The sequence below is a fragment of the Ceratotherium simum genome, chromosome 11 (genome assembly GCF_057802395.1).
Source record: "Ceratotherium simum simum isolate JZ-2026a chromosome 11, ASM5780239v1, whole genome shotgun sequence".
NCBI classification, from domain to species: Eukaryota; Metazoa; Chordata; class Mammalia; order Perissodactyla; family Rhinocerotidae; genus Ceratotherium; species Ceratotherium simum.
This window is the reverse complement of record NC_141910.1, coordinates 10,237,532-10,309,620: the sequence shown is the minus strand read 5'-3', so window position 1 is coordinate 10,309,620 and position 72,089 is coordinate 10,237,532. Positions and strand designations below refer to the sequence as shown.

At 37.5% G+C, this 72,089-nt stretch overlaps 1 protein-coding gene across 1 annotated transcript; it reads right to left on the bottom strand.

The window, feature by feature from the left end:
• Positions 1–19,140: 19,140 nt before the first annotated feature.
• On the bottom strand, positions 19,141–61,559 carry LOC147915911 (uncharacterized). Its single transcript, XM_087436441.1, has 2 exons — positions 61,328–61,559; positions 19,141–19,541 (listed from the first exon to the last, which is right to left on the bottom strand). The coding sequence occupies exons 1-2, from the start codon at positions 61,434–61,436 to the stop codon at positions 19,141–19,143; spliced, it is 510 nt and encodes a 169-aa protein (XP_087292567.1). The 5' UTR covers positions 61,437–61,559.
• Positions 61,560–72,089: the final 10,530 nt, after the last annotated feature.

Below are 72,089 nucleotides of genomic sequence, written 5' to 3'. Positions count from 1 at the left end.
TTCCAATATTTGGATACTATGAGGGTAATATTAAAGTCTTCCGTATTTATCATGATATTTCCTATTGAATTCCAAACTTTTAGAAATAAAGTACAACAATTCAAGATTCAATTCCAAGATACAGAATCAAAGAGCTAATTATAATTCCTTTCCCTCCTTCCTTCTAATTTTCCCTTCACAACACTTATAAGTATCCTTCTATGAAGTGTGTACCTTTGAGTATATTATCTGTCTCATTACTGTTTCTCCTATCTCCACCCAATCTCTGAAATGCCATTTTTATTTAATATTTTGTCCAGACAAACGACCCAAAAGGTGACAATGGAGTCGCACATGACATTTCATGAACTTCGACCAGATACCACAGTGAAATATTTGGAGTATTTGTGAATGTGTGTGTGGGTATGTGGGTGTGGGTGTGTGTGGTATGTGTATTTGGATTACTTAATCACTGGAAGGAAGTATCAGATAAGGTTCAAATTAATGTATAATATTCACCACGTCCTTTTATCCTGGGTCAGAGAGTTTTATGTTATGCTAGACGCTGATGCCAAATGGATCTGAGTCTGCTAAAGATTCAATGGATGCATAGGTCTTGGCCATTTTATCTACATTGGCAGGGATGATATAAAGCCCACTAGTAACTAATTCTTCTGTAGTAGTATGTCTATAAATGTACATGCTGCAAAATTGGAAATATGGTTAAATGTGAATTTCAGGGCCAAAAGCAGTAAATCTGCCGTAACACTTCTTTTTGAGAGTCATAATGCCATAGTGATGAATCTGTGATAAACAAGACTTGGAAGCATAATGCTATATTGGGTTTCTGTAGACACTCGTACATGTTGAACAGAAGGTCGCTTGGAGCTGTACTCCAAGCAGAAAGGCAGACATGTTATTTTCTCTGAGAGCTCTACACACATGGAGAGCCACTGCTTCATATTTATGTCTCTTGATCTCCTTCCATTCTAGGGAGTTACTGACATTTTTGGTTTTTAGCTCTAGCAAGACAACCAACAAGGCCAGAGATAGTTGCTACTCCATCACTCTGGGTCTCTTAACAATTAGCAGAGCTCCCTGCCAGCCCCCAATAAGTATGCAGCATGAACAATAAATAAATTTATGCTATTTTAAGCCACTGAGATTTGAGGATTATTTGTTATTGCAGCACAACCTAGCCTCTCCTAAGATAATACAAAATGGTTTTACCATTAATATGAAGGTGAGTGAAGAAACATTCAAGTAGAAAATAGCCTATAACAGTGATTTACATTCTTTTATTTCATTTCATTCATTACATTCTTTCATTTCATTACATTCTTACATTTATATTCTTTCTACATTGAAGTAGAAAATAGTCTAGAACAGTGATTCTTGTACCTGAACAAGCATCAGAATCACCTGGAAGGCTTGTCAAAACACAGATTGCCAGGCCCCACTCCCAGAATTTCTGATTCAGTACGTTTGAGGGGTGGGGCCCAGGAATTTGCATTTCCAACACATTCCCAGGTGGTGCTGATGGTGATATGGGAACTGCACTTTGAGGACCTCTGGCCTGAAATATGTTTCAAAAGAATATTAACCATGGTAAGAACGCACATGTTTCATCATACAATAATGTTATAATGATTCAAGTTGGCTGGTTCTCTGATACCAATGAAGACGTAATTTAATGAAATTGACTAAAAGGTCCAGGACCAGATAAATAATGTTTGTATATGTTTTACTATTGTGGTCTAAGCACAAAATTATTTTAATTTTCCAAAACTGCTAACAACTGGGAACACAACTCCTCTGGAGCAACTGACACTTTTAATGATTTCTTGGTCCAATCACCTAGTTATACCTACAGTTATTAAAAAAAAAAAAAGATCAGCCCATTAAAAAAATTCAATTGCACATATAATTCAAAGTTTCCTCTCTGTCCTACAACTTTCTCATCCCCAACCTGAGGCTGAACCTATGGAGAGGAGGCCAGAGGAGTAGTATGTCATCTCTTTGTCAGCAGTCATCAACCTGCTTCCTGGAGTCTGCTTCTCAAGAGTTAGAAGGGGTGGGAAATGGGGTATGTCTTTTTGTGACTGTCCGGTGTGTCAGCTGACCCCTTCTTGTTTGTTTGTAATTGCTGTGATGTGAGCAAGTGCACATCTGTGATGGTAATGGTTCTGATCAAGATGGTTATCTGTAAGGCATTACATTTTGAGTGTTGGTGGAGGCCCCACCAATGGTGATTCTTGATGGGGAATTTAATTCCATTAGGGAATTTGTGGCCCTTCGCAGGAGTCAGTCATCTTCAGACACACCCATGCATTCCTGTGAAGCGTGCTCTTCTTCACGCCTGCCACTCTGCGTCAGTCCACCACACCTGCAGGGCCAGTTTCCACTGCTCTGTGCTTTCCCAGCTGTATCATGGTAACTTCTGGGGTCCTTTTTGATGTTTTCTTAGGTTCCAAGTGAAGAGATGATCCTTTTCTTCCCTTTAATTAAAAATCTTACTTAAACTTTGTTGGAACTCTTACAAAATAATGTAGGAAAAAGCAGCAATTTTGTTCTGACGGGTGTTGCTACTCCAGGGCGACTCTCCATGGACGTCCATGCCTTCAGAAATACTCAGACCAGAAAAGTGCACTAACTTCTATGTGTAAGAAGAGCCGACTTTCAGCTGACATAGGTTCCTACTTAGATGTTCATCACTCTGACCTGGAGACGGGGTGGGGAATATTATGGAGAATAAAAAAACAACACTCAATGTGAAACTTCTAGGCTCAAAGAATGTTCTTCTGGTTCTCCCTTTCTCTCTTAATGTCTCTCCTTGACTTTTCCTAAGGTCCTTTATACTGCACCTGAGGTGTACTGGGAGTCATTTGCCAAGAACCAGACATCCTTGGAAACTTGGATAATTTTATCTTCAATGGGCTGATTTTCTCCAGGATGATCCCTATTGTATTTTGTAAACTCCCAGGGCAAGAAAGAACCTTAGTCAGTACCTCACAGCATCATGTTACATAACTGTGCATTACATGGTATATATGGTGTTTTTAATCAGTGAGGAAATAATCAATTATTTCATATTGGGTCCAGGGATGATTGATTAATACTTTAAAGAAAAACATATATTGAAGGCAGCTAAAATTTATTGGACATTTGCTAGGCTCTGTGATAACCTGATACCTTCACTATCTCATTTATTCCTAACAGAAATCATAAGAGGTGAGTCATTTAATCATCCCTACTTTGCAAATGGGGAAACTGAGGTTTGCAGAGGCTAAAAAAGTCATCAGACTTCTGGTTCTGTCTGATGGCAGAGCCAGAGTTCTCAATCAGGTGGTTATAAACCAAAGTAAGTTCTACATAAATTTTAGATGCAAAAAAATGGTACCCTAATAAACACAGATGCAATTATATATGAAGATGATCGTATTGCTTAGATAGACAATAAACCAGATCAAACTAACTACATAAAAATTAAATATTAACAAAAACAAAAATATACCCCCATTTCTGTTTTGGCCTCGATCTGGCTACATCTGAAATAGATTGCAAAAAAATAAAATAGAAATAAAATTAAAAAACACTCTTTTGATACCAGGTTTGTCATCAGCGTCTGTGGAGATTATGAAACAGTCATTCTTTACATGTGGTCTTTGAAACAGTGCTCAGAATGATGAGGTGGAACCTCCCTGTGATGACCTGCAACTGTAAAAGAACATTATGGACAATTATTTTTGACATGGGAAAATAATAATGTATTAGAAGCATGCCAAAGTCAGTATGCAAACCATTATGTGATTTTTAAAAACTATTTGTATTTTTATATATATAAAAATCTTAAAAGTATTTAGTAGTTTTTTTTCTTTTTCTGGACCATTGAGATTATAAAGAATTTTTTCTTCCTATTTTCTCCTTTTTTTACATAAGTGTTCTACATTTCAATAATAATAATGCTCTTATAATTAGAAAAGAAGTTTTTAAAAAATTCTACCATATTTGGTCCACAACATGTTATTAACCTTTTAGGGGGGATATTAACAGATAACGTGGATGAAAATGGCAATTATGGTACATATAGAGAGAAAATGTGAGGAAGATAGGCCATGTATTGCTTGCTTACTCTTTCTCTGTTTTTCTAACACCAATTCTCAGACATCAACTGCGTGTCCTACCATTCAATTCAATTCAGTTCTGACACTAACTACCTGGATTTGTACAAATCCCACAGATTAAAGACTCAGTCCTATAAGACTGCCTTCATTTTAGATGCTACCACAGTTGGAGTCCCCAGGCTACCCACACTTCTGCCTGCCTGCCAGCTACAATTTTGGGGATTCTCATAACCCCCCTTCAGGTTCAGTAATTCATTAGGATGACTCACAGAACTCAGCAAAGCACTATGCTTAACATTACAGCTTTATTATAAAGGAGACAATTCAGGAACAGCCAATTGGAAGAAGTGCATAGGGCGCCATAGGGTATAGGGGTGGCACAGATCCTCCATGCCATCTCCCAAAGCTTTTGGGAGAAGCTCCCTGAACCACACTGTTCAAGAGTTTTTATAGAGCATTTGTTACATAGGCGTGATTGATTAAATCATTGGCCATTGGTGAATGGACTCAATCTTCAGCCTCTCTCCTCTCCTCAAAGGTCATCAGGCAGTAAAACTGAGACTGCTTGTTTTTTGTGGCAACGAGCCCCCATCCTGAAGCTAACTAGCCCCCCACCCCACACTTGCCAGGAGTCACTTAGGAAATTCCAGGGGTTTTTGAAGTTCTATGTCAGGAACTGGGGCACAAGGACCAAATATATATATTTTTATTATGCAACAGACACAGTTAAAATCTGTTAACTATCTGGTGAAAGAAAGATAAATTTCTAGTCATTTCTAGAGAGAAAACAAGAAAAATCTTAATAAGCAAAAAACAGGATTTCAAAGCTTTCTCTGTTACTTGGAAGAGAATTAATAAAATTTATTTCAATCTCAAATGTAAAAGCTGTCCTTCCTAAATACTAATCAGCCAGTCAATCACCATGAACTTTGTAGTATAGAAAGCACAACTTTGTCATGGGTACCATGGAAAATCATCTTTCATTAAGACATTTAGCATTTCACCAGCCAACTGACAGCTGATGGACTATTGCGGGTTACTGAATCCTCTGTTTTTAGATTCTGTGAACCAAACAACACAGGATAAGGCAGGCTGCTCCCCAAGTGGCCAGGTCCTACTGAAATATTCCTACCTCTTAGCCATCTCTACCTGATTCTTCATTTACAAAAGTTCTTAAAACCTATTTAATGAATTGTTCTTTAAATATTTAGATATTCTTTGAATCATTAAAACAAGCAGTAGTTTTAAATGCTGCCATCATTGCTTGCCTTGGTCCAACAAATTCTAAGATTTTAGATCATATTCTTGGCATCACAATTTAATTGTGATCAATATATACATGGGCACTTGGGTATGTACATAATATGTGCTCCATACATTCTAGGTGCGAGCATCTATATAGGTTTATAGAACTATATAAAGTAGAGTGGGGGGTACTAACTATATATTTCATACATATTTCTTATATACATAAATGTCCCCCCAAATTTTTAAGGACATTTGCTATGCAACAGGCTTTATGTGGTATAGAGATCCTGTTCTTTAAGAGTTTAAACCTTTGGTAGAGAATGACGAGTTACAAATAAATAATGCTAAATAAAAATATAGAATTAATAAAAATCTAAGACAATAATAAAAGAGGTCTATAAATTGATATCTATTTAAATACAAATAAACTGTATAAATAAATAGCAGGAGTTTAGATAAAGAAAAGACAATTCAATCTGAATCTATTCTAGCACTCAGAATCTCGATTTAAATAGATCAACAGGAAGACTGTCACTGATTTGTGACTCAATCTGAAAAGGTATTGGAGAAGCCATATCTTTAAAATTACTTTCAGATTTGCAATACTGAAATGTATCTGTCTCAACAAACATCACAATTTACAAACCACCCATAATTCTAGTTTCGAAAGGTAACTATTTACAACCAAATTAAAGACGATTTAAACAGCTGCCACATATAACTTAACAGAGCATTATAATTCATTATTGGCTTGTCCACGCCTTAAAGAAATCACATCAATATTTGAGTTGATGTTTTAAATTTTTTGATGTATTTGTACTGTTCTCTGTTAAAAAAAGATTGAAATTGAAGGGTTATAAAAGCCTGACAGTATATTTTCAGAAAAAAAATATACTTGAAAAGCAAAATTACTTCATCCATGCAGCAGCTAGTCAATAATTCCAAAATTTCTGCACAGAGAGCAGGATAAAGCCACACTTAGTCGGTAAGAGTCCTTCAAATTCTGAGGGATCCAACAGCACTGATTGTGAAGAAGTAATGATTTCAAATAGCTAGTTCATTAGCATACATGTAAGCAATTTACCTTACTCTTTGAAATAAGTAATAAGATCTTGAGAATAGACATATACAAATTAAAGACGTATTCCAGGCAAAATAATTTATCTTTTGAGGATACATTATTAAACAAGTTCTGTGATTGCTCTGTGGACAATTTCTAATGCCATGGCAAGGATCCCTATGTCCCACCCCTTTTGATGTACTCACATTAAGAAGATAGATTCCAAAAGGCAAGATATTCTATATAAAGGTAATATGGAAGATAGATAAAAAAGACAAAGCGCTTAAAAAGAACCGGGAATTGAGAACAATAAGTGTGACCTTGGGATGGGTGAGAGAAATCAAGGGATTTTGAGGGTAGAAAATCAAAAAGGATTGTTGTGAAAAAAAGCACTTAAAAATACTACATCAGGGCCAGTCCTGGTGGCCTAATGGTTAAGTTCAGCACACTTCGCTTCCATGGTCCGGGTTTGGTTCCTGGGCGCCGAACTACACCACTCCTCGGTGGCCACGTGGTGGTGGCCCACAGACAAAATAGAGGAAGATTGGCTGCAGATGTTAGCTCCCGGCAAACCTTCCTCAAAAAAAAAAAAAACTACAACAGTAGATGCAAAGATTTAGCATTTGTCTCATTCGATACTAAAGAAACGCAAAATGGGGCCGGCCCAGTGGAGTAGCGGTTAAGTTCATGCACTGCACTTCAGCGTCCCAGAGTTCATGGGTTCAGATCCTGGACACGGACCTACACACCACTTATCAAGCCATGCTCTGGCGGCATCCCACGTACAAAAATAGAGGAAGATTGGCACAAATGTTAGCTCAGGGCCAATATTCCTCACCAAAAAAAAAAAAAAAAAAAAGAAAGTGGCTAAAGACATATCAGAGTCATGGAGACATCTTTGTATTTAATTGATAAAGTAATTGTGTTTATGGACGTTTTGGTATTAATATTAGTCATAGCAAGTTAAGCTTTGCAGCAGTCACAGTACCTATGAAATCTCAGTGGCTTCACACAAGATTCCAACTACCAGTATTGTATGGTGTGTTCAGGTGGCTGTATTCGGAGCATTTTCCTAAAGGATAACTCAGGAAGCTGGAATCTTTCCACCAGCTGCAAGGGCAGGAAAGAGAGAGAATGGAGAATTCCCACCTGTTCTAAACTGTCTCAGGCTGCAAATAACATAACTTCTACTCACTTTTATGGTGGTGAGAACCCTATTATTGGTTCAAATCTAACCATCAGGGATACTGAGAATTATAGTCTTTCAGTGTTCTACAGGAGAAGAAAACGATGTGGTAAATACATGGCATAGTCCCTACTATAGCACTCTGGGGGAACATGTGAAAAACTAAGTGAGTCACCAAAGGCTTTTTAAAAAATATACTTGAAAAAGGAAAATTACTTCATCCATGAAGCAGCTAGGCAACATTTCATAGATTTCTATGCAGAGAGTAGGATATTTGTTTGGTTAGTGATAGAGTGCTGCAAATTTACAAAAGCAAGCTTCCCTGGGCCATGATATGCTCATTAGTTTGTTTTACCTACCAGGAGAAAGAAGACTTGGATATGTAAATTCAGACATAAAAGTGTTTCAGTGAGGAATAGAGAGGAGACAGATGAGAATCATTCTTCTGAAAGAAAAATATTAATTATGTAACATACAACAGAGCAAAAGAGCATGAACATTAATTACTAAGTGCTGTTGTCATAGAAATTTGTGCTAAATATTAGTCAGATAATTTATGGGCCCCAGAAGGGGCCCAGAAGTCTTAATAACTTATAGACAATGTGCATCCTGTTTGGGTTTTTGCTTTGGTTTGAATGTTGGGACAGATGACACCTCACACACACCAACAGGGTACGAAAAGGTTTATCACTTGCATAATGAGATTTTCTGGAGAGAACAGGGTGGGCTCCCAAGCTGATTCAAAAATGGTTTCAGAGAGCAGGGAAAGGAGACTGGCTTGGGCTTCATGGCAGTTACAGGGTGGGATTGGGATGTGGGTTCCGGTGCACAGGCTGAGGGCTTGCGTGGTTTGAATTTCCCACTGACTTCAAGGGAGGAAGCACTCAGGGTTTCTCATCGGCTTACCCAGGTGTGGGGCAGAGGGGAAAGAGGAGTGGTGGGACTTCAAAGCTCTAAACAGTCAAACATCAAACTGGAGTCAGACTTTATGACAGTTTTTCTGGACCTGAACTAGTATCTTTCAGTCTTATAAACAACACGGCTAATCCTGTTCTTTCTCAAAGTTTTAAAGCATGTGTGTGTGCCTGTGGGCGGAGAATTATAAATATTAACAAGAACATGGAAAATTTAATTTTTCTGACATGAGAAGACAAGATTCTTTAGGCAAGCTTTAGAACTTGTTCCACACATGGATATTTAATATTAAAGGTAAAAATTATGAGATGACTCAAACAATCATTCAGTTTCTGTCAGGCAAGGTCCTTGATTGTCCTTGGGGTAAAAACTCTCCATGGAATAAATATTGGAATGCATTCTGCAGCTAAAAAATTAAAAAGATCTATATTCAGAAACAGTATCCTCACACTAATTTTAAATACTAATTTTATACCATAGATTTGTTTTATTCATTCATTTTCTGACAAACGTTTATTGGATAGCTACTATATGCCAAGCTCCAGAATCTTGGCAAGCTGGAAAACACTTGAGTAGTTCGTAGGCAATTTGAAATACGCACCGTAGAAGTTCCACAGTCATTCAATATTTAATTTAGAGATTGGGAAGTTTCACAAATACTGTGTGTCTTATTATATCTATCCCACCTACCATCCCTGCATACCACATTACCAATTGGTAGAAATTGAAACTGAGAAAATGAACTCCAGGATGCACTTTTTATCTCAAGTACTGAGAGTCATCCCACATTTTGGGGCTCTAGGAATATATATCATTTCCCCTACAACAGAGAAATGTACGGAATCAAGGTGTCATCCAGTTTAAGCTCCTAACTAATACAAACCTCTTTATACACTACCCTGTAGTTGGACATCAGATATCCATGTTAATACTTCCAGTAACAAGTTTTCACTACTTGCCAAGACAGGCCTGTCTGTTATTTCTCGAAGTTAGAAAATACTCTCTTCCCTTGGCTTCACTGAAATCTATAATTCTTATTATCCTGATATTTTTCTGGATAATCCTTTTGAGTCTACTTTGATGGTACTTTTGCTTTTATCTAGGGTTCTGATACGGTCCCACTTCCCGTCTCAATCTGCACACAGTCCATGATCCATTTCTTCAATTTCCATGGATTCAACATCACTTTCTAATATAAACAGCCCTATCATTCCTCTTAAGTTCAGATCTACCTATTTCACTGGCCCCTGCATGGCACCCTTTGAATGTCCTCAAGTTCTTAAAAGTCAATATGTCCAAAAGAGAATTCATCATTTTCTACCGCAAACCAGGTCATCCCTCCTGTGGTTGCTATCTCAGATAATAATATCAACATGTTCTCAGTTGTTCAAATCAGGAATAGGGGTACTGTCCTCAGTACCTTCCATTTCCTCAGTCCTTGCCTCCTTTCAATTTCATAGTCCTGCTGATCCCTCTTCCTAAACAGCTCTCGTGTGAAGTGTCAAGTACTCATAGAGCATAGGTGCTAAGACATCCTTTTTTTTTTTTTTTTGTGAGGAAGATGAGCCCTGAGCTAACGTCCATGCTAATCCTCCTCTTTTTGCTGAAGAAGACCGGCTCTGAGCTAACATCTATTGCCAATCCTCCTCCTTTTTTTTCCCCCAAAGCCCCAGTAGATAGTTGTATGTCATAGTTGCACATCCTTCTAGTTGCTGTATGTGGGTCGCGGCCTCAGCATGGCCGGAGAAGCAGTGCGTCGGTGCGCGCCCGAGATCTGAACCTGGGCCACCAGTAGCGGAGTGCGTGCACTTAACCGCTAAGCCACGGGGCCGGCCCTAAGAGATCCTCTTTTAAAGAGAATTCCTAGCTTTGAATCATGGTTCTGTGTCTTACTACCTTAACCTCTCCATTCCTTGAATCCTCATCTGTAAAATGGAGCTAACAATAATAAGCATACTTGCTTCAGAAGATTGTTGTGCATTATTAAATATACAATTATTGGAACAGTGCATGGTACATAGTAAGTACTTTACGAATCAATTATCCTTTTGTTTTCTACTCTTCATTCCCATTAGCATTTTCCTAGATAAGTGCTTCATCATCTCTCAAGTGCTATATTGCAGTAGATTCTCAACTGGTCTCCAAGGTTCTGGTACGTCTACTTCATCCAGTCTTCATACCAAAGCCAAAATGATATGTTTACTGCTCTTATTAATATCCATCTATGACACCCTGGTTGCTCATAGTATAAATTCTAAACTCCTTAAGTTAAAGCCCAAACTCCATAGCACAACTGCTTCCACATTGCATGATCTGGCCTCTGATTATCTCTCCAACTTCCCTTTGTACCAGCTCTTCTCTTTCTTACTGTATTCTGGTTCCTTGAACCATTCACGTCCTTCTTATCTTTGGGTTTACTGTTGCACTCCTTGGAACGCTTTTTCCATCTTAACAACCCTCTATGCAGTACTTCCACTCTTGCCAATCATGTCACTCTAGTATGTGTTTCAGTTCTACCCAGTTCTTCCTCATATAGCACTTTTGTCATGGAATACAATAGCTATTTTCTTGTCCGTAAAATATCCTTGGAGATAGTGTAATCTCTAACAGGACAAGATGAGTGGCTGGCACATAATAATGCTTATTAAATACTTATTGAATGAATGAATACATTCATTCCTGTACTATCCATTCTGATTTTTTTTGCATCTGGAATAAGGAGCAAGCACGCTCCCACTTTTTATGTTACAATCATCTTGCTCGCTCAAGACAGGAATGTTTTGTCCTACCTGAATCTCTTCTTTATTGTAAAGTTCTCCAGTTTATTCCACAATTCTGTTATGATTTCCAGCATCTCAATACTCTACTTATCATACTCTAGGTGAATTTCAAAGTGTAAGTAAACACAGTATCCCAGTTTTGTTCAAACCATGATAAAATATTGAGAACTCAGATACTTTGCTTGGGTAGAAATTGGTTGTCTGCACCTTGTTTGCATAATATACTCTGGTCAAAACCTCTAAATATTTATTTTTGATGGAAAATTAAATACCTCTTTCTTAGAGTGGAATGTCTTCCAGAAAGCTACATTTTGTAGGCATTAGAACTCTACGCCCACACTTATTTCTATTCCCTAGATGAGCTCTTCATCAGATAGCCTTTCATTAGACATACAGTGTGTTCCTAAATGTACTCTGTGAAAAGCTAACTCTATGGGTTCTCAATAGCTGTTATTTCAATGAAGAATATTCCACAATCCAATAGCACTGGGAAATGCTGAATTCAAACAGGTTATTTACTACAGAACTCTGAAAGCTTTTTAATATATTAATGAGCACTGAGAATATCTGAGATGGTGGATAAAATATGCAGGTTTCCCTTAGAGTTACCTGACCTTGGAACACTTTTGTGCAAAGCACATCATGGGACTAGTGTAAAACCAGTTTGGGAAATGTTTTTTTCCTAAATAATACATGTCCTTAAAAACACTAAGATGCTGTATAAAACTTAGTTAATTAACTTCCTGGATAACCTTATTAAGAGAGATTTTAATACTCCATGTGACTAAAGCAAACTAAACCATGTAGTCTCTCCTTATAAACAGATTTAGAGTTCAGACCCACTCAGAATCTCAACTAATCTGTCTTTGCCTCAAGCAGGCTTCTGCTAGAATGAACTAGCTCTGTCCCTTATGTATTTCTTCCTCTATAAAATCAGCTGGATCATTTTAGTTGGTATCCTGCAGCTGTCTTTTTGTTTTGCTTTGTTTTTTTGGTTTCCTGTCTGCTGTTGTATTTCTGAACTGACTGAATTTTGTTCCTCCACAATTCATGTGCTGAACCCTTAATCATCAATGCAACTGTATTTGGAGATAGGGCCTATACGGAGGCAATTAAGGCTAAATGAGGTTAGAAGGGTGGGCCCCTGATCTGGTAGGATTAGTATCTTTACAAGAGGAGAGACTAAACAGTCCATTCTCCCTCTCTGCTGTGTGAGGACACAGAAAGAAAGTTGCCATCAGCAAGCCAGGAATAGAGCTCTCGCTAGAAACCAAACCCTGCTGGAACCTTGATCTTGGACTTTCCAGCTTTCAGAACTGTGAGAAAATAAGTTTCTGTTCTTTAAGACACTTAGTCTATAGTATTTTGTCATGGTAGCCTGAGCAGACTAATATACTGTCTGATTAAGCTCCATTTCAGTCATCTTCCATCAGATTCCATTAGCTAAAATCAAGTAAATATCCCCCTCAAGGGGTATAGTCAATCTCAAGAATTAGGATAATATGAATATTTTTGATCCCAGGGAACAATCATCATGTAGTTCTTCCACTATGGTAGCTTTCATAGCGAATACAAAATCTGAGCTCATGTCTGATCTCACTTTTTGCACTTTTATTATTATATCATTTTGAAAAACAAACAATAATGAGTAAAGGAAGTCTAAAATCCATTCTATCACTGTAATCAATTGCCTGGATCTCATAAGGAAATGACTGAGATAGGATGAGCCAAGGCCCACGTTTGGTCCTCTCATTTCCCCTTCCCACCAGCATTCTTATTCCCTGGCCCAGAACGTCTGGCCCAGAAAACACAGAGGAATGAATGACATCACTTGAGGCCAGTCACTGATCAGGAACTTGTCAAGTCAGGTAACAAATATTGCCCACATTTCTGTGTGCTCTTTGGTGATTTATTATAATTTTGCAATGCTTTACACAGTAGAAACATTGGGTCTAATATCCTCCAAGGAAAGAGGAATGTCATATATGGAGAGATCTACTTTCCCTTTATGATACCAGGTTCTGATCATTTTAATTATTCACTCTCGTTTAATCCAGGTTAATTTGACATTTGCTCTATTATTAAAGAAATTAAAATATATTGAGTCCTTAATTTTATAAAAAAGTGTCTATGCATCTCAGAAGTAAGAGAATATCATGTCATTTGTAAATCTGCAAATAGCTATTCGCAAAGGTACATGCCTTTCTTTTTTTTGGGGGTGAGGAACATCTGTGTGCTAACATCTGTGCCAATTTTTCTTCTGTTTTGTATGTGGGTTGCTGCCACAGCATGGCTTGATGAGTGATGTAGGTCTGCGCTGGGGATCTGAATCCACGAACCCAGGCCGCCAAAGCAGAGCACGCCGAACTCATTCACTATGCCATCAGGTCGGCCCAGGTACGTGCTTTTCTTGATGGTCAAAGGAAGAACATTCTTTAAATGACTTTCCAAACTGAGTTCTATAGAACATAGTTCTGCAGGATTTTGTTAGGGAGTAAATTGAAGAAAGGTGTTATGTCTGAACACATTTAGAAAACCCAGGGTTAAAAAAAGTTAAATGGGTTTCTTGACCACAATATTTTTGATATCCTTTAAATATTAAAGTGTCTTGTGAATTTCTAAAGGGGGCATGTTATATGCAACATTTTCCAAATTTAATTTGATCATAGAAACCTCTTTTGCTGTTATTATTGTTGCTGATATTTACTTTTTGCTTCTTTTCTTTCACAGAAAGCATCTTCTGTTAGTATTACATGGCACATTTTAGAAAATGCTTTTTATGCAAAGGCATATATTGCATGATTTTATAATGCTCTCATATTGTATGATTGTATGATGCTTCTACTTGTTTTTAATCAATTCTTATTTTAAAGCTTCATTTAACATTAAATCCTAAGTAAATATCAAATACAAGTTTATCCCCATGCAGAGTCATCAACCTACAGAAATACAAATATCCATGCTCTATGGCAATGGTTCTCAAAATGTGGTCCACATACCAGCAGCACCAGCTTCACATGGGGACTTAGTAGAAACGAACATTCTGAGACCCCACCCCAGACCTAATGCATCAGGCATACTGTGGTGGGCCCCACCAATCTGCTTTAAAAAGCCTTTCAGATCATTATAGATGCTAACATTTGAGATCCTGAGAACCAAACCACTGATCTTGCATATTAGAATCAGAATGGACACTCAGATCTCAACTGAGTAGAATGGGCACTTTTTAAAAACTGGATTGTACCCCTAGAATAGTGCAAACTCAACAACAGAGGATGGGAAGTCCAGTAGCTAGTTAGCAAAGCAACATATCAAGAGAATAGAGCACCTGACCCAAAAGGTATTACAAGTGGAAGCAAAGGCTGGCCTAGCAGGGCACACTGGGTGTTTGAGGAACAGAGGTCATTTAGAGATCAGCAGAGCGGGTTTGGTAACAAGTGACTAGGATTCATAGGCAGAAATCAGGTGCCTTGTAAAATGGGCAAGAGAAAGACGGCGCTCAGCCTTGGAGGAATCAGGATCTTAGAGATGTGTCAAGGTGGGAGAAATTCAGAACTCCAGGGAACACAACAGGAGGCAGTTACAGAATTTTGTTATAGGAACAATGCTGAGGCCATGTCACTGCATATGTGCCCTTGGACTGAATGAAATTAAAACTTAGTTTCTGTGATAACCTGAGTTTCTGAACTGGACTAGTTAAGCTCTTCTGAATTAAAGGCAATTAAGCTTATATAACATAGAGTATGGCCAATATGTCTTCATGAGAGGCCAGAAGGCTTTAGAAATTAGAGCGTGCAGAGATGAGGAGCTTGACAAGCACCTAGACAGGTTATCGCCACAGAAGGCTTGGATTTGTCAGTTAAATAATCAATTTCCAACACTGCATGGCTGTCATGGGCCAGTGGAGCAGAGTGAATCTGCTTCTCGTTGCTTCTCTTCACTGCTTGATTATCTGTAATGCTTTAATGGCTTCACTCAGTGAATGAGCCTGCTTTCAATTCTTCATGAAGCAGGGACATATGCTGTGGATTGCATAAATTTCAATATTCTGGTTGCTAGTCCTGTAGATGTCCCCTTGGAGGTGTGACACTGATACTAAATTCCAGGTGTGATTTGACCAGTAAAGCTTAGATTCAAACAATAACATTCCTTGATTTGGACATTTCTATGATTTGTTTTCTTTAGTGCTCTTGTTATACCTTGAGTAATGATAAGTTATCTGTCAACCAAAAGTCCTAAATTTAATTCACATGTATTCATTGCTCATAAAATACAAAGGTTTACAGATTGGGATACCACATTTTCTCCCCTTTTATAGTTTCTTGACATGGATCACTTTGTAGTGTAGATTTGACAAATCTGCACTCAAGCTACTTACTGATAAAAGTGCGGCATGAAAGCCAATAACAGATGCCAGGGGCATCCTCCTAGAGTCCTCCTTCCTCTCACACTGCTTTATTATTGAGTGAAATTATTTGAACTATCATAACTTAGTCTACTCTTGATTTTAGAAAGTACTTAGGTTTGGGGCATCCTTAAAATGATGACATTATTTACTTCCTTAGTCTCAGAAGGTTGTATATGAAATATGTGAATTGAGATACAACAGGACGAAAATTTAAACCAATTACACTTATACATATATTAAGCTTCTGATTTTAGATATTTCCTTATTGCATGATACAATAAGTAAAAGCAAACTCAGCATCACTAAGAATATTTATAAAAAAAATAATCAGAATATTTGAATAATTGACTGTTCCAATCTGTATGTGTCACATTCACAATTCCTTTTAGGCATGGTTTTAATGTTGTTGCTCTATAAATACTTCATGATACTCCTCAACCCGCAGAGCCTTCAGAGGTTCAATAAAAATTATAGTATAAAATCAAATTACTAATTAGGAGATCTTGAAATAGAGCATAACTTTCTTTGAGAGGGCTCTTTAACATTTCAACATGAAAAATAAGTAGAATAAAAATAATTCCTGACTTTTAGAAGACAGTGAAAAATCTTTATATTAACTAGACCCAGCATAAACAAAAATTCAAAATGCCTCTAGAGGTGTGGTAAATTTCTTCCCCTGCACATAAAGAGGACACCATGTGTGCCATTTGACTCACTGGATGGCACATTCTAATAGGGTGACGATTCAAAATTACAAACACTCTTTCTTGTTGAGGGAGAAGGGGAACGCTGGGACAACCAGTTTGTATAGCCGAGTACTTGAATGAACCAGAAATGGTGATGAAAGTGATTTGCATAGACAAGTTTGCTCCCGATTGTTGAGGGCCCCAGACAATAATTGAGCCTAAGTGATGACTAACAAAAGCCTTGCACCCTTTTTGGTTACACCAGGCTGTCAGCATCGACATGATTGACTTTGGGGCTTAAAGGATCAATAATCCAACATTTGATTCTTAAGTCTTCTATTGATATATCACTCTTTTTTACAAGATGCTGTTTTTTCTAAAAAGCTACTTGGTCCCTCACACAATGTCTGAATTTTTCAATTAAGGGCTTTTCCAAACCTACTCTAGCAAAGTTATTTTGGGGGGTTTGTTTATCTGTTTGTTTGGTTTCATTTTTTGTTTAACAATCAATAGATTTCCAAAGCTCAATGTAAGCTTGTTCTGGCATACGTAAATTTTTTTTTAAAGTTCTTTGAGAGTTTTCATATTCAGAGGGCATAGCGTTTTCATAATGCTACCTGTTTTGCCAACAATTCACCATATCATGTTAGACTCGAGGCAACTGTTGGCCACATATAGCAGTTTTAAATAATGTGAAGAAAGTTATCGATTTAGGACTCTTTTGCTTATAAGAAACAGAAATAAACAGAATAAATAGTTGACTTAAGGCAATTTTGATCAAGATTTTTCAGGTATGACCTCTAGGCAATCACCTCAGGCAGCAGTGGGGTGGTGGATGAGATATATGGGTGCTGTTGGAAACATGGAGAAGATGGGAAGCATTAAGAGAATCCTTGTAATTTGGGCAGACACTCCAAAATGTTCTGCTACAAATCTATTAAATCATTCCTAAAAGAAAAATCACAAGGCCAAAGATTATCTTTAACTTTTAAATTCATAGTTAATTCCTTCTACTTGAATGGTTAGGAAACACACCAAGACAGAACATAATCCAGATTATAAATATTAACAGGAAATTACCAGAATCTAACAGTAATAGTCCTGTGTTCCAATGTGAAAAAACTTTCTTTGATTGAATTTTCTTAATGTGACATATTTATCAATTAAGATAGAATTTAACTTCAAGTATAACTTAAAATGGTAGTAAAACAGAATGATTTTGAGAAAAAAAAAACATGCTCAGTACTCTATGCTAGTTTACGTTGATGTGAAGGTATTCACAAGGCTCTCGTATTATTTTAGTAGAATTTGGAATTAAATGGATGGCAGGATCAATTAGTTCTTCAGAAAACCAACTAGTACACTATATATTATCACCTTCAGAATGCAAAACCTGACCTAATAAAGGATGACATAAATTTTACTATTTCATTTTGTTTTAAAAATAGAACTAGGCAAATTAGACCACTGGCTAGATCAGGAGAATGTCCATAGTGAATCAGAGAATTGCTGAGATACAGCATCACAGCGCTAAAGAAGCCAAGTGAAAATGGTTGAACTGATGTGTGCATAGGCATGGCCTTTGTTCAAAAACAGGTGATCACTATGATTCTTTCAGATAGTAATCAATTTCCACACAGCTCTCCTAGAAGATCATACAACCTCTAACCCTTCCATGGATACTTACTTTGTTCTCATATTGTTATATTGTTTCTTTGAGCTACAACATATGTCTCAAATAATAATTATAAAATGAGTTAGTGCATAAGCCACACCTCATACTTCTTTTCTGCACCTTGTAGGGCCTCCCTAACTGACAGGAGAACACACAGAGGCCCTTGATAAATCCCAATGGATTGTTCCTGAATTGCCCTGATAGAGGCTGGAAGGATCCACAATATAGAGACAAAGCACTCAACAGTAGGTGGGCTGTGGTGTACCACCACAAAATAATATATTTATTTTTCCAACATTTTTTCTTTTTATTGATAAAAACTACACAAAAGCTAATTGATAATTAATTTAAAAAGCAATGTTACACATTATCTTATGTTTAGAAATTTGTCAGCCTGGCAGTTTTCTTCACTGACGACATGACCATTGTTCTTCATATCTGCCTGGTCCACGCGAGAATACTTCTGCTGGTCTTTTCCATCGGAGGTCTTCACAGATCCCTCTTTTAGAGTTCTTACACAGTGAAAGCTCACAGTGGGGACTGCCAATAGGAAAAAAATCAAAACTCCTCACATTGTGTACAATGTGTCTTGAAGGATCATTTGCCCCAATTTTATTGGTTTTCCATTCCAGTAGTTTTATCAAACTGTGGTCAACTTTGTTTCTTTATGGTCTGTGGTAAAGCAAATTTTCGTCTCTTGCAACATAAGCTTTAATGCCCATGTTCAGAATTGGAAACAGAATCACTTGACCAGGAAAAAAATAAAAATAAAACAAAACAAATAAGAACAGACAGCATTTTTAAAGGAAAAATGAAATAAAGCAATTGAAATAAAGTCTGTGAGAGTTACACACAGCTAACAAGGAAAACTATTGTTTCCCCAACTTCCCACCCACCCCGGGTTTTCCCCTGTGGTTCTCCAGCCCAGGAACCATGCAGTGTAGAAAAAGCAAATGTACAAACAAACCTATATGTAGGGTGAAATCTATTTGTAGAAGAACTTGACACTTTTACTATTTACATCCAGGAGCATTTTTGTTTTAGGTTTTAAAGCAAAGAAAGTTCTGTAGTGCTCCCGGTTATGCTGCAGGTGCGTCCTCTGCCCTCTTTAAGCAGTTTTTTTTTTTTCTTTCCTCTATGTCATGTGTCAACAGGAACGATGAGCCGGTCGATTGCACGGTTTTGGACACCCATTCTCCTTTAAGATGAAGGCCCTCCCTCCCCCCGTCGAGTTCCCCCATGAGGGTTGGCTTTCGCCTTAGTTTGTTATTCTCTCCAGGTAAATGGCCGGCGCTGCCGACCTGGCGATGGTGGCGATGAAGCTGTGGTCGCGCCCGAGCTCCAGGCTGGAGGTTTCGTCCTGCTCCGGAGACACCGTTTCGTAGCCCTTGTTGACGTGGAGCGGCTGGTGAGCCTGGCAGTACCCGATCACCGGCTGGTCGTAGCTGTAATAGGGCAAGGGCTTCACGTGGTGTGGGATCTGAGTGAGAAAGGGAAAGATTGATTATAAAAATGCTGTCGCAAGATAAGATGACACTCATAGGATTGTCTTTTGTTCTTTTTTCATGCTGTTTTAAGTCATTAACTGCTGATTCAACTATTAATAAATATTAAACAAAATAACAATTGTTAGGATTTAACTCGATATTGTTTTGTCAACACATATATCCTTATATATGATTATATACTTTGTATAAAGTATACAAAGTATACTTTGTATAAAAAATCATATATAAAACTTTTTCAATGCTCGTCATATTATCCATGCATCCATCTATCTATCATTTATCTATCTATGGCCATAACAGAAAGTTAGAAACGACCTAAATTCCCATCAACAAGGAATTTTAAAATATATTCTGTACATCCATACTTTTGAATGCAGATAATACAAAGATTGAAGAGTTAGCAATCTGTTGAAATATGGCAAGATATGGTATTAAGTGAAAAAAATTAAGGTGAAAAGAATGTATAGTACGATCCCTTTTGTGTAAATACGAGTGTAAACATATAGAGAGAGAGTTTTTACTTTTAAAAATATCTTTATATACAATTGAAATCTTTATTATGGGCATATATAACTTTTATTTTAAATTTTAAAAAATAATCACAATTTCCCACAGATTATTTCTATCATCTCTATAAATTCTTGACAAAAGAATTCTAGAATCATGAAAGTGGGCACATCTTTGTGTTCATAATATGTAATGTTATTGATTTCAAGCTAACAAGCCATATATGTGTCTTATGTTAGAATAATAGACCTGAATAATGGTCTACAGAAGTCCCTTTAATAGGAAAAGCTGAAAATATTAAAATTATAGTAATGTTGATTCTCTGTGCAGCTTTTTATTATACCACAAATTTCTGATAAAGAAAAACTGTGCCCCAAGCTTAGAAAAAGGAAAATGATGATTGCTTAATTTTTCATCTCATGTTAGAGCATTTCTCATAACCCACTAGATCCAATCTGACACTCTTGATTAACAGTCCACAGATGATAAAATTGCAAACGCTTCACCATCTTGTAAGGTTAGAGGTTTAAACTTAAATCTATTTAAACTATTGTCTCTTGGCTCCAAGCCCACTTCTGTAGTTGGCTTTATGAAGCTGAGCTGGGGTTTTGCAAACCACATTTCCATTTGACCTGCCGCTCCCTGTTAGATTTTCCCAGTGGGGACCACTTAAGGGGGATGGCCAGGCTAGAAGAGATAGGGAGGGAAGCTCACCATGGGAGCTTCCCTTCCTGCTTCTTCCTGCTCCACAGAATTACCCCAACCACACTTCTTCATTCTGGCTGTCGCAGTGCCATCCCGTAACAGCAGGCGATTCTAGTTTGTAGTCTTTCCAACATTGGCAGCATTTCCAACATTTGATCCCATCATGTCCCTCTCAGAGACTCCAGCACCAGGGAAGCCTGAGGTTCATCTGCACAACACTCCTCCTCCAAGCTTTTAATTTTAATGATTCCAACATCTGCCTTCAGTCCGTTAGTCCTACAGGTGGTAGGGGTGGTAGTTATTTCCCGAAGTTGCTGTCTGTTATACTATGGCACTTTTAGGCTTTTCATGAACTTAGCTCACAATTCTATATTTATTTAGCACTTCTTCATATACATGCTTTGTTAAAATAACAGATAAGTTATCTGTCTCCTGCCTGGACTATATCTGACTCTTTCTGTAGGTTAAACTACAGAACTGATAAATTGTTATAATTTTATAATTTGATGGAGAAGTTAACCCCAAAAGTCCTGTAGCTTAATTGTTCTGTAGGAAGTTAACCGGTCTTATATCTAACTTAGCAACCTTATTTTCAGAATCCATTCCTCCTATTACTATGCAAATCCCTCAAATCCTCTTCAAACTAGGTCTTGTTTTCTTCCTGGTATTCTCATTAATGTGTTAAATAAAATTTTGACACAAATTCACTATTTGTTTGTATGAGAATTATGTTTTTAACACCTCTATGCTTATTAAGATAAAAGTCACCTCCTTACATTTTTAGATAGAGATTAAAACAACATTTTCTATGGCAGATCACAACTCATTAGTAGGTTACAAAATCAATTTAGTGAATTCAGATAAACATTTTTAAAATCGAATTAACTAGAATAGAAAGTATCTGAGTGTATCACATGAGTAAGGGCACATTGTTTAAAAAGGTTTTGTTTCAAATTTGTGTATGTGCGTAAGAGTGTGTCTATTGATTTACATTTTGATATTTTTAACTGGGAATCACAATGATGCTTTTAAAATGCTGCTTTTAAAAACTACTCAATCAAAGCACAGATTACAGTTTACTTTAATGGGCCAACAATAGCCTGGATAAATTCCTATCCTGCTTTTGCTATTCTGTTTTTTTATTATATAATTCACTATTTTTCTCAATCAGGGAGAAAATTAAACCACTATATATTGCTTTGTTTTTTGGATGGGCACATTGACTTCTACTGGAAAGCTAACACTATTATTCAGCAAGTCTTTTAAGAAATAGTAAGGAAGAGAGAATTTCTCATCAAACAAAATGTTGATATAACTTTGAATATACAATTCTGTTCTCGAAAAAATTCTGAGAAAAAATGCATATTAAGTCAAAGTTGTGACTGATACAGAGATGTCCAAGACATTAGACATTAATTTCTGTGCTGACAATGAGAGCAAGGAACAAATTATAAGACAACATGGCTGAATACTAGATACTAAATATAGAGTTGGATCTGCCCCAGATTTATAGTTATTTGTTTTTTTCTTATTCATATAGACCTCTCTGTGTAAATCAGTACAGGTCCAGACATGAAATGTTTGTCAGCAAGTTCTATTTTAGGAAACCTCATAGGATTGTACAGTGTGTCAGATGGTAGAGATATCTGGGATTGGTGTCATGGGTCACCAAAACTCTGAAAAAGCATAGACATGAAACCACTTTGTTCTGACATTTCAGCAGGAAGAATTTTATGAAGACCTTCCTGCGAGTTACATAGTCCCCTTTTACTCTTTTGTGGTTGAAGGGGGAATAATATAACTCAAAAACATAAGAAATTCACCAAATTATTTCCAATGACAGCAACATTCACTGGGTATAGAACATTTGCCGCACACTTTCATTTAAAGGAATGATTCATTGTCGCCAAATTACTAAACGATATCAAAATAAACATAAGCATGTGTTGTGGTTTTGTTTACTGACTTGTAGCACCATGAATTGTCTTTCTCCAGTCTTTGCAATGAGAAGACACTGGAATCTACAAACATGTCTGAGCAGTGAAAGTGAGAGTGAGACGGGGTCTTAGAGACCCTTCTGTAAACCAGGTTCATCTACAGAGAAAACCATTAGCTCATGTGTGAACACTGTTGGCTTTTCAATACAAAATAAAGTCCCTAAAGTTCAACTATAATGGGAAAGAACAATTTCACATCTAAGAAACTGTGGTATTTGTCTTCAGATGAGGTTGATTCAAATGTCAAAGGACCTGTATTAACCGCAGAGCTTTAGGTATATATAGTACGTCATCTCTGAACTCAGACAGTTTTTTTCCTATTACAATGGGACCAGTTTGGTTTTTATTTTAATGAATAAGGGCTCCTGCCATTTTCTCTATTGTATTTGAGACAGGCTTAGAACCTTGAGCAAGGTAAAAAACACTGTAAAGTTCCCTCCTGCACAACAGCCCAACAGCAAGAATTTAAAAGCCAAGTGAATTGGCAGGCTCTGAAGGGATATCTGAGATGTTTGCTCCCTTACTCTTGAAGGCTATTCTGTAGGCAACATGTAATCAACCGACTTGTGGTGTCTGAGGAGCTAAGAGACGGAAGTCTTATACTTTATAGCAATAATGTACAGTACATTAACCACCTGGGCCCCTGTGTGTATCATTGTTTCCTTTCCAGCAGTCAAAACAAAGTATCCTAAGTTCCCCTTAATGTGTATTTGGTATTTTTGTAAATGTGTTCTTAGAGATTTACCAAATGGTCCCTGTGTTCCATCAGCTCTCTGATGGGCTTCATACTGTAGCACAGCACAGCAACATTGCTTAAAGATGGCCTTATTTGCATGCTTGACTGCTCATTGACTGCATCAGAAGCTGCACTTTATTTACAGATAATGGGTGTGGTACACGGAATGAAGGAATCTCATTGGGGAAATGAATATATTATACTATACTGAAATTCTGTCCTTTACTTGTCTCAAGAATATGAACACATTAACTCAAATTGAATTTAAACTTTTATAGAAGCATATAAACTTCTATAGAGGCATATTTCATAACTAAATCTGAAGTACATTACAAAGGGGAGGAACCATTATTATCAGTAATTATAAATTACCTTAATCCTCCAGAGTTTCCTGTGAATCTCTGAAAATGGGGATAATAATGACACCTCATTTACCTCTATAAATTTCAGATAACTCTGAAAGTACTCCCTGATTCTCAAAAGAGAAGGAATATACTGAAAAGACATATTCCCCCTCTAGTTTTATTCAACACTGCCAGTGTCTTTCCTGGAAATGTGTCCCGTCTTTTGTCTTATAGTTTCCATTCAGAGAGACGCAAGGGCATGAAGGGTTACAGAGTGGCTCATTAAGCGAGGTTTTCAGTCCTACTTTCTCCACTCAGAAGCTTAGAAAACTTACTGTATATTCTGGTTTTCTAAAAACATCATTTACTCTATGCCCAGAATATGTTTCTCTTCCAACATGCTGGGAGAGTATAAAAGGATACACTCCTCTCAATTACAGTGGCTCATAGTGTAAGTGGTTCAAAGAGAGAAGTCAGGGAAAGAGAATATTTTTAAATCTTGGGAGGAAGGGCAAAATTACAGAGGGATATGTGGACTTTCAAAAGTCTGCAAATTGATTCAGATCCCATAATTTTACATCCATAATAGTTATATTTAAAATGAGAAATGAATGTGTCTGTGTAGTAAATGTGAGAACAATGTGAAATGGACTCTTGATATATGTGATCATGAAAGGCTTTTGAAGTTCAGTTTTGTTATGAGCATGAATTCCAATATTGTTACCCTCTTTTCTCAAAGGTATTAGTATTAGTTATAAGTACTTTAATAGCCTGATCATTCTAAAATTACCATGCAGTATCATTAGTCTTATTTATTAACTTTTCATGAACATTGTTCACATTTCAGTATGAGTTCTTTTGATTGAAGTCATAAAAAGTTGATTTTCAATTTCCTAAATGACATTTGGTCTCCAATTTTCAGAATTAAAGGGTATGTCTGAGTACTCAAGCCATTTAAAAAGTACCATCCTATAAATTCAGATGAGGAATTCAATATAGTTGAATTGATTAATGAAGATGGACACTTGGTTTATTGGAAATAAAATTGATTAAAAAATGAAGGGCAATAGCTAAATGAATATTTAACTTAGCCTTTATTCTACTCACTATATTAGTATGTGACAAGAATGGACAGGGAATAAGAAAATGTAAACAAGTTTAAGTAGAGGTTTTTTTCAGGAATTTTGATTAAAGCTGACAGAACCTCAACTCACTTAAGTTAATTGGGTAAAAGGGAGACCTGATTGACTTATAGACACAAGAAAGGATGTGAGGGAAACTGAGGGAAAAGCAAGGGTTCCATTAGGTTTCAGGAAAACCTGAAACCAGGAGCACACATGTCACCAGGGTCCCCTCAGTCAATCATGCCTGATACTCTCTGCAAGTTATCTTCCTACTTTGACTGCCAAACAGCTTCCTCCACCTGAGTGGACACATAACTGTGACAGCTCCCAAGTTTCACATGTTTCAACAATAATAGATCACCTGAATGACCACAATTCTTTCTAGCTCCTCTCAGCAAGAAGTAGTCTATTTCTCCTTCCTTTAAATACTGACCAGCCCTGTGACTTTCTTTGGCCAATAGACTTTCTTTGGCAGTGACATTTTTGGGTTCCAAGGCTCTTAGGATCCTGGCCCAGCTAGACACCTCCTTGTGAACAAGCCCAGGCTAGACCACTGGAGGATAGAAGGCTAGACCACTGGAGGATGGAAGGCCTTGTGGAGCAACTGAGAAATCTTACGCCAGCCAGCTAGCCCCAGGGCTCACAGGAGCTCATTTTGGGCACATGAGCCCAGGAGCAAAAACTCTAGCTAGCTCCAGAGAAGCAGAACTGCTTGGCCACTTCATCTCATTCCAAAAAGCATATGAGACATTGGCCTGAGTTATAAAATTGACAATTCCTACAAACCTGATTACATCCCTCACTTCCCAACTGAGAGAATTAAATTAACAATTGCCTTTTCATAAATTTTGCCTTCTTGGGTTTTAAATATCTGAAAGCATTTATAACATAAAAAAGAGACACAAGAAATGAATCTAAATCAATTTATCAAATTACATTATTTAATCCTATTCTACAATGAAACATTCTTATGCATTTCTTTAACACAGGCTTGCTTCTTAATTAGAAAACACCAATTATCTAAGCAGTAGTTTCTGTTAATTGAAAAGCAAAACTTTCAACATCACATGACATTATTTACAAAACATTTGTTATGAAGCTTATTTTAAAACACAACTTTGAAAAAGTACCTTGAACTCAAAAGTTAATAACTGTTCTTCTGTATCAAGGTGGAAATTTGAGCCCTGATAACTACCTTTCCAATTTACCATTCAAATTATAGTTTTTTTCAAACAGAGATGTTTATTTTCCCATCACCAAATCAAAACTCTAAGAAATTCTTACAAGATAGAGCAGAGAGGTGAATGGATTACAAGAGAAATTGACTAGCATGTAATTCAATGCAACTGGAGGAAAAGCTGCTTTGGGCTGAGGAGGGTCCTTTGCAGAACTATGAAATGCTCAGCAAATTTGAGTATCCAGGACTGGTGAGGAAGGAAGAGAAGGCAGGGTTTTGAACAATTTCCTGGCCATAAGAAAAATCAAGGAGAGCATTGGAAGTAGAAGAGGAGGAGGAGAAGCCTCACTCCCAGGATTCACATTGTGGAACAGAGTAAAACAAGGGTGTGACTGAACCGGAAAACCCTCCTTCTATGTCAGAAAATGGTGTGCTCCCCAAGTGACAAAAGTGAAACAAAACCCCTCTGCCTGCCTTTTATCTCTTGTTCTTCAGCTGCCTTCACCAGTAGCTACACTCTCTCTCTCTCCACCGGTTTGCTAATTAAACAAAACCTCTCTCTCTTTTTGTTTTCCCTCCGCAACGCCCCAGTGCATGGTTGTATATTCTAGTTGTAAGTTGTTCTAGTTCTCCTACATGAACCACCACCACAGCACGGCAACTGTCAGACGGGTGGTGTGGTTCTGCGACCGGGAAGCAAACCCAGCTGCTGAATCAGCAAGAGTGCCAAACTTTAACCACTAGGCCATCAGGGCTAGCTCAAAATCTCTCTCTTTAAAAAGGGGGTCCATGCAATCTATGACATCCTAACCCTTCAGGTACACACAAAAACCTTTCCCGCAGTGTAGCAACTGTAATAGAGAAGAATCTCCAGAAATAAGAAAGATTTAAGAATTCAAGAGAAAACGATAAGTCCAAAGGATTAGAGAAAAGGTCAGGATTTACTAAAAATGAATGAAGATACAAACAATTTAAAATGCGTTTTCATTGAGCATCATCTAAACATTGTTTGGGTATGTAATAAGTGTTCACATATTCAATGAATGAAAGAACAATAACAATCTTATTTTTCTCCACTTTGTTTTGAAGATTAAATAAGTAATAATATGAAAAATGTAATAATAATCTATTAATCTATTAGCATTTGTTAAATACACTCATTAAATTTATTGACCTTTGTTTTAGACAATCTTCAAAGGAAAAAAAGATAATGGTGCAAATTGATAACTGTCCCACTTCTATTTTGTTTATGGGCTCAAGTGTGTACAGAAGCCCCTGCACATAAAATGTACAGTACTAAACACACTAGATGTTGGCTTTTTATATTGACTGGACTATTCAGACCATTTTAAATTGAAGTTGTGACAGAAGTTGCACAGTAGCATTTGTTTTTCTTGTTTTGTTCTTTCTTTGTGTGTGTGTGAGGAAGATTGGCCCTGAGCTAACATCTTCCAATCCTCCTCTTTTTTTTTTGGCTGAGGAAGACTGGCCCTGGGCTAACATCCATGCCCATCTTCCTCTACTTTATATGGGACGCCGCCACAGCATGGCTTGACAAGTGGTGCGTTGGTGCACCCCCAGGATCTGGACTGGCTAACCCCGGGCCGCCTCAGAGGAACGCTCACACTTAACCGCTTGTACCACCAGGCCGGCCCTGTTTTGTTCTTATTTAAGGTGGAGTGTGTACTATTTGTGTACTCAAGGTTGTCCAAATTTTAACTTTTAAGGCAGCCACGGGATAACAGAAGAGAACATCCACTTACATCTTTATAGCTCTCCCACCAAGAGGCCTTGTCTATGAGGTGTCGAGAGAGTTGATTAAGTTAATAAATGAGGTACTAGCCGTTCTTTGGAGCTCACTTTGACTCCATTAAGTGGGAAGCTTATTACATTAGCAGCACTCTCGGCATTCAGTGAGGTTTTGGGCTAATGAGCTGGATTAATTAGCCAGTATTAACTTCTAAAGGCTTTCCTTCTGTAGCTTTGGCCCTGAATTAGAAAGAGTAAGGTCTCCCCAATAGTGCGTTGCAGGCGCACGTCCTATTTAAGTGAAATCTACATAAATTTGCTTCCAAAGTACTTAAATAAAGAAGAGACAATGAAATTTCAAAACCCACATCTTTCCCCTCTAAAAAAAATACTAACTGTGAAAGTTTTCAGTGATACACAATGATGTACAGAAGACAAGTCTTTCCTAAGAAAACAGAAGACGGTGATCATGACTTAAGCCCAAATCTACTCCTGGAAACTTAACAAAACCACACAAAAGAAAGCAAACAAAAACAAAACTTCTCAGCACATGTAACAGATTCAATGTAAGGTTTGCTTTCTAATCCTGTCTAAGAAATTTGGAAAAGGAAATAAATCAAAAGCAGCAGGAACACCAACAGCAGGAAGGTGCAAGCCACAGGCATTAGAGCCGTTTTCCTTCCAAGTTCTCTTTCAGTTTCTCCACAATGTTCTGAGTAGCTTATTTCTAGTTTCCATACGAGTTTCTGTAGTATTCTGTATAGTTTTGTGTTAAATAGTTAATAGCGGCCATAACTTGTTTTATGCACACATCTTGTCTAATCCAAATGTGACTGACCTGTTTGGCTTTTAAGATACACTCCCTTTGTGATCCTCCCCAAACATCCAATTCAACAGTGCAGTGGGTATGCAGTTAAAGCTAGACATTTTTAAAATGAAAAAAAAAAAAAAAAGTAATGAAATTCACATATAAGAAAGGAGATTGAGTTTCTTGCAGTCATGGACCTTTTGAAAGTAGAATTGGATATCCCAGGGTAAAGGTTTAGAACCAAATGACAAACATAGAAGGAAGAAAACCCCAGAAGGACATTCACATACTTGATAGAATGAGATAAAGAACCTAATTCTAACAGAGTTTAAATAGAACTTCTTGGGGGACTGGCTGATCTTAATGATAAGAAGCATGGTGATATATATTTAACTACAAAAATAGGAGAAGCCCACTTAGAAAACAATTAAAGGTTTTATTCTGATTGAATAGATTTTAGAACAGCAAAGTAGAGTGATGTATAAGTAATACTGGTCTCATATTTTTAATAAAATGTGTTAAGATCTAGGTTAATGCCTGGGTCTCTGCCATGGAGTTTATAGTATTAAGGAGTAATTGTATAAAAGTGAATTTGCCATCATAGTTTACTTATTTATGTATTCATTCATTCACATGGCAAATATTTATCACAGAGGTTGGCAAACTTTTCCTGTGAAGGGCCAGTAGTCAATGTTTTAGGCTTGCAACCCATATAGTCTCTGTCACAACCCTACTGAACTTTGCCATTATAGGGTGAAAGTAACATAGAAAAAATGTAAATGAGTGGTGGCTCTGTTTCAATAAAAATTGATTTATGAACACTGAAATTTGAATTTCACATAATTTTCAAGTGTCAAAATATTTATCTTTTGATTTTTTTCAACCATTAAAAAAAGCAAAAACTATTTACTCAACGTCAATTTACTGCGAGGTAGGCATTGTGGTAGGTGCTGGGTATATGAAGAAGAATAAAATAAAGGTTCTTTATTCAAGTCACTTATTCAGAACTAATAGAATGAGACAAACTCAATTCTAGTTCCCTGTGTTTTAGACCGCCTAACCCAAATCAATAAAACAGTGGGAGAAAAGCACTCCCAGCCAGTGGGCATTGCAGATTTCCTTGTGAAGAGTCAGGTCTTCTACTCTAGAATAAAGTGCTCAGTGGATCCCAGACAAAGAGCTGGACTCACACAACCTTGGTACTTAGAAGTCAGACTTGAACCTCCAGGTGGGAGTTCTGAAGTCACTATTCAGGTCATTTAGATCAAACATACTCTGGCAGAATAAATACCCAATGACCTTTTAGTGAAGATCTTAAGCAACACTTAAGCCAGTGAACCTGCCCCTGGGTGTATGATGGTATATAACACAAAGCCCGAGAGAACTTTGGTGGTTTTGTAAAAGAGGTTAGGTTCACGGGTCATGTAACCATAAATAGGTTTTGTTTTGTTTTGTGGAGAAGTTAAAAAGCCTTCTTTCTATTTCTCAATCTCACTGAGCCTTTTCCCATTCCTGTGCCTTTGTACTCACTATTCCCTTTGCCTGGGAGATTCTCCTTCCAGCTCTGCCGTGGGATTATGCTGATCTTTTGAGTCACAGCTTAAATGTCATGATTCTAGAGGGGTCTTCCCTAATCAGCTTGTCTAAAATGCCACCCTCTCCCTATTCACATATGTAAGCTGTTCCCTGTGTCAATACCTTGTTTATGTTCTTCAGAGCATTTAGCAAAATGTTAGATATCCATGATTATGTGTCTCTTTGCTCCTTGACTGTCTGTTTTCTCCCATACTATAAGCATGCATGTAAGCAGTGTAAGCTCCATGCTGTTAGAGAGCTCTTCTGACAGGTTTGCTGCTGTCTGGCTAGAATATTTCAATAAATATATGCTAAAAGAATATATGAATTTATGAGAGATATTTGTTAGAGAATTAGGTTTGATTTGGAAGATGTTTGCCTCAAAAACTGAACTCCTCTCTTTCCTTTGACTTTTTCTACTGTCTCCCATCCATTCTCAGCTTTGAATTCAAACAGGCACTCGGATGTGCCTAGGTTGGATCTAGGATGGCGCACAAACATTTTCTTTCTACAAATATTTGCATGGTTGGCATTGTGCTGACAGCTAAAGATATCAGAATGACTAAAGGAGTCCATGACCTTAAAGAACACATAGCCTAATATGGGAAGACAAATGTGAGCAGATTTTTACAGTGTAACATCATTTATGGTAAAATGCAATACTAGAGGTGTATGACAAATGACAAGGAAGGAAAGAAGAAGGAGTGAGATGCTTTTCAGGTAGTTTCTGATTTAAAGAATGGATGCTTATGAAGTTACCAAGAAAAAGCCTGGCGTCACATGTAGCTTCTACATAAAATCAGCACATCTGTTATCGTTGCCATGACACATGGCTTCCTATGTGCCATTGGGAGCCTATTGCAGGTGGTATGTAGCAAAAAGCTACTCTTCTTAAAATCTTAACAGTCTATCCAGCTCACCCACAACTTGCCCTTTTAGAGAATGGATTCCACATCCTCAATGTCTTCAGCCGTTATCCTCACTCTCAGCTCAACACTGGCGTAGTCTCTCACAAATGAAGCATCCCCAAGTTATGACAAGCAGTAGAGACTGACCATAGCTCTAGGATATGGAGAGCGCAGGACATTGCTACAGCTGCTTTCTCAGAAAATGAACAATCAACGCATGCCACCCTTAATGGAAGCCAAGAAATAGAGTGCCTCGCCTACATTTTCATTTGCCATTTGGGATTTTATCAACCACGCACACTGCCCTTAAAGCAGTGGGATCTCAGGCCTGGCTGCAACTTGAACACATCTGAGGCAATTTTAAAAATACTTATGTCTGGTCCCTATCCTAGATCAATTAAATCAGAATTTCTGGGATATGGCCCAGGCCACTCTATTTTAAAAAAGCACACCAGCTGATTCAACTGTACAACCAAGGTTGAGAACACTGCATCTTGTTAAATTTAGATCGCTTGCCTTTAAAGATGTCAGCCCAGCAGGGAGTATACAGTATGATTTACCTAATTCCCCGCACCTGCCTGGAGACCGCCTGGCTCAAAACAAAGCTGATTACTTCCCAATTATAAGTCACCAAACATGGTGCACATATGTGTGTTTTTTACTCTCCAATTAAATTTTCCTTTTTCTTACGTTCAATTCATTACTGCTAATTATTCCATCTTACCAATTTGAGCTTCTTCACTTGGCTCTGTTCATATTCTTGTTGGTGATTGATCTGCCATCCTTTTAGTTATTATCAATTTGGTTATGTACATATCCTCTTCTTTTGTCTAAAGTTAGGTGTAATTCAGTTGGGTAAGTTTAACAACTATCATTATACACATGTTTTTTAAATAGCTACTTGTAGGTGAATTTACCTTGCCTTGATGGCGAAGTGCTCATAAATGTTCAGTCAGCTGGAGAACTCCTTTGGCTAAACATTTTCACAATCTATTTCTTTTATTTTTTTTTAAGTAATTTAATTTACTGAGATGGTAGTAATAGCCCATTCCACTTTGCACTATGGGGAAGAAAGGATATTTTTATCGACTTAAAAGCTAATAAAGACTCCCACTGTTGAAAAATATTCAAACCTCCCAATTATTTCCATCAAGCGATAAATTTAAAAGAAAAGAAAAAGAACTAAAACCCAAAAGTGTCAGCAAGTAAGCAGTAATGACTAGGAGAAGCTTAGGGAAGGATCATTAAATTCATCTGTGCTTTAAAGCAATCTGATACTCATATAGATAGGAGGCTATGAAAGGGTGTCCTCCGCCACTGGAAACAGTAAGTGTTGACATATAATTGATGAAATTAGCCATCTGTGTTAGTAAATCATAGGAGGAAATGATCTGTAAGTGTGAGACTATGGAGAACAGCTTGAAGGAGCTATCCTCCCACCCTCCACACACCACCCACAACTCCAGGTGCCTCCCACCCCAAAGATCACAGGGCTTCTTGCCTCTTACTGCCATGCTCCACCATGGGCCACCATGTCCAGATGCCCATAGTTACTCAGCACTACAGAGTATTAACATTACAGACTACCCCCATTGGTCCCTACTTCAGAATAAAGCTACATTGAGTAGCTGGATTGTTTGACATACTCCAGAGGAGTGGGGTATATCCACTAGGCTGCACTTCATTGTTTTCCTTGGCCAGAACCCAAAAGATAACCTCTTCCGGGTATCTATGCCTCCTCTACACAATTCCTATAATATTCTGTTTCTTTTTCCTTGCCCAAATTTCTTTTCTACATTTCCTCCCCACTGTCTTCTTGAATTCTGATTCCATCATTAACTACCTTTTATCTCAAATCACTCCAGTGAGTGCGTGTAGCTTCCTCAGCTGTTTATTATGATTCAGATACCCTTTACTTCTGACTATCTAAGCAGGTCACCCCTAATATACTACCGTGTTCAGGTTTTATGTGTTTCTCCTAGATCCTGACCTTTGAGTGCTTGATCCTCGTCAGGATATTTAGCCTAGATTCTTAATTTCCCACTGCTCGTAACAGTTTGGTTTAGAAGTTTTTACTTCTGAACTGTATCTTAATGCAGACAAACTATAGCCTTTTAGCAAGAAGGCTGACATTCACTGAATATTACTAAGAATGCTTAATGGAATGACTGATTTTTTACAGTGCCAACTTAATTGTGGTTTGCTGGTTTATTATTATAAATAACAATAGTTATTTTCTGTAGTATTATTTATAGCATATATAAATAATATAGTTTATAATAAATTATAACAGTTGTTATATATACTATTATAAATAGTTATTATTTATAATAGTAAGTTATAAATAAGCTTATTTAAAACATTATTTTAAGTTATTATAAATAAGTTTATTATTTCATCATAAACTTAGACCCTCAGAGAAGTCCGAGATTCCTGGAACTGAGTCTAGCATTGGCAATTTGATAGAAAAAGGGCTCAAATATTGTTGGACAGATTTAATTTTACATGGCTTCTGTATGGCAACCCAAAGAATCATCTTCCAGGATGGCAGGTAATTTGTATTTAACTAACTAAAAACAAGGAAAGGCCCCATTATCTTTTTAGCTAAACATGTAGTAAAACCTCATTGATTCATACTAAGAGATGATCACTCAATGAGAATTATAATTTATAGAGCATTTAAAAAAATTGTAATTCAAGTCATTGGGTGAAACAGGAAATTTTGGTAATGTGACTAATGGTAGAGGGAGAACTTGTGTAAGCAGGGACTGGGAAGATGGAAGAGAATAAAAGAGGCAGTAGAATGACATCCCCTTCCTGCCCATCACCTATGGTCAGCATACTGGGGAGGGCAGATATTGATAAAAAGGTTCATGAGAGATTTTGTGACACACTGAGTACTGACGGTGGCATACCTTGTTGAGGAAACCTCTCTCCCTTTTTCTGGGGAAGAGCGGCACTTTTACCTCCCTTACCCAGTCAGCGCCATTCTCATGGTTGGGTACTGTTATGGGCTCAATGTTTGTGTACCCCTCAAATTTCATGTGTTGAAGCCCTGATCCCCAATGTGGCTATATTGGGAGATGGGATCCCTAAAGATATTAAAGTAAGGTTAAATAAGGTTATAAAGGTGGGCCCTGTTTCCATAGGGTTTGTGTCCTTCTAAGAGACACCAGAAAGCTTGTTCTCTCTCACTCTCCACATGCTCAAAAAAAAGAGGCCAAGTGAGCACACAATGAGATAGCACCGCCTACGAGCCAAGAGGAGGAGCCCCACAATGAAACGTACCTTGCCAGCCCCTTGGTCTTGGACTTCCCAGCCTCCATAATTGTAGTTTAAGTCACCCAGCCTGTGGTATTTTGTTATGGCAGCCTGAGCTGACTAATACAGGCACTATCACCATGGACTGGTAAGGCTTTGCATGAAGATGGATGGAGGCTGTCACAGTGCTGGAAGAAACACGGCTGTAGCTGATAAACCATTTTGTGAGAAAGCATTGCTAATTCTTTTGCAGACCTCCAGAAATAATTTCTTGAGCAAGAGAGTGAAATCCTGCTATTTAATAGCAGAGTATAGCAGAGTAATAGAGAGTTACAGCTCTCATGGTGTCCAGCTGGGGTCCATGACATCAACACACTTTCCTAAGATGCTACAAGCAATAGTGCTCCTTGTTTTTTGTTACCCCAAAGGGTCATGACTAACGAAAAGGAGTCCAGGTAACTCTAACGTAATGCATGTCTTTGGACTGCATATTGGTTATTCTCCTTTTTTCCCCTCAAACCCCTTCCCATGCTTCTATGCCCTGCCTTATGCCCAAGGAGGCTCATTCTGTGACTAGACTCCTTCACCAAGCTCCATTGCTATCTGGCTTTGATTAATTTCAGTAACGAGAGGCACTGGTGGTAGGAGAGGGAGATCCGAGCATGTATTCCTCACCACCCATTCTGGCCTTGTTACAGTTCTGGAGTGGCTGGTTCTTCCACAGCAGTGGTTCTCAACCTGGGGCAATTTTGGCAACATCTGGAGGCATTTCTATTGTTAAGATTGAGGTTGTCAAGACTGAGATATTACTGGCACCTAGTAGGTAGAGGCCAGGGATGCTACTAAACATCCTACAATGCACAAGCCATCCCCACACAACAACCACCACAAAAGATTATCTGATCTAAATGTCAAAGTGCCCCCATCAAGCCACCCTGTGCTATGGTTATAGCTCCTTTTAGATGGGCCCTCAGGACAGACTTTCTTTCCCAGCTACAGCTCCTCCTTGGATCTGATAACACTGTATCTTCCCTCTGCCCCTTCAGCAAAGGGGTGGGAGGTGGGTAGCAGCTTCCCGCTGTTTCTATTTGAATTCTTCACCATCCTTTGGAGATCTCCCCCTAATACTGCTCACATGTCTATAGAATTCCCTTCATTAAACTCTCCTTGGTTAAAACTTGAGTATACAATGTTTCTTTCTGAGACTCTGACTGACATGGAGTTTTAGGCTCCCATGCAGCAGTTGGTATGGACATTTGACATCATGTTCATTTTGCTTAAATTAGAGGTGGAGTGGCCAACTTTCAGCAGTACTAGTGCTAACATTTATTGAGTGATGTCTCTGTGCCACCCATCTTTATAAAAGCTTGACGTGAATTAGCTCATTTATTGTTCACAAGAGTCCTATGATTTGGGTGCTAATATGGTTCTCATTTAAAAGATGGTAAAATTGAGGCATGTGAAATAACTTGCCCAAGGTCACATACTAAAAATGGCTCTCGGGCCTGGGCACTTAACTGCTGCCTCAAGGAGGCACGCTGCCTTCAGAAATAGACCACTCTATGATACCTGCGGCACAGAAAGCCGGAGATGGCTCTCGTGAATCATTCAAATGTGAATTACAAAGAAATTTCCAGAGGGCCATCCAAGACAACTCTTGATGGCATTTTATACTCACACTCTGCACATCCCTTTTTTCTCTTTTCTTTACTTCTCTATCCTTACTTTCTTCTTGCCTCCTGTCTTTCTTTCTCTTTTTCTTTATTCTTTCCTGCCTCTTCACTTCCACTCTTTCCTCTCTTTTCCTTGCCTCTTTTGCAAAACTTAGGTCTGTCCTCTGGCACCTAAATGTTAAAATAAACTAGGTTCAGTTTTTAGTCTGAATGGCATTCAAACCATCAGGAACACAAAGACTGTAGGAAATGTTAATTAAGTCTATTCCCGGGATTTAATAAAATGTTAAGCGTAAAATCACTTAAATGTTAGTTTTCCGAGTACCAGTGTCTTGAAAAAAAATATAGCCAATTTCATAAGGAATTTGTAATGTATAATCAATTAAATCTTCAAGCCTATACTTAAGAAACACAGAAAAAGCAGGTTTTAATTTACATGCATGTTATATAGAGATACGAAGTTTTTTAAAAAGGCAAAATTTATTAATTTTAGAGCTTTGGTTTGAAAATATGAAATGCTGATATTCGAAAGTAATAGTTTCTCTGAAAATACTTTTCAGAAGTGGGCAAATTGATTCGTTCTCTAAGGAATTATGACAGTAAGGGAAAAAGTATAGTCGTTGCTTTACAGACAACAATCCCAGGGAGAGTAACCTATTTCATCCATTTTTCACAACAAATATGTTTAGTACTTAATATCAAAAGCTGAGTCTGCTGACACTATGATAAATGGATGCATCGGAGGATGAGTGAAATAAGATTTTGTCTTAGAGGAAATATTGGCTTTTCATTAGGTCAACTGAGAATTTACAGCATGCAAAAGAACTACCTAGGAATTGATAGTTTCTTTAAAGAGGTTTAAACACTCTTTTTTGTGTGAGGAAGATTAGCCCTGAGCTAACATCCATTGCCAATCCTCCTCTTTTTTGCTGAGGAAGACTGACCCTGGGCTGACATCTGTGCCCATCTTCCTCTACTTTATACGGGACGCCGCCACAGCATGACTCGACAAGCAGTGTGTCAGTCCTCGCTTGGGATCCAAACCTGCAAACTCTGGGCTGCAAAGTGGAGCGCACCAATTTAACTGCTACACCATGGGGCCGGCCCCCTAAATACTCTTTCTAAAGATACAAAGTTATCTTTTCCTAGAGAAAAAATTATTTCCAATTTCTATGAATAATTGAGAGCAATTCACAACATACTTGTCCTAAACTTGTACATGGAAAGAGTTAAAACTAGAAGTTTATGCTTGTAAATTCCAAGTGCTCTTCTACTTTGTCCTGTTACGGACAGAAGTAAATTCTCAAAAAATAAGAAAACAAAAAGTCTGTATTTCTCACGGCAATTTTCTCCATACATACCCCTTTCACAGGGCAAGAACAAAGGCACTCTCTTGGCATTTCAGAAATTTTACTGAAATCAGGAAAACTGTTCAGGATAACTGAAGGATTGGGAGAGATTAACCGCCTTGTTCATTCTTTGTAGAGAACAGAATGTGCTGGGGACATACTATATTGAAATTCACGTGAAACTGATACAGAGAAATGTCTCCTTTTGATGTGTACATCATTCTAATTAGCATTATGGAGAGGTTTGAACAAAAATATCAAATGAAGTATCTTGTGGCACTGCTTAAGCAATGACTCACATTTCTTTGAGGGCCTGCTCCTAATCACCATTAGTTTCAGGAACAGTGGGACTATAAAGTATATATTTCATTTCATAGCCATCAAAAGAGGCAGGTGAAGGTCATCCACATCTCCACAGGGCTGGAAGGATCATTCTGCTACCTTGGCCTCATAAACTGCCACTGCTACTTCAGGAACTCTTCTTATTTAGGCTAAATCTATGCTGAAAAACACTAAAGAAGAGGTCTCAAATGATTACACCACGTTCTTCTTATTCCCAATCAGATGTAGGACCAGAAAAATGTCCTGATAAGTGAAACGAAGGGATTAATTCGGAAGATATTTAAGGTCCACTTTGCCTTATTCTGTGTTTTCTGTGAATACAAAAAGATCTTTTCTATTGGGAGTAGCTGACAGTGATGACATAACTGAAGCTGTGAAATTAATCAGATGAATTTGGGATATGAGATGGCCCTAAAAAGAAGCTCCTGTGCCACTGAGAACAGTTGCTTTATGCATACGGTTGTTAAGGCGCTCTGCGCCATGTGCATTAGCACCCTGCTCCTCCTGGTGTAGCCCACATCACCCCGAGCTTGTTAGAATGCAAAACCTCAGATCTCACTCCAGGCTCACCAACTCTCAATCAGCATCTTAACAAGGCCTCTGGATGATACATACGCATATGAAAGTTTGTGAGGCACTGCGTTAACAGAGCAATTGTTTCACAGCAATCATCCGCCAGAATGGCGATGGTATCACATCGGAGCAGCTCTATGTTTCCACCACGCTGAGATCAAAAATGCATCAAAAGAAAAAATGATAATTTTTTTTGGAACCCAGAGAGGTGGTCTTCCAGACCAGCTGCAGCAGCATGACTCTGTTAACCTGTTACAAATGTAAACCATTGCACCCCACCCCAGACCTACTGAAGCAAACCTTTGGGTTCGGGGCTGAGGAACCTGTGTTTGGACAGGCCCTATAGGTGATTCTGATGCACAATGTGACTTTTAGAGAGGGATCTGAAGAGTCACCGGCTGTAGCTAATCAGGCTGAAAGGCTATTAACTAGAGTCACCAAATAAGAAAATGAAAGTTCCGAAAAGGGTCTTAGAGGGAAAATGGATGTATTTCCATAAACAGTGCCATGTTTTAAAGGATTAGAAACATAATATATGAGGGATGATGGACTATGGTTGCTATATTTTCTCCACCTCCATAAATCATCGTCCTTCAAAATTCATGTAAAATAACAGCCCTTTCAGGGAACGCATTTTCCAACAAGAGTAACTTTTTACTGTTCTGAGCTCCCATCCCTGTTATCTGTATTGACCACGTGGTGGTTGTCACTTTCCAATAATTGTCACCAGGAGACCACGGAGGACTACTTTATATGAAAAGTTTCCAGAGGGTAGAGATTTTTGTCTTGTATCTATGTAGCCCCCAGGCATGTTGCACTGTATCTGGGATACAGTTGATGTCTAATATGTGTTTTCTATTTATTTGTTCAAGTTTTGTTTTGGGATAAAAAGGCATATTTATTTTCCTGGTTTAGAGGTCATTCTAACTTTTTTTCAAGATGGATAACTACTTGTAAAATACGTTGAAATCCTCTGATTAAATGTGAGTTATGTTAAGAATGTCTCCTTTTATATATTAAGCATTAAAAAATCCACCAACAAAGTCATAGAAGGTCTTTTACCCCCCCAGTAGTACAACTGAAACATTTGACATAAGATAAAATATGTCTCCATTTTCATGCATTTAAATTTCTAATTGTTTCTCAGTCCCTTGGAGAGCTTTTCTAGGTCAACTAAGTACTCACACTGTGCCGCATGTTCTAAGAGTCCAAGTTAGTCTTGTCTCTGTAATCCTCAAAAAATAGAATGTTAGCAAATGCTCCTCGTTTATACAATAGTTAGAAAAGATCCAAAGAAAAAATTAACTCTGATCGTCAAATGCAAGCCCTTGCAGCTGTTAGATTTCTGGTTAACAATGTTATTGCTAGCTCCTTAATATTTTTCCTTCTCTCAAGTTAGCTTCTAACGAGGTTTAATCCTGAAAAACGAAACAAAAATCGACAACAACAAAAAAATAAGTGACAAAGTATTGTTGCAAACACAGTGATGTGATCACAGATTCCTAACCCTCATCTCTTCTCACTTTGGACTCAAAGAAATAACTAAAGGATGAAAAAGATGTGTGTGTGTGTGCAGGGGTTGGAATTGCTGTATCAGCTATTTGGGAACAGTATAAAGTATTATCCATTTGCTATGACCTCAGAGGAATTTTGTGGGATTTAATGCAGTAGGAGCCAGACAGAAGAAAGAAAACAATGGCTGACTCAGAACTACTCAATCTGATTTAGATGAAATTCAGGCAAAATTCCATTAAAATGACCTTGTTGGTAAAGATGAGGAATGGAGGTGAGGCGAGACAGCAGCAACGGCTCCATGTGGAATCCTTTGGACCATGGTGTTTCCACGGTATTTCTAAGCAGCTGCCTGGGGGGATCTGAGGCTCAGCTCTGTGAGTTCAAACAGTTTTGGCTGGAACAATTCCCTGAAGCATCAAGAAAGTTGTGTGCTGTCCTCGAATCATTGCTAGGTGAACTGAAAAACAGTTCAGTTTAAGGCTGACCTAGAATGCACCTCATGACAAATGCAGAGGTGAACCCAAACAAGCACAGAGAGGATCTTTCTCTTGACAGACGCCAGGGACTGATCTCTTCCTTTGCCTCTAAGGCTGTAGGAGTCTCACTTCAGAGTCTGTTTTCATCAACAGCCCCTTCAATCAAATATCCAGAAGGACTCTAATGCTCTCCATGCAACAATGAGGGATCCGAGGAAAACCCACCCAGGTGATTTGGAGGGACGTTACAGTCCAAGATTTCCCTCCTCTCTTCAAAGAAAGAGAAACAAGAACAAAATAAATTTCAAAACAAAGGGGCCAGGTGTGAGATGAATGCAAAAATTTAGTGGAAATTACTTGAGGGAAAGAAGTGGTTGTGGGCAAAAAGAACAGGAAACTTAGCAATATTGAAATAAATGCTGAGAGTATAGTAAGCACTAAAACAATGCAAGAGAATTATTGAGAGACAAATATGTAAAAGAAATGATAAACTAGCTATAAAACTGACCAAGACAGCCTTTGCCTTCACCTCAGCTGGACTAAACTTTAGACAAGTTTCTTCCTGACTATAGGCCGCTGACCTCACTTTTTTTTTAGAGCATTTAATTTAGAAAATTTGCAATTATAAATTATTTCTCTGCCTCTGTGAGATGTAAGTCTTTTCCTAGCCTCTTGCCAGTTTTATGACCCAGGAATGTCTTTCTCAAGGACGTGGGAGCCTTCCCTTTGAAATGTAATCACCAAAAAAGATAGCACCCCTATCTCCCTGTCTCTGTGGGACAGCAGGAGCTTAACTTCAATAAGTACCAATTAGCAAACACATACGGCCTAATCATATTGATCAGTTTCCCCCCAATGTACTCCAGTAACTTTCCATTAGCTCATGTGAGGTCTTGAAAACTTTCCAGCCTTTTCTTTCAGCAGAGTTCAGTTCAATCTCTCTCCCTTATTGCAATAGTCTCCAATAAAATCTTTCTTGCCTATTTAACTCTTTCCAGTGCAATTTTTCTTTGACAAAACTTATATCGTTTCAATAAAACCTAGTATATAGTATGGAATACATGTGAGTCAGTAAAATGATAAATTTTACATCGTTAATTCATACAGGTATGAAATTTCATTCTAGAAGTTGAATTGAAAAAAAAAGTTAAGTCCAGATACAGTTGATTCAAAGCAAAGAAATGACTAAAAATAAAAAGTACAAGATAAAACTTCAAATTAAATTGCATTTAAATTTCCAAAGATGTGATCTTTACACAGAATAACACATCAAAGAAACATATAAAACCAAAAATATTTTAGGAAAAAGAAACCCCTAGAAATCCAAAGAGAAACCAAGCAATTTCTTTTAATTTTTGGCAGACCATGTGGACAGAATAATAAATAAGGCTATAGGAGGTTTAATCTTGGAATGAATAAGTTTTATTTACTAGGCCTAACATATTTTCAGAATTCTTAAATTCCATCAATGCCAAATACATCTTAAATTTAAGATAATTATAGCTATTTGGAAGGAAAAATTAACAATATAATCACATTACATTTATTTTAAATTACTGATTTCAGATTTTAAATTGTTGCCAGGGAAACAATTTAAATTGTGAGGGGGCTGTAGCTTAGAATTAAAGACATACTAAACATATAGCAATTGTTTAAGTCTTTATTCAAAGGTTATAGATTCCTTAAAAATGCCTTATAACCTTTATTCTTTAAATATATATACACCTTAGAGATATGCATGCTTGGGTGCAGGAAGTTACATGTACTAGAACAGTCAGAGAAGCATTGTTTACAAAATGGCCAATGTTAATTACTACTGGGAATAATTAAAATCTCAACAAGATGGAATTAATAAATAAATTGCATTATTTTTATTTAAAGGAAAATGTAGAACTTTAATTTTTTTTAGTATTAAAAAGAATGAAAGTAAGTGAACTAAATATTTGCTTCAAGAAACTAAAACAAAGAAAGAAAGATAACAAAATAAATCCATGGGGGAGAAGGCGGCCTCAATTCAAATTATTGAATAAAATAAAAGGAAAATTTAGACATATTTTAAAATAAATGATTTAACTTTTTCTCTGAAAATAATTGTAAAATATGACAAATTTGTTTTTCTTCTGTTAATGTACATCTTCTATTTTTTCTTCAGTGCCCATATATGATTTTACAAATATTTAATTGCACTTGCCACTAAGTCAGGCCCTGGGGGATAAATATACAGTAGACAAAAGAGACAACGCCCCTGTCTTAGATGGTTCATGGTCTATTGGAGAAAAGAGACAATACAATAAATTATGCTAGGGAGTCGTAGAGGTGTAATGAGAAGGCGGACACAATACTCCTTAATCTGGATCTGTGATGTCACATTCTCAAGAGAAAGGGTTAGGTTGGCGAAGATGACACTTCTGGCAGAGGAAGAAGGTTAACAAATGTTTGAATTTTAAACAGAGTTGCTAATTGCATTTTCTTTATTTTATTGTGAAAGTGAGAAAGTGTAAATAATTATTTCTGGAAGTTAATTTCCAAATAAACTTTTATATTTTGAGCTAAAATATCCCAAAGTTCATGATATATTCATGTTTATCTGATTTAATGTTCAGTCCTGGATATAGATATATCACAAGAAAAGATGCATAGGTACCACTAGATTAATGTTTTCGAAAAAGAACCCCAGTTTCTTCAGTTAAATACATTATTCAGATAAATAACTTATACTACGTTAATTCATACATTGTAATCCTATGTAGACTTCGAAAATTATTACGAAAAACATAAAGATTTCATATATATATGGTCAAATGAAAAATCAGTTAGATCAGTTCATAAATTACCGTTTCCATTCAAGTAAATCTAACACATATGCATATGTATAGATAAATAAGTGCTGTGTTTTTCACTGGGTGATGAGATTAAGCTAATTTTTGTGTTCTTCTCTTATAATCCCATAATATGAATAAATGCAGTATTTTCAAAATTAGGTATTCTATGTAATTTCATTCACTTAAGTTGTATTTATTACTGGGCATCACTGATTTTGAAATGAGAATGTAATGTTCTCCTTATTTCATGCATGAATGGCTTCCTATGATCTTATTAATATCATTATTCCACATATGAACAGCCTTTTAAAATACCAATAGCTGTACCGGTCAGTAATTTTGTCAAGACTGAATTTCTTTCTGTATGATTTTTTGTTTACTTACTTTCACAAAATCAAATACTATGACAGTTAAGTAAATATGCCTTAAAGAAAACTGTTTGCTCAGCTTGGCATGAAGTGAAATGCTTTAATTGTGAAATCAATTATTTTGCACAAAACAAATTCAATTTAAATAGAGGCTCACAGTAACTGAGTGGCAGATTGCACTCTAGGATGCACTGGAGCGATTTGGGACTTTTCATTTTATTCAATCCTACCCTAATTCCCTGTAGGCAACATTCTCTAGTTGTCATTCTTATAATATGGCTATATCAGCATTTGATTTATTCTGCAGTAGGAAATAAACTATTTAGATGTCAGTCCTCCAAAGATATCTTGCTACATGCATTCTCAAAGATGGAAGTGTAAACAACTAATTGAAAATTCTGATCTTGTGTTTACATTGGCCTCTGCATTTTGAATAGTTTGCATAAAACTTAGGAATGAGAACTTCTTTAGTAATTGATTTGCAGTCTTTGTAATGAGAGGAATCTTTTCTCAAATGTGAGGCTACAATTCTTCTTCTGAAGTTAAACGTGTGGAACAAGCGGTCCGATAAAATTAATAATTAGAGGGGTCGGCTCCATGGTGTAGTGGTTAAGTCCGTGTGCTCCACTTCAGTGGCCCAGGGTTTGCGGGTTCAGATCCTGGGCTCAGACATATGCATTGCTCCTCAAGCCACGCTGTGGCAGAGTCCCACATACAAAATAGAGGAAGACTGGCACAGATGTTAGCTCAGGGCCAAACTTCCTCACCAAAAAAAAAAAAAAAAATTTAATAATTAGAAGGATTAAGCAAAATAGAGCATCAATTTATAATGATGCACTTTATATTATGAATAGTATACTTGTTAAAGTGGCTCAGGAGAACTTGCAATAAAGGCATATTTCATGACAGTGAATTTTGGTTGGGAAACCAAATAGTTCATATCATATTTTAGAAGCAGATCATCACTAGGCACCTTTTGTATAATCCAGAAGAATCTTTGTCTATTTAATTTAGAATGCGTTCCTAGTGTTTATATTTCTACCAATAATCTAATTTGGACATGTATTAGTAATAGCCTTCTTCATAAAAGGCCATGTGTAGGGCAAATGGTTAGATGGTACATATTAAGATATTAAAGTAAGAAAACATTTTCTTACCCTTCTCACATTTATATAATTGAGATGTTGTAAATGCCCGATGGAAAATAAAGTTAATTGGATAAGAAGTTTAACAAATCCCTATTTAGACTGATGGCATGGCTTGAATCCATCATGTTCTTGAATTTATTTATAATGCTGGGTATTAAAAGACAAAGACCAGCCAGATAGAACCTACAAAGTTGCCTGAGGAAGAAAAATCTTTGCCTGTGGCTCAACCAGAAACAAAATGAACCACGAGTAGAAATATCTGCAGCAGAAGTTAATCAGGGACAGTGAACTTGACTGATTTCTGAACAATATGCACTTTAGCTGCATGATACCACGATGCTCTTATCTATTTAATAGTTTGAGAGTCCAGAAAACACAAGCTATAGGAGTATTTTGGCAAGCTACATCTTCAACCCTCACCTCAAATTCAACTTCGCCTGGGAAACCTACCGTAATTGATTGGAAAAGAAGAACAAATTCTCTCCTATTCATACAGCAATAAAGAAAGTTTCTAGCCTATCTTCCCAGATGAACCATGAACCATTACAAATAAGCCACACTTAAAACAATCTTTTCCAAGTGATCTATTTTTCTTAGATTATAAGTTTGAACATGGCGGAGATAATATTGAATGAGAATATTTAGAACATATGGAAAAAAGTCAAGAAAATACAAATGATAAGTAAATTGATTGTCTGGTTCACCAACATTTCTAACCCTTGCTTGGCACTATTTGTATATTTTCAATTCTGTCCTGGGGTTCATTGTCATAATATTCAAAAAATGAAAGTAGTTGTAATTCAATTTAATGAGAACTTTGAATAAGTGTCATGTAGCTCTTTTAATCCTTGAGGGAGTTGTCTGATTGAGTTTTTCTTTACCTTTTCTCCACTTTAGCCTACAAAGGAGCAAAATAACAAGAGATCTAAGAGCAGAAAGGTAATTTGGCTTTAGAAATATCTGGGGGAGGTGCAGATGAATTCAGAGTTTCTCACACTTCTTTGATTCCTGATGTCTAAGTGGCCTCCTTTCAATTTCTTTATCTTTTGTCAACAGGCTATTAGGTTTCTGCAAAGGAATACATCATTTTCTCAGTTGACAAACTAAAAATAGTTTGCTTAAAGAATGCAGAGAGAACGGGATTTTCATATTGCTTCCCTTGCTGTTTCTTTTCTTCATGCTGATAGCATCAAAGTCAAAGTCATTCCAGTCAGCAAGTTCCTGACACCCTGATTGGCTGAACACAGCGAAAACTTGTTGGGGAGCAAATTTAACTGTCACCTTTCTCCTATTTCCATCCATGACCAAGTGACTTGGAGAACCCAAAGGCATATCTAAGGAAAGTGCATAGAAGTGGTCTGGGGACAATTCCCACCCGGTTATCCACAAGAGGAGAAAGACAATATGTGGCAAGGGAAATGCAAGGACGGGCCGTATCATTGCTATAAAGGAAGCAGTGATCTGTCAGACAGCAAAAGATATCTTGAATAGGAATGAGAGAAGGGATGTGGTAAATAAAAATGATTTGAGAAATATAATGGAGCTCGGATGGAGAAAGATCACTCCAGAGATAGAGAGGACACAACTGGTATAGGGAGATCTGAATTTGCACTAAAATTATTGGCAATTTCCAGCCCGTAGTGATCTTTGTCTCCTTTATTTTTTTCTGTATGTATGCAGCATTCTGTATTCTATATGCAGCCTGCTCTGCATAATCTCACATGTCATGTTTCATCATTTTATACATTTCCAGAGTTCCAGATGAACAGGTAGGAAGTCTATTGTCTACCGAGGTCAACACAAAATATTTAATGATTAGGTGTTGACTTGAGAAGGGGGGCGGGGGGGCGCGTTAAAAACATGGAAAAGAAAAGAAAAGGAATCTTCTATGGAGTTAACAGGAAAATTTAGTGCTTTGGTTAAATTTAATGAATGATTCCTATTTTGTGATGATTGAAACAGTTGTAGGGAAAAATGTGCTTCAGTGGAAAATTATGCATTTTCTAGAGTGTACTTTTCCAGGTTATCTAATTCTGATCCCATGGGAGTTATATTGCAATTGTGTAAAATAATTCTTATCTATAGACAACAAATGTATTCTGGAGATGGAGGTTCAGCTGACTTCCCTTCCTCTCCATGGAAAAAAGCCAGTTTCTGTCTATTGTATTTTCATTTCACCAGTCCCTTATATAATATATATATATTGCACATCTTTGAATGAGTTATAACATCTGTCTGGTACCTTCAATATGATTTAAGCAAAACATTTAACACATGTTAATTTATGTCTTTATGAGATTCACGATTTTACCATTTAAAAAAAATTATTCTTTAACAGAGTTAATGTGTGTAACTGGTATAGGGAGAGAAGAATAAATGTTGCAGTTCTTGTTATGAGCCAGCATTCTTGATTCTAAGTGCTGGGTCACAGTCATGATTAAAACTGAAGAAGGTCAGAGAGTAGTGGGAGAATCAAGTAAATAAATAGTTCCAGTATAATGTGTTAAGAAACGTAATTGAGAGGGGCCGGCCAGGTGGCATAGCGGTTAAGTGCGGGCTCTCCGCTGCAGCACCCTGGGGTTCGGATACCGGGCGTGCACTGACGCACCACTTGTCAAGCCATGCTGTGGCGGCGTCCCATATAAAGTAGAGGAAGATGGGCACGAATGTTAGCCCAGGGCCAATCTTCCTCAGTAAAAAGAGGAGGATTGGCAACAGATGTTAGCTCAGGACTAATCTTCCTCACACACAAAAAAAATAAAATAAAATAAAAAAATAACAAAAAAAGAAATGTAATTGAAGTAAGTACAAGGTCCTACAGAAATGTGGGTAGAACAGCAAGTGACTCTGCCTTAGGGTCAAGAGAAAAATGGGTGTGGGCCGGGCAACATTTAAGAGTTAGATTAGAAAAAGAGTTAGCCAATCACATTACTGTGCCTAGCTATCCCTGATGAATAACTACAATCAGACATTGTAATATTAGGCACAGAATCAGGACAAAGGCAATGAGTGAATAAGCTCTCTTTTACTCAATCAGAACTAAAATGAGCTTGATCACAAGGTCACATTTACTAGTACCAGGAAGTCAGCAAAGATCCAAAGTGTAATGTTCTCTATTTAACCTGTGTCGACTTAGCAGTGGCTGAGATTAATGATAGCCAAGGACAAATAAAAGAGATAATTTCAAAATAAGTGCAAGGAAGCTTATAAAGCAAGGTTAAGTTTAAATAAAAATTTAATTCCCACTTTTCTTAAGGTAATCACTACAGAAGGAAATCACACAGGAAGGAATAGTAATAACACAAAGCTGAAGCCCTATGTCTCTATTCAATGTCCTTTTATACTCATTCTATCATTATAACCTCAGAAAGAAGACCCTGTGTATTTCTTTGAGGACGGGAATAATATCACTGTTTTATAGTTGAGGACTCTCAAACATAGAGAAGTTTTTGTATTAAGGTCTGTGATCACAATGATAAATGCTGTTATGTCTCTGGAGTTTATAGTTTCAAAAATAATTTCTGTATACAGTATTTCCTTTTATTTCCTAATCGTTGAGAAGGTTTTATTTTTCACATTTTACAGATGAGAAAGCTGAGCCTTACAGAAATGAATGTTCTTATGCCAAGTTAAACCCTAATACATGGCAACCTGCTTTTCTGGTTCTGCCCTCCGTGCTTTTTCTTTTTTTTTTTTTTTTTTTCCCCCAAAGCCCCAGTAGATAGTTGTATGTCATAGTTGCACATCCTTCTAGTTTCTGTATGTGGGATGCGGCCTCAGCATGGCCGGAGAAGCGGTGCGCCCATGCGAGCCCGGGATCCGAACCCGGGCCGCCAGCATCGGAGCGCACGCACTTAACCACTAAGCCACGGGGCCGGCCCCGAGCTTTTTCTACTACAAATTGCTTCTCAGTAAATAGGGAACCTTATGCTTCGGCGATGCTAGGGTTCATGGAATTCGGAGTTGAGGACCCATTAGGGTTAAGGATAGAATTTGAGATTAGAATCAGGTGCTAGACCTTTGTCTCTAATCCTCAATTTCTTTAGATGCTAGAAGAATGGGCAGGACAGAGATGGCTAAGGAGCCAGTTAGGCCAAAGAAGGAAGCAAGCCCATCCTTCCTTCCTGTCCCACCTCCATACTGTGATATGCGGAGGTTATAAAGAAGAATTACACGTTATAATATTTTCCAGCACTGTCATACTTGGTTTACCTTCTGCATTCTGAAAGAAATGCATTTCAGTTTTTAAAAAAATGACACAGGATTTTGAATTAGTTTACAGAAAACATGTAAAGATTAGGGTAAGTCCTAACGACCCCACATAATCATATTAATTTAAATAATGTTAATGTTTAACAAAGAAAACTGTGTAGTATAAGTATAGATCTTTCTCGTTTATCTTCATTGCGTAGGACCCAGAATTGCAGTTTGTTACCAGATTCAGTTCGGGTCATTGTTGTTACACGCTGGATGCCCAGGGTATTGACTAATTTATCAGTATCTTGCAGAACCACTACCTAGAGTTTGTCAGGTTGTACCCTTCAGAAGTTGCCCAGGCAAACAAATGAGGGAGCTCAATTCCAGACCATGTCCCACCTACACTCCCGTCCTCCAGGGGAGTCCCTGGAGTTGGGCTGCAATCATCTGGAGGGGATGCTCTGCTCACTCTTTTTTATTCACACCAAGGCACTGTATGGGCTAGCCAAGGTAGTGATGAAGGGGAATACAAACAGTAGGGAAGACACTGGAAAAAGTGGTCAAGTAGATGAGGTGCACCTTTAGAAACCCCCACTTCTGTTATCTATACCCCTTCTGCTGCTCAGCAGCCTCTTGTCCTCATCAGTCACCTCTGCTCTAGTGCCCTCTCCCTCTTCAAGAACACTCATCTCCAAAGGGTAACTCAAACGGCATGAGTGATATAATTAATCCTTCTTTGGGAAGGCTTACACCTTGCTAAATAGATCACTAAAGAGGAAAATTGCAAAAATTAATGAGATTTTGTTTTTAAGTTCTGTGGCATACCACTTTATAAGATTTTTGTTTGTTTTTTTAGTTTAGTGAGAACGTGAAATTTTAGCAGCAGTTTATGACACCTCCTTCATGGCTCCCATTCCCCAATCATTCTTGAGTACTGAGTCACAATCATGAGGGAGGAGTGTTGATATGGAATAGCCAAATTCTAGGTTCTCAAGCCTATGGATAAAAGTTTCAAAGGGATGAAAGTCATGGAGCACAAGGGCATGGTCTTCTTCCATTCTTACTCTTCGTTCTATCTTTCCTGGTTGGGAGATAACAAAGACTCTTTTGCTTTCGAGTAAGCTCAAACTGTCTTCTTTTTATCTCTAGTTTTTCATCTATTTCACTTACAGATGGTTTGTTTTTTCTTTGCAGCCACCAGGACCAAGGGCTGCTTCCTTGGATGAGTAGCCTGAGGTAGGTGACCTGGGACAGCTCTGCTGGGGAGAGTTGAGTATATGCTCTTTCTTGCTTGTTCATTCTCTTAGAATTCCTTCATCTTACCACTCTTGCATGAGATCTTTTCTTAAATCAGATATTCCAATTTACTCTCAGAAGTATCAAAGCAGTTATTCCAGACTTAATGAAGGAGATACCACAATGCTACGAGTAGGTCGCTAGACTTCTGTTCTGTGGCTAGAAGTTAAAGTCCAAATTAACAGTGATTTTCTTTCCTTTAGATATATACCCAGAAGTGGAATTGCTGGATCATATGGTAGCTCTATTTTTAATTTCTTGAGGAACCTCTGTACTGTTTTCCACAGCGGCTATACCAATTTACATTCCTACCAACAGCGCCCAAGTATTTCCTTTTCTTTACATCCTTGCCAGCACTTTTTTCTCTTGTCTTTTTGATAATAGACATCCTAACAGGTGTGAGATGATGTATCATTGTGGTTTTGATTTGCATTTACCTGCTGATTAGTGATGTTGAGCACCTTTTCATGTACCTGTTGCGGATTTAGCTATCTTCCTTTGGAAAAATGTTTATTCAAGTCCTTTGGACGTTTTTTAATTGGGTTATTTGGGATTTTTTTACTATTGAGCTGGATTAGTTCATTATATGTTTTGAATATTAACCCCTTATCATATATATGGTTTGCAAATATTTTCTCCCATTCCTTAGGTTGTTGCCCTTTCATTTGTCGATCACTTCTTTTTCTGGGCAGAAGCTTTTTAGTTTGATGTAGTCCCATTTGTTTATTTTCAATTTTGTTGCTTGTGCTTTAGGGTGTCATATGCAAAAAATTAAACCACTATCCCAAAGAGATAATCTGCACTCCCGTGTTAATTGCAGCGTTATTTACAGTAGCCAAGACATGGAAACAACCTAAGTGTCCATCCACGAATGTATAGATAAAGAAAACATGGTGTGTATATGTATATATATATATATATATACATATACACACACACACGTATACAATGGAATGCTATTCAGTCATAAAAAAGAAGGACATTCTGCCATTTGCAACAACGTGAATGGTCCTTGAGGGCATTACGCTAACTGAAATAAGACAAACAGAGAAAGGCAAATACTGTGTCTTGCCAAAACTCTGACACAACTAAAACACATGTGGAAAAGCTCCACAGAGCGCCTTCCCAACCTCTGATATGATCACTTCAACAATTCTGGGAGTCAATGTTAGAAGACATCACCTATTTGAAGAAACTAGGTTCCTTGCCCAAGTTCACCTATCCATGTTCATTAGCACGTTTGAGACTCAACAGAAGCCTTTTGACTACAAAATTGGAATATAAGTCTCACAGCTAATTATTATACGATTTATCACAGATTTTAGAAAAAAGTAAATGAGAATATCATATGGACTCCAAGATACCATAAGGAAGACAAAGGGCTGAGGAACTTAGGGCCTCTACTTTAGCATAAATATTCATAGAGCAATAAATCCTACCCTGCCAAATATATAAAAACACATTAGGACTAGAGAAAAACACAGTGGATGCTTCTGAATTGTAGGCAAAACTTTCTTTAGCTGTGAGGACCAGCTAAAGACACAGTTTCAATATCTATTATGTTCTCATATGGAGAAATGTCATAATGCAAATTGGTGACAGACTCAGCTCTGTAAAGCCACACACTTTACAGATACGCGGCAGATAAGCACTGCCGGATTCAGAGCTGTACTTATTTATTTTGCCAACAATATTTGTCACAGGAAATCAAGTCAAAACACTGTAATAAGCCAGTTTCCAATATGAAATAGACTTCAAACCCCAGAGAATTCTTGGGGGAAAACAAAAAACAAAAACCAGACAAAAAATTCTTAACTAGTTTAGCCTGTCACCCACTCATGTTTCTGTATCAGATCTGGGTCATAAATTTCATTACCTTCCAGTTTTCTCGATTATATTGTTCTGTTTCAGAAAGAAAGTCAGCTTTTGTTTATCTAAGCACACAAACCTAGAAGGAGATAGAATACTTAATACAAATGCCCATATTTAGAGAAATGGATTTTTCCTAATTATGGAAAAAAAGAGCTTGCCGAATAAGAAAAGAAGGTCATATATATGGATTTTGGTATGATACTCCACCTATAGTAGTATTATGTCTCAGTATTAAAAAAAAGTATATTAAATCAGCTTAAAAACAAACAAATAACCATAATAACAACCACCTCTCACTGTATAAGAAGGAAGATATAGGCTGTCATTTTACACATTAAATTAAACACTAACCCCAGAGATCAGGAATATATAGAAATTAGGCCAAGTGGTTATAGAATGCTAATGATATTCAACTCCAGGAAACATTTATTTGACATGTACTTTGTGCAAAACACTCTGTTAGGAACTATGATGATTCAAAGGTAGAAGGACATATATATCTTTTATGTATCATTTAAGAGCTCATAGTATAATAGGAAAGGGGTATGTGTGTGTTTGTGTGTGTGTGATATTTAATCATACAAGGTAAGCTATGCCAAGTTTTCTAATATCTATTGGAGAACACAGCATTTCAGGTGAGAGAAAGTGCCTTATGAGTAGTAATGCTGTTGCTGTCCTCTGCTAATTCTTGATAGGAACTCCCTCTAGATTTCCAGAATTCTCTGTTTGTGAAACCCTCCCCTCTCTAGTACATTTTCCCATAAATGCCAGTTTCTAAGGACTCGCAGCTCCATCTCCTCAACTCAAGATGCCAGCTGAAATCTGCCTGGGTTCCCCTTCCCTGCACCGTGGCCTGGAAACTCATTCAAGGCAGTAAGCTGGAACAACAGAGGGTTCACCTTATTTGTTTCCTGTCTCTCAGGGATCACTGTTCTGCTTTGCTTGATGTCCATTATCTCAAAAACCATTGTTTCATTTATTCTGTCTGAGTTTTTGTTTGTCACAAGTGGGAGGATGAATCCTGTATCTGTTACTCCACCTTAATGGAAAGTGGAAGTCTTCACTGACTCTTTACTACTCTGAAAAAATTACCTATTGGCCAGTGAGGAAACTGAGACTTTAGCAATATTAAATAACTTCCTGAATTTCACACAGAACATGAAAGTATGAGTTAGTGTTCACACTCAAATCTCTAGGTAAGTAGGGTCCAGGGGCCCCTGGAATGAGATGAATGGCTTATGTATTTATTCTAGATTTCAGGGAAATCACTCTCTCCGTGGAATGCTTCATATTTGTTCATCTTTCTTTGACCCTTCCCACTATCAGAGTGCTTGGATACAAACAATATGTTTCATGCCGAACACCCACTTTCTTTCCGGGAGTCTAGAATTTTGGTATGTGCTAGGCAGAAGGTACCTGCGTGACCAGCCCCCATTAAAAAGCCTGGGCATTGAGTCTCTATTGAGCTTTCCTCCAAGACAACGTTTCACAAGTATTGTTGCAACTCACTGCTTGAGGAATGAATCATGTCCTGTGTGACTCTACTGAGAGAAGGCTCTTGGAACCTTGCAATTGGTTTCCTTGGACTTCTCTTCATGTGCCTTTTCCCTTTTCTGATTTTACTTTGTATCCTTTTGCTGTAATAAATTATAGATGGGAATACAACTACATGCTGAGTCCTTCAAGTCCTCTTAGCGAATCTGGAGGTGGCCTTGGGCACCTCTGACACACAGTGATAATACCTTTTGTTGATGGTATTATGTAGAACCAGGCATCCTATTGTGAGAATTTTAATTGGTTCATTATATCTAGAGAATCATTTTGGAAATATGTATCAAAATTTATTATGACATTTATGTATATACTCTTTGATTTAGTAATTACATTACTTAAAATTTTACCTAAGAAAAAGAACACGAGAGCACTCACACATACACACACACACACACACACACACAAAACCACACAACTTTTCAACATTATGCATAAGTTTTAAAAACTAGAGATTATTCATCAATATAGGACTAGCTAAATAAGTTATGACTCATCCAGGTTATCAGTCATGCTCTGTTCTGATTTGTGAGGAATCTATTCTGATTGGTCAAGTGCCCTTTTTAATGCTTGCTAAAATATTTGATCATTTCCACGGAATAGATCTATACAAGACACTATGCACACTGTAGACACTATACCAAAATGCTATGAAAAAATTTTAGATAGATAAGCATTGCCCAAATTGCTCATAGTTTGGTGAGTTAGGACAGATTTTCAAGCTGTCACCAAATAGTCTAGGCAAACATGGAAAATCACTTCACCAAGGAGTAGAACTTTGACAATTTCTTAAATATTTGAGTGGCTTGTCATTTACATTAACAAGTGAATAGGCACCCATTGTCATAGGGAAAGGACTAACTATGACCTTTTTTTTGCCTGACAAAGGCTGTCCTCAAAACCTCTCAAAAGAACTAGGTAAATTTCTTTAAACAGATTTAAAAACCTCATGAGAGGAAAGGAATTAAGGCCACAACCCCTTCTTTTTGAGGTCCAATGTTCTATGATCTTGTTAGAAGGAGATAATCCTGTCCAAGTTCCACTGGTGGGAAAGATCCCTAAAAAGCCTAATCAAAATGACCACTCAATTAAACACAGTCCTCCTTGTTCCCATCGGTGAAAGGGAGCTTAATGTATTTTCAATAAGTTTGATTTACATGACCGATGTCTTAAATTTACGATTTCACTAAATCTTTTTCTCAGGGTAAATCTTCAATATGTTTAAATGCATGTTATCTGAGCCTTTGCATATTTTACAACTTTTGTCAGCTTTACATAGGAAAACAGCTTATTTGCATTAAAAAAACATTTAAAAGCCAATGTTTTGTTCCATTATCTTTTGCTTCTCACTAGACGTGGCAGAGAAATTAAAGCCAACACAGTTTTGGTTCCATCATAACTAAATTCACCTTTTCCCTGTCCCTTTACATCTGGATGTTTACAGGCATTTTTCATAATATTTGCAACTCAAAAATTAATTCCAATATGTACACAAAGAAAGGTTATATCTGTCAATTTTACATAAAGCATAATGAGCTCTTTCAGTATTAATATGCAGGTCTTTTTCCAGTTCAGGAGTGATTCCTATTATTATATTTTAAATACTGGTCCTGTTTCTTTGTTCTGATTCTCACTTCAGTTATGCTGATGATCCATATGGATATTCCCAGTTCACTTCTCTGTCTCTATCATTGTTTACATATATTTGTGGTTCATCATCTATAACACTGAGTAGCATTTCTGTAGTATCAATGTTTTATTGCCTCTAGATGAGTTAATTGTAGGGAAATAGAAAGTTGGTTATCAAAAATCTCAAAATCCAAACTAGCTATCTCTGTGGCTATAACATTCTTTCTTTCTGCTAGTTCCCAGAAAAAAAACGCAAAACAACAAAACAAAGAAAACACTGCCTAAACCAAAAGTGACTCCTTGGTCTGTTTCTATGTAAAATATCAATAAAAACTATTTAAAAATATTGGAGTAAATAGAACAAGAAATATCATCCAAACATACAAGAAGAAAGAAAAATGCAATTTCAACTAAGACTGTAAAATAAGACTTGCATAAAATGGAAATTCGTGAATATGAAAACATATTTTTATATTTCTACAACTCCCATTAAATAATAGATTAATATAGTTTACGAAGAATACTACAAGCACCTTTGTTCATAGAATTTGATAAGTTACTGCCAACGTTTTCCAGAAAAATATATGAATCAATACTGGCCATAGAATAGACACTCAACAAATAGTTACGGAATGAATAAGAATGGTTATAAAAGTTTAGCAAAACAAGTCTCAAATATGTCTTGGATTCCCTGAAAATAAATTATATAACACTGCTTCAGTGTTAGTTTCCTATGGCTATTCTAACAAATTACCACGAATTTGGCTTACAACAACAGAAATGTATTCTCTCACAGTTCTAGAGGCCAGAAGTTCAAAATTAGCATCACTGGGCTGAGATGGAGGTGTGGACAGGACCACGCTCTTCTAGACACATGAGGGGAGAACCTGTTCTTTGCTTTTTCCAGATCTTGGTGGTTGCCAGCATTTCTTGGCTTATGGACACATCACTCCAATCTTCAAGGCCAGCTTCTTCCAATGTCTCTCTATTCTGCCTTCACATCATATTCTCTGTGTGTCTCTAATCCTCTCCCTCTCTCATAGGGACACTTGTGATTGCATTTAGGGTCCACCCAGAAAATCCAGAATAATTTCTTTATCTCAAGATCCTTAACTTAATTACATATGCCAAGTCTATTTTTCCATGTAAATTATATTTACAGGTTCCAAGGATCAGGACCTGATATCTTTGTGGGTCATTATTCAGCCTACTACAGCTACAATAAAAAAAGTTGAGATGCTGGTACAGGACAAGGCAGACTGGTGGAAGCAGAATACAGCCTAGAAACAAGTGTGAGCACATTTAAGAATCTGGAATTCAATGAGGTTGATACTTCAAATGAGTGAGAAAAGGAGTTAATCAACAACTGGTTGGGCAGCTGGAGAAAAAGAAAAGTAGAAGCTTACCTTAAACTATAAAAGAAAAAGATCTCGTTTTAAACATCTTAAACTAGATGGACATGTAAAAAATAAAACACATTAAGAGACAATATATTTGAACATTTGTATAAACTTGGAGTGAAGAAGAATTTTCCAAAGTGACTCTAAAGACAGGTATTAGAAAGAAAAAAATATTTAAAATCTAGATTTTTTAAAAATATCTAATATTTTTGAAAAACTTAAAATCTAAATTTCTGGATGGTGATAAAATACTATGACAATTCAAAGGAAAGGAATGACTTATCAACATATCAACATAGTTGTATTATTATGACATGAAACATATTGGTACCTTTAATATATAATGATATTAAGGAAAGATAAACATTACAATAGGAAAACAGACAAAGAATTTAAAAATGCGTTTCATAAATTAAGAAACGTAAATGGCTTCTAAACATAACAATGTACAAATTCACTAGTAAATATAGAAAAAATTTAGAATAAATTTTAAAATTTAATGGGATCTGGCCCAGTGATGTAGTGGTTAAGTTTGCACGCTCTGCTTCGGCAGCCTGGGGTTCGAGGGTTCGGATCCTGGGTGAGGACATACATACCACTCATGGGGCCATGCTATGACGGTGTCTCACATACAAAATAGAGGAAGATTGGCACAGATGTTAGCTCAGCAACAATCTCCCTCAAACAAAAAGAGGAAGATTGGCAATAGATGTTAGCTCAGGGCCAATCTTCCTCAGCAAAAATAAACAAGTACATAAAAATTTAATGGGACTTCAAAAAATTATCAGTGGAGAAAATTTTAAAAACATATTAATAAAATGCACTGTAAGTGAAGTGTGGGCAAATAGATTACACTTGTGGGAGTGTGTAAACTTATAGAAACCTTCCTGCAATAGTAGTTCTACTTCAATGAACTGACCCAAAGGAAATAATCAGCACTGCTTCACTACAGAAATGCTCACTGAAATGCTGTTTATTGCCACGAACAACAAATTTTCAACATATGAAGACAAGTTAGAGGAATTGTTGGATACCATCCTTGTTTCACTCTATGCAAATATTGTACATTTTACACTTAAGAATAGATAATTATGGGTAAATACATTCCCAGAATAGCACTGTGAACTTTCCTACAGGCCTTTATACATGTAAAGCTGTAAAATAAAATCTTGATTATGGTGATTCTTCTTATGTAATAATCTTGGTTTTCCATTTATTTTTATTTTCATAGTTTTTTACTTATTCTTATATTTTCTTCTATCTTCATTTTTCTAAATTATCTATAATGTTCACTCATAGATTTTTCACAATAAATAATTTCTGACTATATGAATAATATATGTACATTATTTTTGAAAAAACAATACATAAGCCCATAGAGAAGAGAGAAGAATAATCTAAAATCCAATCATTCTGAAACATTTGAGGAGTTGTCCTTTCTTTTGTCTCTTCATGCATACATATACTTGATGCTATTTTAAAATTTGCAGAATTACTGTTGATGTTATATTGGCACACTTTTTCATTTTCCTGGAGAGTAAAAACCAGTATTCTGAAGGCCACTTCCAAGTTCTAGAATTGCTGCAGAATGATGATGGAATCTGCTGTGATGTGCCAGTGATGTAGCACCCTGCATGGCCAGTGCACTTTCCCGAAACACATTTAGTCAGGAAATTCAAAAATGCCATGCATTGCTGAGAACTTTCTGCTGGAATTTTTTTTTTAGTTCAACTCAGAAAATAGATGACAATCTTCTCATTTTAAAGGGATGTTTTCCTCCATTTCTTTCCCATTTTAGCAAAGACAGTAAAGAATTCAAATTACATAATTTCTCTGTCCTCCATGCCAGCTGTGTTTTGTGTTTGTCAGATGCTTCAAGTGATTTTCAAACAGCTGGGCTTTCTCAACCATATTTTACCCTAATTATCTTTCTCCATGATCTTCAAAGCTATTTCAAATGATTTTCTCCCCCTGATTCAATACACATGTTTATAGTAAAAAAAAATTGGAAAATAGAGAATGAAGTGATGAAGAAAATCAGAGTCAGCTCTATTCGCACCAACCAGTGATAACGTTACCATCTTTTTACCGTGAGTCATTTTTCTGTACACACACGTACAATCCTATTGTGTATACAGTTTTGTATCATTTATACCTCATTATATAGCTTTAATAGTTTCCAATTTTATTAAGTATTCTTCTAAATTATTAACACTAATGTTTGCACTTCATTGCTACCATCTCACCACCACCTTCTCTTCCCTGGGTGTCCCTCTATCAGTTATGCCAACTCCATCGCTCAATTGCTCAAGCCTAAATCGTGGACTCCTTCATGACTCTTCTCTCTCACAACCCACGTCCAATCATCAGAAAATCCTAGTTATTTTACCTCAAAAAAAAATCCATAATCTACAGATTTCCCACCCTTTCACTGCTAACCCTTAGCCAGGTAATCATTATTTATTTTCTAGTCTGCAGCAGAAGCCTCCCTTCTTCCACTTTGCTGCCCCTAACATTCGTTAAATATAAATCAGACCATGTACTCCTCTGCTTAGAACCCACCAATGCCCTGCCATCACACTGAAAATAAAACCCAAAATATGTGTCCTGGTCTACAAGAGCCTGGACGACCGGCCTGTGGCTGCATCTTTGACCTGTTCTTTCTCCTTCTCCTCTCACTCAGCTGGCTCCAGCCACAGTTGCTGCCTTAAGGATCCTTGCATGTGCCTTGCTTGCTTCGAGGGTCTTTGCCTTTCTGTCTGCTCTGGCTGTAAGACCTTTCCCCAGATACCGTCATGGCTCCTTCTCTCACTCCATACAGCTCTATTCCAATGTCACCACCTCAGAGACTCTTGCTCTGACAAACCTATAAAAAATATCATCACCTGTGACCTGCTCTTCTACCTTCTGCCTTGTGTTTCTTCACAGCATTTATCACCCGCTGATACTATGTATACATTTATGTCCTCTTACTTATTTTCTATCTCCCCCAGTAGAATGTGAGCTGAATGAAGATAGGGACATTGTTGATTTTGATTAATCACTATATTCCCACCACCTTCAAAGTGAGTGGCACCACAATAGTCACTCATTAATTGATTTAACCATTTTCCTTTAGCTGCACAGTTTTATTTTCTCTTATAAAAATGATTCTTATCCTTGATTATTACTTAAGAGTAAATTCTGAGGTAAACTACATTGTTTAACAGATGTGAATACTCTGCAAAATGATTCTCAATAACAGGTTTTCCTAATTTATGCTTCCACTAACAGGGTATGAGAATACCTATTTTCCTATAATCTTATGAACACTAAGGTTGATAATTTTTTTCTCTTATACTTTCCATTTACTTGTGAGGTAAGGTGCTTGTTTTCACAATTTAGGTACAGCTAAGAAAACTGCTGTGAGATCATTTATGTAAACAGCCTGCTACATAGTGAACTATCAATACAGGTTAGTGATTTTTAAGAAATTTTAAGTGTGTTGTTTTTCTAAGTCTTAAAATCTATAGAAATTGTATTCCAAATATAAAAGGCTAGTTTTCAGCCTGTTGCAACTTAACCTGCTTACCGGGTTTCTCATTTTTTTCACTAAAATATTAAAGTTCCTGATTCAGTAAGATTATTGGCCTCTTAAAACGGTCCTTTGAGATCAACGGATAAACCACATAACAAAAGCAGGCTGATTAGGTGTGAATGCATTTTCTCAAGGAACTAAAATCCAGGAGATTTAGTTCTAGTTATTATTTATTCAACATTACAAACTCACTCTTACCATTTACACATGCTTTCTATTATTTTGAGAAATACTACACTATTTAATAGTGTGACAATATTGTAATTATTGGTCAAAAATATTAGTAACTAGATCCACTGAAAACAAATGAGGAGATATTTGGAGGTGACTCATTTGAAAGAAACAAGGAAATGGAAAGTCCTTCTTTTTATTTAGACAAAGTCTCCCAACCACCCCATCCCCCACCTTAGCCTCCTTCTTACCTTGATGTACCAGCTGCAGATTTGAAAGTTCCACAGTTAGAGGCATTTCTTTTTGTTAAGGCTTTGATCCAAAAGGCTATTATCAACATGCTTAAATACACAGGTCCTGACTGTAAGCACCCCCAAATTTTTAAAAATATTCATGGGAGAGAGAAGTCAAGATGGTGGCGTAAGCAGACTCGGAACTCACCTCCTCCCGCGGACACAGCCAATTTACAACTACTCGTGGAAAAATTACCCCTGAGACAGAACTGAAAACTGGATAAGAGGAACTCCTGCAACAACGGACAATCCTAACTGAGGTAGAAGAGGCAGAGACTCCCTTCTGGAGAGGAAAAACGCCGCCTTCACAAGCCGCCAGGTTCACAGTCGCCCGGGAGCAGCTCACAGGTACACAGCCTCCCTGGAGGCGCGGGGACCTGAGCCGGGGAGCACCTCTGCTGTGGGCATTTTGTGGACCCAGCACAATCGAGACGAGTGGCATAATATCTGACTGTGCCTGCTACTAAAACATTGGGGAGTACCCCCAGAAAACCCAGTTCACAAAGAAACTAAAACCGGCTCTTAGGAACCGAGGCGCAAACACACCCATTTCAGAAAGCAACCTAAAATCACCAGAAAGAAAGGTGCACAGTGCTGTGGTGAAAAGAGACTCACCTAATAGGCCCTGAGTGCATCTCAGTGAGGGGTGAGACCTCTCCAGGGACTGGGACATTGGCGGCTGCCATTGTTGTGGCCTGGTGTGGGCGTGCTGACACAACGCCATTGGAGTTCTCCCTGAGGCCTGCTAGCCCAGGGTCTGCCCCACCCGCTAGAGCACCAATTTAATCCAGCTCAGCCAGGGCAGGCAGCCCACCCTAGAGACTGGCCCCACCCAACAACAAGCCCTCAGGCAACTTGTGGGCCTGCATAGATTGGTGACTGGATTCTCTGCAGCCTGGCAACTGAGCCGAATTTAGCGGGGCAGGGTGTCCACAAGGAGCCGGTGGAGAGTGTGGGGTGGTGGCGGAGTGGGTGGGGCTCCTGCTGTGGAGAGACTGGGTCTGCTTGGGGAGGTCGGGGTGCGCACACGGGGCAGGACTGTGTTGACTGTGTTTGTGGACCTGTGGGCGGCAGGGCTTGTCAGCTGCAGAAGACTTGTGCTTCTCAGAGAACCACATGGGGGTTTGCCCCACCTTCCAAAGTCTGAAACAATTGGGTGCTCCTGTGCCTGAGGCCAGCCCCAACCAGCTGGAATCCTCAGAGAGCTGACAAGAGACCTAATAGGCTAGAAGCTTACAGCAATTGTAAGGCCCTGAGCCTAACAACCTGCCCCGCTGGGGGCCTACTCACTTAAAAGAAATACTGCAACACAAATGTGGTATTAGAACTTGCAGCCAACTGTGCTGGGGCTCCCCACAGCTGATAAAGAGACTGAAGGGCCCACAACAACTACAAGCAGGTGAGCATTACAACAGCTGGCCTGGAGCATAACTCAGCCTCCCTGGGCACCTACAGGGAGAGCAAACAGGCCACAGCAGAAGGACACAAGTAGCCCACATAGGGGTCACCCCTGGAACATTGAGAACTGAGGGAAGCACACTGGAAGCCTCCTAAGGCATCACTTACATAAGGTCACCTATCCAAGAACAGGAGATGTACCTGACCTACCTAATACATAGACACAGGCACAGGGAAAGAGGCAAATGAGGAGGCAAAAGAATACATTCCAAGTAAGGGAACAGGACAAAACCCCAGAAAAGGAACTAAGTGAAACAGAAATGAGCAACCTACCCGACAGAGAGTTCAAACTAAGAGTGTTAAGGATGCTCACTGATCTGGGGAGAAGAATAGATGAACTCAGTGAGAATGTAAACAAAGAAATGGAAGATATAAAAAAGAACCAATCAGAAATGAAGAATACAATACTGGAAATGAAAAATTCATTAGAGGGACTCAAAAGCAGAGTAGAGGATACAGAAGAACGGATCTGTGAACTGGACGAAAGACTAGAAGAAATTACCCAAGGTGAACAGGTAAAAGAGAAAAGAATTAAAAAGAGTGAGGACAGTCTAAGGGACCTCTGGGACAACATCAAGCGCACTAATATCCGTGTTATAGGTGTCCCGGAAGGAGTAGAGCGAGACAAGGGGGCAGAGAATCTATTTCAAGAAATAATAGATGAAAACTTCCCTAACCTAAGGAAGGAAACAGACATCCAGGTACAGGAAGCACAGAGAGCCCCAAACAAGATAAACCCAAAGAGGCCCACACCAAGACACATCATAATCAAAATGTGCAGAATTAAAGATAAAGAGAGAATCCTAAAAGCCACAAGAGAATGTCAAGTTACATACAAAGGAAACCCCATAAGGCTATCAGCTGACTTCTCAGCAGAAACCTTACAGGTTAGAAGAGAATGGCATGATATATTTAAAGTGCTAAAAGGAAAAAACTTACAGCCAAGAATACTCTACCCAGCAAGGTTATCATTCAAAATGGAAGGAGAGATCAAAAATTTCCCAGACAAGCAAAAATTAAAGGAGTTTGTCACCAAGAAACCAGTGCTACAAGAAATGTTAAAGGGACTGATTTAAGGGGAAAAGAGAAGACCAAAAATAAGAAAAATTATATATTTCCATGATAAGAGGGTAATGGATACAAATGCACAAAAAAGAGGTTAGATATGATATCAAAATCATAAAAGGAGGGAGGAGGGGAGTTAAAGAGTACAGCTTTCAGACAGAGGTCAAACTAAAGTGACCATCAATTCTGTATAGAAGAAGAAAGGAACAGAGAAGGACTACTAAAACACTGAGGGAAAAAAAAAAAGTTAAAAAATGGCAGTAAGTACATACTTATCAATAGCTACTTTAAACATCAATGGACTAAATGCTCCAATTAAAGGGCATAGGGTGGCTCACTGGATAAAAAAACAAGACCCATATATATGCTGCATACAAGAGACACACTTCAGACCTAAAGACACTCACAAACTGAAAGTGAAGGGATGGAAAAAGATACTCCACGCAAATGGCAATGAAAAGAAAGCTGGGGTAGCAGTACTCATATCAGACAAAATAGACTTAAAAACTGTAAAAAGAGACAAAGAAGGGCATTACATAATGATCAAGGGAACAATCCAACAAGAGGATATAACACTTGTAAATATCTACGCACCCAATGTAGGTGCACCTAAATATATAAAGCAATTATTAACAGACGTAAAAACAGAAATAGACAGTAACACAATAATAGTAGTGGATTTTAACACTCCACTTACACCAATGGATAGATCATCCAAACAGAAGATCAATAAGGAAAACTTGGCCTTAAACGACACACTACAACAGATGGACCTAGTAGATATATACAGAGCATTCCATCCAAAAACCGAAGAATACACGTTCTTTTCAAATGCACATGGAACATTCTCCAGGATTGATCACATATTAGGCCACAAAACAAGTCTCCATAAATTTAAGAAGATTGAAATAATACCAAGCATCTTTTCTGACCACAACGGTATGAAACTAGAAATCAACTATAGGAAGAAAGTCAGAAAAGCCACAAATACGTGGAGATTAAACAAAATGCTACTGAACAACGACTGGGTTAACGAAGAAATCAAAGAGGAAATCAAAAAATACCTAAAGACAAATGAAAATGAAAATACTACATGCCAGAATTTATGGGATACAGCAAAAGCGGTTCTAAGAGGGAAGTTTATAGCGATAGAGGCCTATCTCAACAAATAAGAAAAATCTCAAATAAACAATCTAACAATGCACCTAAAGGAACTGGAAAAAGAAGAACAAACAAAGCCCCAAATCAGTAGAAGAAGGGAAATAATAAAAATAAGAGCAGAAATAAATGAAATAGAGACCAAAAACAATAGAAAAATTAATAAAACCAAGAGCTGGTTCTTTGAAAAGATCAACAAAATAGACAAACCTTTAGCTAGACTCACCAAGAAAAAAAGAGAGAAGGCACAAATAAGTAAAATCAGAAATGAAAGAGGAGAAATTACAACAGACACCTCAGAAATACAAAAGATTATAAGAGAATACTATGAAAAGCTATATGCCAACCAATTCGACAATCTGGAAGAAATGGATAAATTCTTAGAATCATACAACCTTCCAAAACTGGATCAAGAAAAAGTAGAGAATTTGAATAGACCAATCACCAGTAAGGAGATCGAAACAGTAATCAAAAACTTCCCCAAAAATAAAAGTCCAGGACCAGACGGCTTTCCTGGTGAATTCTACCAAACATTCAAAGAAGACTTAATACCTATCCTTCTCAAACTCTTCCAAAAAATTGAGGAGAGGGGGAAGCTCCCTCACTCATTCTACGAAGCTGACATTACCCTGATACCAAAACCAGACAAGGACAACACAAAAAAAGAAAATTACAGGCCAATATCACAGATGAACATAGATGCAAAAATCCTCAACAAAATACTAGCAAATCGCATACAAGAATACATTAAAAAGATTATACACCATGATCAAGTGGGATTTATTCCAGGTATGCAGGGATGGTTTAACATTCGCAAATCAATCAATGTGATACACCACGTTAATAAAATGAAGAATAAAAATCACATGATCATCTCAATAGATGCAGAGAAAGCATTTGACTAGATACAGCATCCATTTATGATAAAAACTCTGAATAAAATGGGGATAGAAGGAAAGCACCTCAACATAATAAAGACCATATACGACAAACCCACTGCTAATATCATCCTCAATGGTGAAAAACTGAAAGCTATCCCTCTAAGAAAAGGAACCAGACAAGGATGCCCACTGTCACCACTCCTATTTAACATAGTACTGGAAGTCCTAGCCAGAGCAATCAGGCAAGAGAAAGAAATAAAAGGGATTCAAATTGGAAAGGAAGAAGTGAAACTGTCACTGTTTGCAGATGACATGATTTTATATATAGAAAACCCTAAAGAATCCACCAGAAAACTTTTAGAAGTAGTAAACGAATATGGTAAAGTTGCAGGATACAAAATCAACATACAAAAATCAGTTGCATTTCTGTACACTAACAACGAAGTAGCAGAAAGAGAAATTAAGAATACCATCCCATTTACAATTGCAACAAAAAGAATAAAATACCTAGGAATAAACTCAACCAAAGAGATGAAACATCTGTACACCGAAAACTATAAAACATTTCTGAAAGAAATTGAAGAAGACACAAAGAAATGGAAAGATATTCCATGCTCTTGGATTGGAAGAATTAACATAGTTAAGATGTCCATACTTCCTAAAGCCATCTATAGATTCAATGCAATCCCTATCAAAGTTCCAACAACATTTTTCACAGAAATAGAACAAAGAATCCCAAAATTTATATGGAACAACAAAAGACCCCGAATAGCTAAAGGAATCCTGAGAAAAAAGAACAAAGCTGGAGGTATCACATTCCCTGATTTCAGAATATACTACAAAGCTATAGTAACCAAAACAACATGGTATGGGCACAGAAACAGTCACACAGATCAATGGAATAGAATCGAAAGCCCAGAAATAAACCCACAAATCTATGGACAGCTAATCTTTGACAAAGGAGCCAAGAACATACAATGGGGAAAAGAAAGTCTCTTCAACAAATGGTGTTGGGAAAACTGGATAGCCACATGTAAAAAAATGAAAGTAGATCCTTACCTTACACCATACACAAAAGTTAACTCCAAATGGATTAAAGACTTGAATGTAAGACCTGAAACTGTGAAACTTCTAGAAGAAAACATAGGCAGTACGCTCTTCGACATCTGTCTTAGCAACATATTTTCAAACACCATGTCTGACTGGGCAAGAGAAACAATAGAAAAAATAAACAAATGGGACTACATCAAACTAAAAAGCTTCTACACAGCAAAGGAAACCATCAACAAAACGAAAAGACAACCTAACAATTGGGAGAAGATATTTGCAAACCATACTTCTGATAAGGGGTTAATCTCCAAAATATATAAAGAACTCATGCATCTCAACAACAAAAAAACTAACAACCCAATTAAAAAATGGGCAAAAGACCTGAACAGACATTTCTCCAAAGAAGATATACAGATGGCCGACAGACACATGAAAAGATGTTCAAAATCACTAACTATCAGGGAAATGCAAATCAAAACTACAATGAGATATCACCTCACGCCCGTCAGAATGGCTATAATTAACAAGACAGGAAACAACATGTGTTGGAGAGGATGTGGAGAGAAGGGAACTCTCATACACTGCTGGTGGGAGTGCAAACTGGTGCAGCCACTATGGAAAACAGTATGGAGATTCCTCAAAAAATCAAGGATAGAACTACCATATATCCAGCTATTCCACTGTTGGGGATTTATCCAAAGAACTTGAAAACATCAATTTGTAAAGGTACATGCACCCCTGTGTTCATTGCAGCGTTATTCACGATAGCCAAGACTTGGAAGCAACCTAAGTGCCCATCAAGGGACGAATGGATAAAGAAGATGTGGTATATATACACAATGGAATACTACTCAGCCATAAGAAACGATGAAATCCAGCCATTTGTGACAACATGGATGGACATGGAGGGTATAATGCAAAGTGAAATAAGTCAGAGGGAGAAGGTCAAATACCGTATGATTTCCTTCATTAAGTAGTAGATAATAACAACAATAAACAAACACATAGGGACAGATATTGGATTGGTGGTTGCCGGGACGGAGGGGGGGAGGGAGGGGGGTGAAGGGGATGGTTTGGTACATGCGTGTGGTGATGGGTTGTAGTTGGTGTTTTGGTGGTGAACATGATGTAATCTGTGCAGAAGTGGAGGTGTAGTGATGTACACCTTAAATTTTTACAAGGTTGTAAACCAATGTTACTGCAATAAACAAAAAATTTTAAAAAATAAAATAAATAAATAAATAAAAATAAAAATACTCATGAATTTATGTTACTAAACAAAAATAAACATTAGCATCTCACAACCCCTTACCCTATGTATTTTATCCAACTTTGTAGTTGTCACAAGCAGCATGTAGAGGCGTGAAGTCCTAATGACAGATGAATAGACATTTTGAAGAGTGAAAGGCAGGCGAGCAGTTGGGGGCTCTTGAGCCTTGAGAACTCAGCAAACGGACACTGACTACTTGAAGGGAGGGCATCAGGCCACCCAAGAGCCCAGAGAGAGCAGCCACGCCATCAACTCTCCCCTCCATTGTGAATTTACGTAAGGCCTTCCATCTGAAGGGAAAACCTATGCCTTTTTGGCTATCTTTTTAGTTAGTGTTGTCTGCCATTGTTTCTGCATTGTCTACGTCTGGCTGATGTATGCATTTATGTAGGATGCGAGGATCAACATAAGAAGGCTGTGAACGCCAAAAGGACTGAATTCACGTGTGTCTGACCTGTGCTCCCAACACTTAAAAAGGCTCCATGCTCACTTTTCTAAATCATTGTTGAAGAAAGCCCTCCCATTTTCATTTTCCCGGACTTGAACACCAAGGAGGCAGCAAATTTGAGTCCAAATTCTCAACGGTTGAAAGTAAGCCTTCATTCAATCTGGAAAGTACGAAGCTGCAGGGATGCAGAATGGAAAGAAGACAAAACTGCATGTCCATCCCTGGTCTCATTCATTGTTTTTATTATATAGTAAGTTTATTCATTTACTTTCCTTATGTTAATCTCCCACGTTTTCGTTACTCCCGTTATACTAAATATGTTTCATAAAAATTATATTTCAACCACTGAGCTTTTTTTTTTCCTGTAGCAATAAAACATTAAAATAACTTTTACTCCTTTTGATAAATGGAGTTATTTGAACTTCATAAAGCACTAAGAAAAAATTTATGGTGTAACTGAATAATGAACACAGCTAGTGGAAGTCTTTGAGGCCTGGAAGGAGGCTGAAACAATGTATGCTTCCTCCCATCTCATGCATCTAATCCAATTTTCAGATCTGGGATCCATTCTAGTCACTTAAACACCACATAAACTTCTTTGACATTTAATTATACTATGTATATGCTTGGTACTATAGAAGGACCGACAGAATGAAAACTTCATTGACTGCTTTCCTGGCTGCTAACCAATGAAATGCTCTGTGAGAAGGGACAGTGGTTGACAAATGCCTGGCCCGGCAGTAAATTTTCTGGTCTTAAGAGATTGTTGGGAAGGCCCGAGAGTGGCGGCTTGCTAAAGTGTGGTTTAAATTGACTGGGGATACTTGTTAGGATTGACATGAGATTTAATAGGCTCAGCATGAGCTTGATAAAAGCCTGTATCACCAAGAGACACTTAATTCAGTATAATTATTGGCTTTCGTTATAGATGGGTCGCCTCCAGCCCTAATGCTTTCCTGTGAAGGAAATTGTTACCAAGATGCTGTTTTGCAATAAGGCGGCCTTTTTGTGCCTAGTTTGAAGATGGGATGAATATTTAATCTGAACTGGAGCCTTCACTGAACTTCTGCCTTAAAATACGCCTTATCCAAGGTCAGATTTAGAAAAAGTTCGCATATGTTTCTGCCAAAAAAACAAAACTCCTCAGATCCACTAAAGGAGGAATACGTATATACATATTTCATCTGGAAGTGTGTGCACAGGAAATCACCCACTGGGGCATTGTTTATAAGAACTATTTTTCTTTACTTAAATCATCATGAGTGGTATAATCTTGCTTCTGTCAGGCAAGGACCATCTCTCATCAGATGTTTCATCAGCTGTCCTTCATCAACCCTGGGCTTGTTTGACTTGGCCTCACGTCAGAGAAATATGAAAGCCCTGGGTCTGCCAACGGACCGTCTCGACGTGAAATCCCCAAGACACAGAGTATGACAATATATATCGCTACTCTATTCTTTATAATTTCTCATATTTTTTCCCCTTTAAAAAATATATATAATTCATATATTTTAGATGTAAACTATACATTTATGTGAGTAGTAAAAGAAATAATTCCAGGCAGCAAAAAAGTATTAAGTAGTCCAAGTTAGCCACTGGTACATTTCTTTCCTTTTGAATTTCATATTAGGGCTGGTTGATAGGCTTTAGGTTTTATTACCTCTGCAGCAGTGGGATGGGGCAGATGAGGAAGCTAAAGGGGGCGTTATATTTTTAATAAAATTTTTTTAGAATAGTTTCAGATATATAAAAAAATTTTAGGAAAGTTTTTACCAAAAAGGTGGTATAGAGGGTTCCCATATACTGCGCACTCAGTTTCCCCTGTTCTTAACAACTTATATTAGTAAAGCATTGGTATTACGTTGTTACAATTAATGCACCAATTGGCACACTGTTACTAACTACAGTCCATTTAGATTTCCTTAGTCTTTTCCTTTTGCTCTTTCAAGATCCTGCACGACATTTAGTCTTCATGTCTCCTTAGTCTCCTATGGGCTGTAAAAGAGTCCCAGGCTTTCCTTATTCTTGATGACCTTGACAGTTTTGAAGAGTACTAGTCAGGTATTTTGTAGCCTGCCCTACATTGGAACTTGCCTGATGTTTTTCTCATGATTAGATTAGGATTATGGGTTTTGGGTTTATCCACCACAAAGTTACTTCCCCCTTGCCCCCACCTTCCATGCTGTACTCTTTGGGAGGAAGTCACTATGCCTGGTCAACACTTAAGGAATAGGGAGTTATGATCCTCCTTCTTGAGGAGGAGTATTTACATAAATTATTTGAAATTCCACACTGGACATTTTTCTATTCCCCCTTATTTCTTTTCTTATTCACTCATGTATTAATATTAATGTGACTCATGGATATTTATTTTATACTTTGGGTTACAATCTATGATATTTATCCTGTTGTTCAAATTGTTCTAGCTTTGGTCATTGGGACCTCTTCAGTTGGCTCTTTGTATCTCTTTGACGTGAGTATCTACTTTGTAAAAATATAATAACCATAGAAATACTGAAAAGGCTTCAAAAATCCAAAGAAATGCAAATTTATCAGCCCTCTGGTCAAAGGTCAAGTAGAGGTTTTGGTGAAGAGGATGTGTCTTCACCTACTCACTCAAATCCTGCTCACTCTTTACATCAACTCTCCTACTAGGATTAAAATGATCTCCGAGTGGTGATCTAAGGAGGTAACATCTCCATCTAGTATCCAATTACTTCATATATGTTTCTCCACAAGCAATGAGAATACTAACTGGGAGAGAATACTAACAAATTCCAGTATCTGTCCGTAGATCTTAGATTGAAAAAAAAAGTATACTTACGATGTAAATAAAAGAAAACACAAATGAGGAATAAGCAATCCCTATAACTTCCTCTATCTCTGAGTCAGATGTAGGCCCTGATATCGTCAGGTGGTGTTTATGGCATGAGTTAATGGCAGATAGAATTGTAAAGTGGGTCAAGTGTGTCTTTGAAAGCACCTCCTCTCTCTTCTTTCCTGCTTCCTTTTCCTCTCATTTCGGCAGAAATCTCCTCACCCCAGGGCACTCAATGATTTCTGGTTGCCGATTTGACCCTACCTGTCATAGAGAAAAGTATGTCATAAACCAAATAACAGAGCACATAGTAAATCACCTAACACTTTGACTCGTTACTTAACACAATTCCATTTGGCAGACATTTATGGAGTAGCAGTTCTATGCTAAACATGGGCATCCTGGAAACTATCACAGTCTAGAAGGAAAGGCAGATACATACATAATCATGATTCAATGTGATTAGAACAGTGTTACAAATATATGTTTTTAGGGTTTCATTTTTCCTAATGGGATTTATGTTTTCTTAAAAAAATAACTATAGATAGGAAAATTCTTATTTCAAATGGATCATTAATTGTATAATTTTAGGTGTTAGCTTCAGGGCAGGATGATAGGGAATTTAAAATGGGTTTTGTTTCGATCCCACAAAGGAAATCTTGAAAACTGACCATAGATATTGTTTTAGTTTAATTGATCTGTTAACCACCTCTTCACATCCTCACACATACATGCATATTTGCCATTGTATTCCTAGTACTGAGCACAGAACCAGATAATATAGTATATAGTAGGTGCTTATAAAATATTTTTTGTTCATATACTTTTTTTGTTGTATTTTATTCCATTTTGAATTTTTTAAAAATAAACTTTAGTTTTTAGAGTAGTTTTAAATTGACTGCAAAGTTGAGCAGAAAGTACAAAGATTTCCAATATACTCTTTGCCCCTATATGTGCAGAGCCTACTCCACTATCAAAATTCATATACCTTTTGACCAATAATTTTGCTTCTAGGAATTAAATCCCGTAGAAATGTTATTATATGTGCAAAATAACAAACATACAGGATTATTCACTGTAGCATTTTTTATATTAGCAAAAGATGTTAGCCTAAATCTCCACAAGAGGAGTTGGGCTGTTGGGCTAAATGAGTTATGGTATATCCATAAAGTGCATTAAAATAAAGAAGTTTTAAAAATAAGGAAGCTCTCTATGAGTTAATAAGAAAA

What these genes read in the sequence shown, in the direction of transcription:
- LOC147915911 (XM_087436441.1), bottom strand. Translation starts at nt 61,436, where the DNA reads ATGGCGTTGTGTCAGCACGCCCACACCAGGCCACAACAATGGCAGCCG. An exon ending in ATGCACTCAGGGCCTATTAG is followed by an intron (nt 19,542 to 61,327) that starts GTGAGTCTCTTT and finishes TTTCTCACTCAG; the next exon opens with ATCCCACACCACGTGAAGCC.